Below are 66,142 nucleotides of genomic sequence, written 5' to 3'. Positions count from 1 at the left end.
ATTCTTTGAAAAAATAAAATACATAAAATACGATGTAAATTTGAAAATAAAAATGAAACAATCTATTGCTTAAAGAGAGATTTAACGAAATCTTTTCAAAATATAATGCAATATTGACAGTAAATATTTCAAACATACAATGTTATCACTATATTTTTTAAACAAAAAAAATTCCAAATAGAGTGCTAAGGCGGATTTAAATAGGTATTATCAAATTGTGTTTACAAGATATCAAAACTTTCATATAATATTACGAATTCCAATTCATCTTTTTTACCCATCTCTTGGGAATTGATAGAATTTGAATGTTCATTGTCACTTTTTTAATGCATTCCCTTTTTGTGAAGTAAAATATGTGCAACTTGTACTTTAAAGAATCGGTTTGCTGTTGTTGTCTAAAAGGGACATTCAAGTGCACTTCGATTAGGCTTTATAAAGTATTGATGACATGTTCTGATGATGAAATTAAAATTGTACATAAATCAAACATCACTAATTGAAAACTTAATGTAACAAGACAGGCGAGATAATCGATATATAGCCGCGTTAATAATTCATTTATGTTGTTTACTTGAATATTAGATGTCATGAAAGATAATTTTACTTTCAAATGAAATTTTCATTTAAAAACAAGATGTGTTTGTGAAACACTGATGCCCCCATATGGCAGCTTTTGTCAAAAAAGACGAGATTTAAAAAAAAAAACTTTAAAAACTTCAAGTTCAGGGTCAAATGGTCAAAATTGTTGGTATATAAAGAGAAAGTTTTTTTCCGACAAGAAATGCACATGTGAAATATGAAAGCCCTAATACTAACTGTTCAAAAGTTATGGCCAAGGTTAAAGGTTTTTTTTTTACAAAGTGGGTTTAACTCTAAGGTCAAGGTCAACAGGTCAAAAATATTTATACCAATGAAAAGGAATTTGTCATAATGAATTTAAATGTGAAGTATGAAAGCCCTAGTATTAACTGTTCAAAAGATTTGGCCAAGCTGAAAGGTATATATGGTGTATCGGAGCTAAAAAATAAAAAAAAAATACGAGTTTGAGTGTAGATGAACATAATATATATTTTTTATTTACTGTGTGCGGTCAAATTAAAATTTCACCAATTTTTAACTTGAATAACCCAACCTTTCTTAAGTTAAACTGACTTTAAACTGTGTCCGCCATTTAAATGCGGAGACGGAAATAAATCGGTTATTGTTTAAGATTTCTAATATCTATGAAATGCGATTGATTTTTGAATTGTGTAATTTACAGGAGAGTCATATCTTTATATAAAGAAATAAAATAAATAGAAAGATCTTTTTAATTTTAATTAGTCTGAACTTTTCAAGAATACGCCATATGTAATTTTAAAGTTTGGTAATTTTTTTTGTAAAAGTTGGTCAAACTCCAAGGTCATGATCAAGAGGTCAAAGGAGATGGGGACAAGACATGCAGAATGCCTATAGCTTCAGATATTAAAAAATCATATTCAGTTTGTGAATTGAGTATCTAAATTAAGTTCTCACTATTGAAATTTAAGAAATTTTGAAAAACAAACATTTTCTGAGAGAGAAAAAAATCTCGGGAAAAAATATTCTTTTGCAAAAATATAAGATAATATTCGTGGGATTCGAACTCTAGCAATAAAAATCCGGAGTATCATACTGCTTTCAGACTAATGCGCTAACCACTACGCTTCATGGTTCATGGTGAGATGGGGCCCCATCAGATCACAAACATGTTTGTGATATGACCCTTGATTTAATGGACTTGAAGTATATTTCTCGGAAAGATGCGAATTGTATGTAATAAAAGTGTACTTTTAAGGTATAGTGGGTCTTTGCTCCATATTTTTGAAAACCAAAAAAGTTATATTTTATTGCAAACTTTTAGGATTATCTTTCAAAAAAATGGAGCGAAGACCTACTAATATTGAAAAGTTTTGTTAAAGTATCAGAAATTGATCTTTTTCGTTCTTTTTAGTGTGTGTATGCTTTTTCATATGCAAATAATTTCAGTCTTTTTGAGATTTTTGTAAATGATGGAGATTTTTACGATGGCCGATAGCGGCCGTCGATTTACACTAATGTAATGTTGTAACGTGTACAACATTTTCAACGAAACCCAATGACAACTTACACTTGAAACAAAAAGTGTACAAAGTGTACAGCGTCATTGCAAAATTCCATGTACACTCTACACCAACTTTTGTGTACAGTGTACATTGAAAGTTTCATGTACACTCTACATCTAAAGGTGGTATCAAGTAACAAAATAAAGAAAAAAATTCTTGTTCTTTCCCTTTTTTCTTCCCCCACATTGGTACCTGCAAGTGCATGTATAGGCAATACCCATCAGCCACACATTTTTAAATTCATAGGACCCGCCACAGTTCTGTGATTTTTCTTATTTCAGACTCTTTGATTTTGACATCGTTTTGAATAAGATTTATATTTCTTATTGACAGTATTGTTTTTACAGCAATGTGTTTCGGCGGTTTTATATCGTACTGGTGTATTAAAAATCTAAATCACGGCCCTGCCTTCATCAGGTATCCCACCGTAATTTCTACTGTGGCAAAATAGCATTTGTAATTAAGCAAATCACCAATACTTAACTTTATATATATGTTTATTCACCAATCAAGGGCCCACAGGGGGCATGAACAATTATTACAAAATGATAACATTGATTACAATTCTATATTAAGGATAATGTAACATGACTTGTGATTAAGTTTGACATTGAGAAGTGCATCACCACACTGGATCAAAAGCATAGAAACCATATAATGATAAAAGAAAACACAATTAAATAAAAATGATAGATATAAGGTAAATTAAAAAAAAAAAAAAAAAAAAAATCTTGTAGTAATGGCAGTACTCTATTATAAAACTAGTGCATCTTGAATACAAAGGGCACCAGGGGATGATACCTCTACACAGCCAGTCTGGCAAACCTGTACCCTAAGTATTGAAGATGGTCATTCAAAAAAAAAATCATTTAAGTATTAACAGAAATAGTAATTTCATTTAATAAGTACTTAGCATATAATTAGAAACTTAATGCAAACTAATCTCTTGGAGTTAGTTCAATAGATATTTGACATATGCATACCCACATACACAAACACACACTTACTGTTACACAAATCCATGCATACAAAAATAATAATTTATATACAAATATATGTATGTATAGTATATATTATAAACATACACTTATTGTTACACATATCCATGCATACAAAAATAATAATTTACACACAAATATATGTATATATATAAACAAATGGTACTATCCTGTATAAATGTAAATCTGTGATCTTGAAGGTAGCATACAATTAATGTAAAGAAAAGGTAACTTGGATACAGAGGGTACCAGGGGACGATGCCTCTGCACAGCCGATTATACTGGCAAACCCGTACTCTAAGTATTCAAGACACCCATTCTGACTGATTCTGTACATTTAAGAAGGGAATGAGGGGACACATTAAATTTCAAAAAAAAAAAAAAAAAAAAAAAAACAAAAAAAAAAACAAAAACAAACAAACCAGGTTTACTAATACTTTTCATACTTCAGCTCTCATAATCATTTTACTGACTTGAATCAGTATTTGCACATCCTCATTAGTCATGAGCCAATTTAACTTATTTTCACTGTCCAAGTTGTGGAAATTCTTACAGGAATTGTTTATTAATTCATACAAGACTTTTCTTTCATCCTTAATGTGATTACATGAAAAGAGAAAATGTTTCTCATCATCAACTGTTTTGTTATTGCATCTATTGCAGTGTCTTTCTTCTCTAGGAATACCTATATATCGACCCCTTTCAATATTAAGTCTGTGAGCTGATATGCGAAAACGAGTAAAACTTCTCCTCTGCTCAAAATTCTTAATTAAATTAAGATACTTTTCTTGACCAAAATTTTTTTTAAAAGTGCTATAGCATCTCAGCTTTTTATCAGAGTGTGATTTAAGTTGAGAATTCCACTCTTGTATATAATATCTAAATAAACAATCTTTAAGTTCACGTTTGAATTTGTGCATTTTGACTGAAGTTAAATCACGAATACCCTCGATATTGGTAATAAGAAAATTAATGGAGCTGTACCAAGAAGGGATGTTTTTCTCAAACAATGATTTGGATTCACAATATGCATCTTTTAAAATTGGGAAAGAATGGCCTAGATTTTCAAGCCTATACCAGTACCTTATCATTGATCTTACAATGTCAAAGTGCAGGGGAAATCTACCTAAATCAGACAATACAGCAAAATTAGTTGCAGTTTTATGCACACCTAGTACTGATTTACAAAATTTCAAGTGGAGTTTTTCACAGAATAAGTTGGAGTATATTTTATCAATAGTACAATTGGGTATGCTATTTTTTTGTCCCCCGCTTGAAAAGTGGGGGATATTAATTTGGGTTTGTCCGTCCGTCCGTCCGTCTTTCTGTCTGTCTGTAACGCTTTCGTTTCCACACGATATCTCGAGAACCCTTTGAGCTTTTGCAATGAAATTTAGCATAGCAACTCCCTATGGACTAAAGAAGACCCCTATTGATTTTGAGGTAAAAAGGTCAAAGGTCAAGGTCATAAATAAGCAAATTCTGTCTGTTAAAACACTTTCGTTTCCACACGATATCTCTAGAACCATTTGAGCTATCGCAATGAAATTTTACATAACAACTCCCTGTGGCCTAAAGAAGACCCCTATTGATTTTGAGGTCAAAAGGTCAAAGTTCAAGGTCGTAAATTTATACATTCTGTCTGTGTGTAACACTATCATTTCCGGGCGATATTTCAAGAAGATTTTGAGCTTATGCAATGTAATTTTATACCAAAACTCCCTAGGACGTCTCTCGCCCCTCTCAAAGTGCCCCGCCCCGTTTGTTTTATTAGTATTTATAGTATTACATGTCGCTATTTTTAGCGCAGGGGCATGAGGAGAGTTATTACGTATAAAATAGGTTCTCGGCGGACTTTATGTTCTTATTACATCTATTAGAACTGTTTAATAAAGGCTAAATAAATCAAACACCATGGATTGTGTAAAATTTTGAGAATACCGAACATGAAAACATGAATATATACATATATGTGACTTCAGTTCTGCATATACTTCCCTCCATGTAAAGCGATTCCGTGGTCTAGTGGTTATGTCTCTCGCTTCAAATGTGAGAGGTCCTGGGATCGAATGTCGGTCGGACATTTCTTTTTTTTTTTTAAATACTTTTTTTTTTTATTAAATGATAGTATTCAGCATGTGAAATGAAAAATTTATGAGGTTATAAAATCATCATTACAGTGTGATAAATATTCCATATAAAAAAATCTTCTATACACATAATAAAGAATAAGCAATCAAATCTTTATATGCATATTGACATACATGTATTTTATTTCCTTCAGTATACATGTATACATTTAATAATTCTACAAATTCAGTCAGGGGGAGCCGACTTTTTCCCTAAGCGGGGGACACGAATTCTCTGAATTAGCTTGTTTTGTAAATGGATTAAAACTACGATGGCCGATAGCGGCCGTCAATTTACACTTATGTTATGTGTGTAACTTGTACAGTGTTTTCTATGAAACTTGATGACAAGTTACACTTAAAACTTAAAAGTGTACAAAGTGTACAGCTCATTGCAAATTTTCATGTACACTCTACACCAACTTTTGTGTAAAGTGTACATGAAAAGTTGCTTGTACACTCTACATGTAAAAGAGGTATCAAGTAACAAAATAAAGAGAAAAATTCTTTTTCTTTCTTTTCTTTTCTTTCACCACATTGGTACCCATCTCCTATTTTAATTAGAGATTAATTCACTCTGTTTTAAGACACACATGTTTCTTAGATTCGCATTAAGCTTTTGCTGCAATCTTGATGATTCTGGAGGAAACTCCGAAAGGGTAACATGTAAGTTATAATAAATGATAACATTTAATCAATATAATATCCAAATTTATTCAGAATTTAAAGGAGAGAAATAAATTGTCTTTTTGTTGTTTGTAGGTCTTTGTGCATTCCAATACGTAATTAGGATGATGCTGATGAAACAATTATTTTATTTCATTATAATGCTTTTTTGTCACATTAGAAATTACGGCGTGATCCCCGATGAAGGCAGGGCCGTGATTTAGATTTTTAATACATCAACACGATATAAAACTGCCGAAACACACTGCTGTAAAAACAATATACTTTCAATAAGAAATATTTAACCTATTCAAACATTTTTTGGGTTGTTGTTTTTGTTATAATGCGATGAGCATTCCCATTGATTGTCTCTTTGTAAACATGTAATACTATGACAATACTTATCATTACATTAGCAATTAACATTTGTATTTTATTTAAAAAATTAAGTGAACTGTAAAGTTTTTGTTTGATAATAGAGATTCTGTGATGAATAATAAAGCTAATAAAATGAAATGCAAATATTTTTACACCCCCAGCAGTACTTACGCAAGTCACTGATTGTTAAAGGATGGTCCTCCGGAAGAGGAAATAAAATACAATAAAATAAACTTACATGCTCCACGTTAAGAGTTTTTTTTAATAGAATTTTCAAGTCTGTCGCATAAACTATTGCTAATCCAATTAAGACTAGGCGATTTATGAACTAATTAAAATAAGAAAGGGTTACCGATGTGGGGGAAAGAGGGAAAAACAATAGAATATTTCTTTCCATATAGTTATTTGATACCACCTTTAGATGTAGAGTGTACATGAAACTTTTCCCGACACTTTACACACATAACGTTGGTGTAGAGTGTACATGGAATTTTACAATGACACTGTACACTTTGTACACTTTTTGTTTCAAGTGTAACTTGTCACTGAGTTCCGTTGAAAATGCTGTACACGCTACACACATAACATTAGTGTAAATCGACGGCCGTTATCGGCCATCGTATAAAACAACCCCAAACTTCAGATGCATACAATAAAATAGGTTTAATTGTATGGTCAAAAATATGAATAGTGGTTTTAACCTCAGGATTCAGGGAAATGAAATTTTTCCTGTTTTTATATGAAATAAAATAATTGTTTCATCATCATCCCCCGAATTACGTATTGGAATGCACAAAGACCTACAAACAACAAAAAGACAATTTATTTCTTTCCTTTCAATTCTGCATAAATTTGGATATTATATTGATTAAATTTTATCATTTATTATAACTTATATGCTGTCCTTTCTGAGTTTCCTCCAGAATCTTCAAGTCTGCCGCATATAAAGCTTAGTGCGAATCTAAGAAACACGTGCAAGTCTTGAAACAGAGAAATGTATACGAACAAATTAAAACAGGAGAGGGGTACCCATGTTGGGGAAGAAAAAAGGGAAAGAAAAAGAATTTTTCTCTTCATTTTGCTACTTGCTACCACCTTTAGATGTAAAGTGTACATAAAACTTTCCACGTACACTTTACACAAAAGTTGGTGTAGAGTGCACTGTGTACATGGAATTTTGCAATGACGCTGTACACTTTGTACACTTTTTGTTTCAAGTGTAACTTGTCATGAAGTTTTGTTGAAAATGCTGTACACGTTACACACATAACATTAGTGTAAATCGACGGCCGCCATCGTAGATTTTACATTAACTATACGTTAATGTTAGATGAAATATCAAAGTAAATATGGATATAATTGAGATTTAATTTTTCACTTCATGTCTTCATCACTTCACTATAGGCCCTTCGTCCGCCTTATCCCCCCCCCCCCATCTTCTTTCTTCTTTGGTGGTACCCAAAGAAAGGTACTGTCACAAGGAATACACTTTTGAAATATGAAAGCAATAGCCCCACCCAATCAAAAGTTATGGGCAAGGTTAAAGTTTTTGCGGACAAACACACTAATTAACAGACAGAAAGACAGCTAGACAGACGGACGGACAGGGCAAACACTATATATCCCCGAATCTTCTATTACGGGGGCATAAATTAAACCAATTGTCACATTAGATGCTTTATTAAAAATTTTCTCAGGTTGCAAACATTTTCTATTTCTTAATTAGTTGATACTTGAATTATCTTTAACTGTTAGAAGAAACAGGAACTTTTTAGTTACTATTATGTTTATTGAAGGCTGCCTCATCTCCATGTACTTTTTGTTTCTGTACACTTATATTCAAAAGTGGTAATGTTTTCAAGAATTAAATTTGGTCATGATAAAAAAAAAGACGAAATCTAGCCCCCCCCCCACCCCACCCCCGCGACGAAACTAATAGGGTTTGGAGAATTTATTTTTTTTTTCAGTTAAGTTAATTATTCATATAGCTGCCCCCCCCCCCTCCAACCTTTCAAGAACGATACTGCGTGAATGGGGCATTTAACATGTTTAATTTACCAACATTTTTATTTTATTTTATTTCAATTTTGAGTGTAGCACAATCAAAAGCAATTTTAGATTATAATTTTTTTTTCAGCACCCAGAAAAGAATTGGAAAAAAACTGATGCGCAATATACAAATCAATACGAATATTAAATATAATGGTGATTCTATTTAAAGCTACCATTCGTAATGTAAAGGTTGCATGCTGAGAGTTAATATAATTGAAGCTATTATTGTGTAGCATTACTGATAAAGAAAAAATAATAAGCTTTGTTATTATGTTAATATTTTATCTCACAATTTTGGTTTTAGTTATACATTTGTAGGTCAATGTTTGATAAACTTTTATGTTTTTTATTTTTAATCGAAAGCACATTTTCCCCCGCAAAATGATGAATAAATACCAGCACGTAATGATAAAGCGTAAAATCGCCGAACCCTAACTATGACAACCTCAGTTCATGGGAAATAAGGCTTAGAGAAGCTTCAGTTACGATTCATGTGGTTAAAATTGCTGATTCATAGACTTTCCTCTCTCTCTCTCTCTCCCTCGGAAGGGGGGATATATGTGTTATGGTGTTAAAAAATATTTAGAATTTGGTATTTGGATAGATAACTATATTTTCGATAATTATGTCTGAAGTTAGGATCTATTTAACAAATTACTCTTTATGAAAAGAAAGGTTAAAAATTCCCAGCGCCTATGTGGCGGGGGCTGAAAGAAGTAAAACCAAAATTGTCTCTGAGAGAAGTTGGAACACTCCCCACCACGAAATAGGATGTTTGAGTTCGTACAATTTTTCACGTAATCGAAGATTCGGGGGTATGTAGAGTTTTTGTCCTGTCCGTCACTATAGCTGTTATTGTGTTTGTCCGAAAAAAAAACTTTAACTTGACCATAACTTTTGATTGGTTGGAGCTATCATTCCTATGGCTGTCATACTTCCTTGTGATAAGGCCTTTCTTTGGGTATCAACATATTTGACTTCTTGACCTCGGAGTTTGAACTGATTTTGCAAAAAGTTATCTTACTTTAACCTTGGCCATGACTTTATAAAAGTTGGTGCTAGGGCTTTTATACTTCACTAGTGTATCCATTGTGATGAGAACCATGAGACCTTTCCATTGATATAATTTTTAAACCCTTTGACATTGACCTCTGAGTTTGACCTCTTTTTTAACCTTAATCCTGGAAATTACTTTTGAACAGTTAGTACTAGGGCTTTCATATCTTACAAGTGTATTCCATGTGACAAAACCTTTGACCCATGTGAAATATCAAACCCATTGCTCCAAGCAACCAAACATTATGGGTAAGATTAAAGATTTTCCGTACAAACAGCTAGACAGGACATAAACTATATACACCCGAATTTTCGATTTTTTTTTCGGCATAAAAAGGTGAAGACTATGAACAGAGATCGATCTAAAAAAAATCTACATTTACGATATGTCCAGAGCATAAAATACGTACCCTCTGAAATCCCAGAGGTGGGATCAGGTGCCAAGGAAATGAAAGCATACCCTGCCGACTGAGTTCTATGTGTTGATCAGGTAAATTGTATATTCTGTAAGTATAAAAAATGGTGTAATAATCATATTGTGGCAATGATAGTTCATATTTGCTAATATGGTCATGAAAACGATCATAGACTTTTCAAAATGAGGTTGTTGAAACCCTTGTTGTATCAACTTATCTATCAGTAGCCTCCCTTAGTTCAAATATTGATTATACTTAGAGAATGCTATTGAGTATCGAATAAGTGGGATACGTAAAGGTCGGAATGCAGGTGATAGCGGAATACTGCTACAAAAATAAGGAAAGCAGATCCGACGATGGAAAAGCTGAAGTCGTTGGTCACACAGTTTAGTTGTTTGTAATCAATAGTCTGTACTATAGTCAATAAAACATTCAAATATGAAACCGATGTGGCAGACTTTGTGGTGTCTTTTATTCGAGTTCAGTGAATGCTACGATATCGAGTCAATTTTGCAACATAAGAATGGCAACGTCCATTGTCCACATAGTCCCATATCATTCATATAGGCTTCGCGAGAAGGGCTTACTTTTATGATCATTTGAGTTTGTTTGTTTGTTTGTATCTTTAAAGTACCTCTCGAGCATTTTTACTCATATGGAGAGGTCAACACTTGCTGATGGAGAGCTGCAAATTTTGTCCTCGGCACTTACGATCATTGAGCAGTGAACAAAGGCGGATCCATGGCCTCCCGTTTGGATTTTTTAGGTCACCTGAGTAAACTCAGGGGTGCGTTCAACGGCGTATTAGCTAACTTAGCAGCTAAGTAGTAGATATCTATCTCTATTGAACAGACAGCTAACTTAGCTGCTAAGTGTTATATTTTGAATAAAGATTTATCAGTAAAAACTTATTACTGGAACAAATAAAGTTTATTTCAGGCGAAAATATATATTGAAATTTACATTTAATTCACTTAGATATAGGAAATAACCCTCCTTTTTGTAAAAATCTTGAATGCTGCAGATTTGTAACCAAGGAAACCATCTTGGATTTGGGACGTAGCATTAAATATTTATGCTAGCTCTCCATACGTAGCAGCTTGGTTAGCCGTCCGTTCAAGAGCGTACGTAGCTTTACATAGCGGCTACGTAGCAGCTACGCTGTTGAACGCACCCCAGGTGACCTATTGCTATCCGTTTTCGTCCGTTGTCGTGCATTGTGCGTCGTGCGTTAACATTTGAACATTTTCAGCTTCTTCTCTGCAACCACTGAACCAATTTCAACCAAATTTGGCATAAAGCATCTATGGGTGAAGGGGAACAAAAATTATGAATTTCATGATCCCTGCCCCCCCCCCCCCTGGGGCCTGAGGGGTGGGGCCAAAACCATTAAAATTAATCCAATCTTTAAAAATCTTCTTCTTTACTACTGGACATCAAGCAGTCAAACTGTTTGCATGATTGTAATCAGCATTGAGTCCTCTACCAAAATAATTGTGAAATTCATGGCCCTGGGGTCAGGGGTTCTAGTTTGTTGTTGAAATTTTGTTTGTAATATCCTAAAATCTAAGGAAAAAAACAACTATTATTTGTTAGAATTTCATTTTCCCCCAGAAACCATAGTTTACAAATCGTGAAACAGTATTTATCAGATAATCTATATGTTTTGCAATCGAAAATGATTGTTTTCAGTGTTAAGTATAGTTTTCGGTTCTGAAACATATGGCACGCCAAATTCACAAAAATGAGGTAAACATAGTTTCACAGTTGATAAACTAGGGTTATCGACTGTAAACTATAGTTTACAAACCGTAAACTATAGTTAAAAATTCGTTAACTATAGTTAACAATTCGTTAATCTAAGTTTATCTGTCTGTAATAAAGCGTTAATAATAGATTTTGTTGATAAACATAGATTCACGTTTGTAAACTATAATTTACAATCGTAAACTATAGTTCAGAGTTGTTAATCATAGTTTCACAAATCGAAACTATATTTATCAGTTAATTAACAGTTAACTATAGTGAAGAGTTGTAAACTATAGTTTACAAATCGTGAAACTGTATTTATCAGATAATCTATGTTTTACAATCGCAAATGATTGTTTTCGGTGTTAAATATAGTTTACGGTTTTGAAACAGAGATTATCGCGTTAACTATGGTTTACAGATGTATATGGCACGCCATATCCACAAAAATGAGCAAAACATAGTTTCACAGTTGTAAACTATAGTTTACGGACTGTAAACTATAGTTAACAACGTTAATCTATATTTTACATCTGTAAACCATAGTTAACGCGATAATCTATGTTTCACAACCGTAAACAATACTTAACATCGAAAACAATCATTTGCGATTGCAAAACATAGATTATCTGATAAATACAGTTTCACGATTTGTAAACTATAGTTTACAAACCGTTAACTATAGTTAACGATCTGATAAATATAGTTTCACGATTTGTGAAACTATGATTAACAACTCTTAACTATAGTTTACGATTGTAAACTATAGTTTACAAATGTGAATCTATGTTTATCAACAAAATCTATTGTTAACGCTTTATTCAGACAGATAAACTTACATTAGCATTCGTAAACTATAGTTAACGACCGTTAAATATAGTTTTACAGATGAAAACTATACTTAACGAATCGTTAACTATACTTAACGTTTACGTTTACGTTTGTAAACTATAGTTTACAGTCGATAAACCTAGTTTATCAATTGTGAAACTAGGTTTATCTCATTTTTGTGAATTTGGCGTGCCATAGATGTAAAATATAGATTAACTTTGTTAACTATAGTTTACAGTCCGTAAACTATAGTTTACAACCGATAAACCTAGTTTATCGATTGTGAAACTATGATTAGCTCATTTTTGTGAATTTGGCGTGCCATAGAAACATAAATTATCGCGTTAACTATCATGGTTTATCGATGTAAAATATAGATTAACATTGTTAACTATAGTTTACAGTCCGTTCAAAAGATGTAAGTGTTATCTATATACAATTATACAGCTGCTTTTCAATAACAAGAGGCCCATGGGCCACACCGCTCACCTAAGTAGCTTTGACCATGCTGTTCTTTACCAGATTTACCCCTAGTAATTTTATATTGTGACCCCACCCTACCCCACGGGTCATAATTTGGACAATTTAAAATCTACACTACCCCAGGATGCTTTCACAGAAGTTTCAGCTTTTCTGGCCCAGTGGTTCTTGAGAAGAAGATTTTTAAAGATTTTTCCTATTTATTTCTATGTAAAACTTTGATTCCCTATTGTGGGCTGCCCTACCCCGGGGGTCATGATTTGAACAATTTAGAATCTACACTACCCCAGCATGATTCCACATAAGTTTCAGCTTTTCTGGTCCAATTGTTCTTGAGAAGAAGATTTTTAAAGATTTTCCCTATATATTTCTATGTAAAACTTGAATTCCCTATTGTGGCCCTGCCCTACCCCCAGGGGTCATGATTTTTACAATTTAGAATCTACACTATCCAAGGATTCTTCCACATAAGTTTCAGCTTTTCTGGTCAAGTGGTTCTTGAGAAGAAGATTTTTAATGACCCAACCCTATATTTGTCTTTTTTTTTCATTATCTCCCCTTGTGAAGGGACTTGGCCCTTCATTTTAACTCCCCTTCACAGAAGGATGCTTTGTACCAAGTTTGGTGTTAAAATTGGTCCAGTGTTTCTTTAGAAGAAGTCGAAGATGTGAAAAGTTTACAGACGGACAGACAGACTGACGGACGACGGACAAAATGTGATCAGAAAAGCTCACTTGAGCTTTTGGCTCAGGTGAGATAAAAATGGAACTAGTATATTTACTTACCTTGTCATTGGTCATTTGCAAAATAATTTTGCTAAAAAAAACCTTCTGATTGTACACACAAGTATTCTGTAATTGATATTAAAAAGATGCTCGAGTTTCTGGGGCCCGCTTTACATAAGAACTTAGGACTAAGTCCAAAATTTATTCTGCTCATAACTTTCTTATTTGAATTAAATTGAAATGGTTTTAAACTTTTTAAAAAAAAATGTAGAAAAATATTTTCAGGTTAGCAATTTTTAACCCAATATTAATTTTTACAATCAAATTTTGTAAAACAGGTTCCTGATTGAAAATATCTATATGGCTATTGGAGACCAACAATTTATTGGAATTCCCATGGGTACCAATTGCGCCCTGTTATTTAGCAGACCTATTTTTGTATTAATGTGAAGCAGAATTTGTCCAAAATCTTATACATAAAAAGAAGAAAACACTTGCTGGGGCCTTCATCTCGACATTTGGATATAACGACAATGTATTGTTTATCACACAAGGGTTTCCATTCTTATGTCGATGGATATATCCGCTTCAGCTTGAAATTTAAGATACTATAGTGTGTGACACATCTGTTTCCTATTTGGATGTTTAACTTGAAAAAGACGTTAATGGTTATATCTAACAACCAAGCTTAATGATAAACGTAATGACTAACTTTTCAATTGTCAACTTATCTATGCATGAATATACCTTCATCACAGGGGGTTTATATCTGTCAGTTGATTCGATATGCAAGAGCATGTTCTAAGTATGAACTATGAACAATTTTTAAAACGAGGTAAGTTACTAACAAACAAGCTGATGAAGCCAAAATATTTACAGTCTCTTTAAAGTCATAATTTCAAAAGTTTTATGGTCCATACAAAGACCTTGCTGTCAGCAAATACATTTTATCATTAGGCCAAACGTTGACGTTTTCATACTTATTGCAAGAGTATTACATACAGACTTAATTGATGGATTTTTCCATTGTTTCCCAATCGTGACAAGGAGCACATGGTGGGTGTTACTAGTCTGCAGGGGATGCTCACTCTTCCATGGCACCTGATATTTTAAAGGTCCATGATTGCTCTGCACCAATTTTGTATTGTTTCAAGGACTTTTGAGCTTGAATAATGTTCATGATCTCAATTTATATCATCGGACACAGAAAATAATAGCAAACCTTTCATTTTCTGTGTCAAGTCCTTTATCACTTCACTTGCCAAAAAATCTACCCTGAAAGTCCATAATTGTATATACATGTAGCAGAGAACAATAACACTCGAGGCCCAAGGTATTGTCATTTTCATAAAATCATGAAAGCCAAAATTGTCAGCCTTTGTAAGACATAACATTCATTGATTGAAAACCTTACAAATGCAGTGTTTTCTTCATTTATTGATAACTGTGATACTGTGTGATTTTACAAGATAGACAGAAAGGAGAGACAGACAAAAAAGTATAACAAAGTTCCTAAGTATAAAAAAGTTTTCAGTTTGATCTTTAACTTAGTTGTGCCAGAATAGCATTCATCTCCTATAATGTTTCACAAAAGGATTGGTTTTTTCAGTGTCACCACAAATTAATCAATGGCGCTATGCAATCAACTGTTTTTAAATCTACTGAAACATAAAATGGCACATACAGTATATTCATATTCACATGATTTACAATATAAATTTTTGTTTTATTTAAAAACATGTTTTGTTTTAGCTTGTTGGCAAATTCACTAAAAATCAGTCACAAGAAAAGAAATGAAAAACACAAATTTTCAAATAATATAGACTCTCCTTTCCCACCATTTCCTGGATTGTATGTTTAGGGGCATCTGATTTCACGCCCCGACTTTAAGGATGCTTATTCCCAGCACTCTGTTAACATAAACATGTACTATATTTATCAAAATAAAACTAAAAACAAGAAAATAAATTACTTTGCTATTCAAGTGATTTTTATGTCTGGATAACAACCATTTAAATGTAGTTTCTAACCTTATATTATTAAACACTTGAGTATCCAGTATATAGCATACAATCAGTTAACATACATAACAGCTTATATTTACAATGTGAACACATTTCTCTTCTCATAATACCATACTCTCTTCTTTCTTTGAAAAAGAATTTTTCAAGTGCCTACATAATATATAAATAACTAGAGAAAATATTAAATTGAATTGTTATTTTCCCACTACTTCATTTTTCTTAATCAAAAAGAGGGGCAAAAAAATCCAACAATCTTCAAGCCATGAAAAACCAGTGTCAACAAAACAAAGCACTGAAAAACAGGTGTGACATACAATGAGGCTCTTGCGTACATGTAATTTATCACATTCAAAGAGAGTTAACCCAGCACTAACCTAATGACCACAGATTCATGATTCAATAAAAATTCATCTCTCCTTACATGATTAGTTTACTATGATATTCTGGCAATTTTTCCCCCTTAAAGAAAAACAATAATAATCTAATGACATTGCTTGTTGAACCAAAGACTGAATAAGACTATAACTAAGTCAATGAAATCTGACCAAAAAAAAAATTATGACATACAAAAATGTGATATCTTTCTTAGAGACAATGAAAGACATCTTTATCTGTAATCACATTCATAATTTTTCAATTGACATTTTTCAACATCCTCTACAAAAACATTCTCAATTTTATTTAGACCTACATGCACCTATGACATTCAAACCACTCCCTGAAAATGGACTTTCTTGGGGCAAGTAGACTTTTTGTCTTGATCTTGGCACGTAGGGGGCTCAACATGTTAGCAGAGTGCTTACTCCTTCCCAGCACTACAACGTCATGAATTTCACACCACAAAACTATGGACACACTAGGATGTGGAGGGATTGGCTGACTTGATACGACCCGACCCAGATTTAGAGGTCATGAGACGTTCCACCATTGTCCTGGCATATCGGAGTCTGCTGGCCAGTTCTCGGGTACATCCGTACTTTTCAATACCACTCAGTTTAAAGACATGAAAATCTCTCTTTTCGTCGATGTATGTGACTGCTTGCATAAGTGGACATAAAATGATCTTTGTGTGGTCTTGGAAGAAATTGATCTGAAAGAAATCAAGGTTTTCAATTAATTATTCCCCTAATTTTAATGAATTATGATTAAGGGTCCTCCACACCATGTGACTTGTGACGTATATAGAGAAAAAATACGTTTACTTCTGGTATTATCGAGGTTTTGCATGAACGATTTGGCCTAACACCGTTTGTAAACAATGAACATGTGGCATGATCACGGAATGACCGATGGAAATGAATGTGCGGGGTTTTTTTTATATAAAAGAACAACAGACGTCTAGGATTATGTTACATAATAATTCGTAAACAACAGGTATCGATGGGTATGACCAGGGACCTAGTTTGACGAGAAACGTTCAGGTTATTTATACTTTCAGGCTAATCAACCGAGTCTGTTTTGATATTTGAAATATCGGCACACTAATATTTGTGCGTTTCAATAATACATTAATATCTCATTGTGTGTTTATAAATATTGATAAAATAGTGTGCGTAGCCGTTTCTAGTTTTCCTCTGTTATATTTGTCCAGTTCAGTGGCCAGTAATTACTAAATATAGTATGGTGACGTATGCGGAGACTTGCCAAAGTTTTTGAGTCCCGGGCAACAGGAAAGATAACTCCAAAAAGGAACTTTGATACCAAAGATTTTGAAAATGTTTTTTCTACACCAGTGCATTTGATTTTAATTCAATATTTTGATGTAATCTTATTCCTTAATGTATCTTCTCCACAAAAGGAGTCCTTATTGATTTTTCTTGAGATGTATTTCAGAGAAAATGATATTTATGTAATTTTTATAAATAAAATAAATTTCTGTAAAAAATATGTTGATCGATAAAATTAAGTTTTTATGGTTATTCTATGAGCTTAAAAACATACGAAAGGGTGAGACAAACTTTGTTGTGCTAGGTATGAAAACGCCTTGGGAAAAAATTCTTGAAACTTGTGAAATAATTATTTTAAAAAATCAGTATAAATTACATTTTCATCCCTGGACAGATTTTAAAGATTGATATGCTTGTTAAAAGTAATGCTCAATAATATGAGAACATAAGCTGTTGGTGTGTGGAGGACCCTTAAAACCATTTTTTCTCCTAAAATTATTATGCAGTCTGAATGATAGTGATGAAATGATTGTCGCCGACGATCGATTGTCGATCGTTTTTGGGTGTTCGATTCCGATTATCGATTACGTTTTTCATAATCGATTGTCGCCCAAATAAACTCGCCAAATTTGAACAAATTGTACAATTTGAACAAAACAAATGCGTACGCACTAACAATATATGTAAAAACGAAAAGAGGTCAACAAAAATGGCATCCGAAGATGAAGTTAACAACAATTTGATAGAACGTTCTATCGTTAAAATGATATTGTCATATTTTAACGATAAATTTTATTCGTAATGTACATGTAGCAATAGAAACACGGTCGATAACTCGTACTCGGTGCATTTACTACGGACAATCTAGAGAGTTCAGAATGTAAATATGGCAGGTAAATTTGAAGCGAGAGAAAAACATTGAGAAATTAATTGGATTTTCATCTTTATATGGATTATTTTTTTGGGATAAAAGGCATAAGCTATCTCAAAAAAGGTTTGTTTTGATTAATTTGGTAGTTATTTCCAGTGCAAATCCTTTTATATTCTTCAAAATCGTTTGTGTATTGCTACATTACAAGTATATGGGACGTATTCTAACTGTAGTGAGGGCTTAGATTATTCTAATTAAACAACAATAAGGAGAAATTTACCCATATCCAGGAAATGCAAAATCTGATGTCATGTCACTAACAACAAACATTGTTAGTTTTTATGAGCAAATATGTAATTTTTTTCTGTTTCTTTGTTACTTATACAATAAAAAGTTGTCTTTAGAATAAACTTGATAAAATTTTATTTTCAGTTTGTTCCATAAATAATAAATGCTATAAAGAAATGGAATTTTGTATTTGAAAATTGAATTACCAATTAAGTCGATGATTGATCGATTAAGCTTCTCCAGTTTTGACCGATTATCGATTATGAAATTTTCCCGATTATTCAACACTACTGAATGATCAGAATGAGAACAAATTCAATTTTTCTCAATAAGAGATACCTATTACTCAGTTTACTTACTTGTAACGTTCCATTACTGAGGTGTAAAACAATGGCACTCCTCGTCCTAAACCAGTGTCTGAGGAAAGGCAATCTGGTCATGTCATCCCCCTCCCTGGGTGTCATGTTGGCTCCAGCCTGTACAGGAAACAAATAATAATATAATGTATGAACAAAGAGAAATCAAAGAGATGTCATAAGAAAATAGAAATTATAATGAAATACATACAAATTTTTAATTCATTCTCTTTTTGATTACTGTAAACCAACTTTTATTGCGACGACTTTATTTTGCAATTTACCGGGGGTAAAGTTATTCGCAATGATTCATTTTCATGCAGTGTTTTCCCCAGAAAATTTTTGATGCATGGGGGGGATTTTGCTGAATTGACGGCGCGGCATGTGTCGGTTAAGTTAATTGTACATATAACTAAATGTATATTTAAATGAAAAAATACAAATTCATTGATTTAATTAAATGATAAATACATTTTGAACATATTGTAAATTTTACTTTAAAAATATTCAACAATTGAGTTTTTTTTAAAAATGAAAATAGAACTAATAAAAAAAAATATTTACTATATTAAAATTTTCTATAAAGCCACTGCCTTTTTACTGTTTTGTGTATTGTGTTATTTTTGCTTTCTACAAATAGACCCCTAGAGACCTCCACCTTTATATTATTCTTTTTCATGTCCCTTAACTTTTGCAGTTGTCTTGAAACAAAAAGGGTACTCATTAATATGCAGCACTAATGCTCCAATGTAAATATTGTGACAGCTTATTTACATTCATTTGGTGTATGATTTTTCCCGCTTTTGAATATAGGTGGTCACTGTGTATTAAAAGCACATATTTGAACTAAGTACCTCCCCATAGTTCATAAAGTAAATCAACATTGATAATGTTAATAACATATGTTTATTTTCACGACTTGGACATTATAAATGTTCATAGACATTAAAGATGATCATAATAAACATTGTTGTGAAAGGTAGTCTTGGAATGTTACTATGAAGGCTTGTTTATTTTCAATATACAAGAACACCACGTTTTTATTTATTCATTTTTTGGACTTAAATGAAATGTCATATCAAATATAATTTCTCTTTTAAACGATGGTAAGAACATTTGATTTTGACTAATTTATCAAAATATTACATAAGATCATCATTTTTTTATCGGCGCTTTTGTCTTGTAAAATAATTCTAAATGCATATAAATTTTATACCATCTAAAAGAAAAATGTCTTACCTTTCTAATGATGTGTCTTTTATTAAAATATTTTAATTAATAAAGAAGTTATTGTATTTTTTCTGATAGTAGATGAATTTTCTAATGATGGCTTAAGTTACTCAGTGTACTGGGGGTTGCTTGATAAAAGTTACTCAGTGTTGAAAGAGTTAACTAATGAATCATTTTTTTATGTCGGAGCATCAATGCTATTTATAGAGAGACTTGTGAATGTTGGAAAAACCCACATGTGCATTAACAAGTGTATTGCTTTTACTGTGTATACCCTCTGATAGCAATTAATTATTTTTTTATGGTTATCAGTTTAATATTTAACCAATTAAAAGCCTGATACTTAGTAACATACCAGTAAATTGCAATAAACAAAAAGTGACAGCTAGGCCTATTGCATCATACCCGTGCCGTGATTCGCATCGAGTTCACAACAGGTGCACAGAATGCGTACAGTTCACACTAGGATTCTGGTGATTTGATTTGTTTTATTGAAAGATTTGTAAGTGATAACAATCAAATGGTACCCAATTAAAAATTCATGCATAGCGGGAAGCATGGGGCCAACATGTGATGCATGGCGGGAGATCATGAATGCATGGCGGTAGCGCCATGCAAAAACGGCCTGGGGAAAACACTGTCATGATCAAGCCTTTCTGTGATCTGTTATTAATAAACAAAAAGACTTTAAGGACAGGTTCACGGCAAAAAAATATTTGTGATGACAGGGCTCTCACGAAAATTTCTTGCACGTGAATAAATGTAGGTTTACAGTATTTTTTCCCCAATATTTTGGAATGAAAGGTTACCTTGAGTAGGTGCTCATTCATGTAGTTCCTAAAGTACTTCAGTAAAGTAACTTTTTTGGTCAGGGTTTCTGGGAACACTTTAAGAGTGTGGTAATGTTCAGTACCATCTCTCTCTATATACTGCACATTCCTAAAACAAAAAACAAAAAAACACCATTATCATTATCACAAATATTATTTCTGTTCACAAAATCACTATTCAGAAGCAGGAATGTCATGAAGAAAAAAAATCCAATCCATATCTTTTTAAATTCTGTTAAAAAAATCTTGTTTTTCTTAAAATTTGATTTTAAAAGCCAGCCCTGACAGTTTTTCTTTAATAATGATTTTTTTCAGAACCACTTACTCTCCGTTGGCTAGCAGGATGAGGCGTGTTGAGTCATTGAACAGTACCCCCACACTGTTGTCACACAGCTGATAGCCTAAGCCATACTTGTCAGAGTAGTCCACCCACTTACTGACCCAGTAAATAGGAATAGATGCAGGGTCCTCCGCCTCTTCTGTAAAAATAAAACAATTCTGATTTATTCCATGAAAACATATTCACCACTCTTTGGTTATTCCAGTTGGATAACTGACTTTTACAGAAAAGCCATTAAATGCTATTAATAAATTGCAAATTAGACTTACCCTCTTGTATTTGGATTTTTTCCGATGGTTTAGATGCTATCACAGTTGAAAGGACGGCAAATAGGTCTGATAAATAATAGTCTGCTGGTTCATCACCTACAACAGACAGAACAAGTTAAGAAAAAAGTTATTTCAAATTTGAATCTTTGTCATTATATTTGTACTTGTTGAAATATTTACTCTCCAAAATCATTTACAATAAATTTATCTTCTACTTACTTCCTTTCCTTCGTCCTTCATCAGCGTCTTGTTCAGATTCCTGCGGATACTTGTCGTCTTTTTTCATGTCTGTTGGAGCAGTCTGTGGTCGTGAATTTCCATCTGAGTGAAGAGTCAAAATATGCATAAAAATTGGAACTCTGCTTATTTCTGTCTTATTTTCTTCCTCTCAATTTTTGAAACTCATGACAGAAAAAAATTTGAAATGTTTTGTTTACCAGCTCTGTTGATTTCTAGTAGAGGTCGTCTTGATAATGCTTCTGAGCGGGCTAGTGTATCAAATCTAGGAGCCATGCTCAGGCAACTGGTAGGGAGTCTAGGGGGAAGGTAACCTGTAATGAAAAGCTTCCTCATTAACTATGAAAAAAAAAATATAATCTTCTTTTTCTACATATACTTTCTTTTGACCTAAGATTTTTTTGGAACCTGTTTATTTCCAGGTAACCAAAGTGAATGAATTTGTCTTCTAACGATCTTTAATTTAAAATGCTTTTATGTCATCTCAAACAGAAATTTTATTTGGAATCTGCTTATTACCTGTGTGAAAGAATTCGTCCTCCAACAGGGCCTCCATGCCTGGTCTGTCTGTGGGATCACCTTTGAGTAGTTTAGCGATTAAGTTTTTGGCAGGTTGACTGACACGGGAGGGAATGTGATATTCATTTTTCTTGATTTTCAAGTAGGTATCCTTTAAACAGGATGTTTCAAATGGAGGCTTCCCCACCAGTAATGTGTACCTGCCATAACACAAAGCATCATAATAAAATTAACATTCCTCAATTTCGGTAAAAGCTTCATTTGTGATACTTAATCAGGGATTGACATTAACGGTTGTCCGATTGCCCGGGACAAGTAAATCTTCAGTTCGGGCAAGTGAAACCATCGATGTACTTGTCCGATCGGGCAAGTGGATATTTTTGAAAGAAACATTTTTTTTTTTATCTTACATTGGTTTATAAACAAACCAATAAATTGAACAGTTGATTTCTGCCAAAAACGTGACATTGTTTTGCATTCGGAATCCCTCGATAGCGTTTCTGGATCATAACTGTACCTTTATTTAGAAATCGGGTTTGTTATTCAGTTTTCTTTCGTAGTTTACAAACAATTAGACTGGCTTGCCTGACAAATTCTTACACGAAATATAATAATAGAATAGTTTATTTAATCACTTACAGAATATAAAGACCACCAGTTGTTCTCGATGTTTGATGTATCTTTATTCAAAACATGGTAACTGTTTTCCTTTTTGTGTGACCTCAATAGCGTGAGGGGTGAGGATTAAATTTTCAAAAAACCAGAAGTCTCTGTCGAGACTGAAGCTCTACTGGTTTGAACTTATAGCAAAGGAAGAGAAAGTACTTAAGCAGCTGGGATTTGAAACTTTATAAACAGCATTAAATAGAATAATGATCGTTGATAAAGTCTCTTTATGTTCTTAGTGTAGTCTACTTGTGTGCCAAGTTATACTGAAATCAGACCAAAACTGTAGGAGGAGTAGCATTTTGAAAGAATTTCACAGAAATTTCTATTTTTAGTAACCATGGCAACACCATTCATCAAAATTAAAATTCGATAAACAGAATTATGTATCTTAGTGTATTCTACTTGTGTGCCAAGTTATATTGAAATCAGACCAAAACTGTAGGAGGAGTAAAAAAATTTTACAGATATTTCTATTTTTAGTAACCACGACAACACCATTCATCGAAATCAAAAACCGATTTAATTAATATCAATATGACAGGGTTCGACATTCGCGCTCGATACAGAATTATGTATCTTAGTGTATTCTACTTGTTTGCCAAGTTATACTGAAATCAGACCAAAACTGTAGGAGGAGTAGCATTTTGAAAGAATTTCACAGAAATTTCTATTTTTAGTAACCACTGCAACACCGTTCATCGAAATCAAAAACCGATGCATAAAATTATGTATCTTAGTGTAGTCTACTTGTGTGCCAAGTTATATTGAAATCAGACCAAAACTGTAGGAGGAGTAGCATTTTGAAACAATTTTACAGAAATTTCTATTTTTAGTAACCACGGCAACATCGTTCATCGAAATCAAAAACCGATACACAGAATTATGTATCTTAGTGTATTCTACTTGTGTGCCAAGTTATACTGAAATCAGACCAAAACTGTAGGAGGAGTAACATTTTGAAAGAATTTCACAGAAATTTCTATTTTTAGTAACCACGGCAACACCGTTCATCGAAATCAAAAACCGATTTACAGAATTATGTATCTTAGTGTATTCTACTTGTGTGCCAAGTTATACTGAAATCAGACCAAAACTGTAGGAGGAGTAGCATTTTGAAAGAATTTCACAGAAATTTCTATTTTTAGTAACCACGGCAACACCGTTCATCGAAATCAAAAACCGATATACAGAATTATGCATCTTAGTGTAGTCTACTTGTGTGCTAAGTTATATTGAAATTAGACCAAAACTGTAGGAGGAGTAGCATTTTGAAAAATTGTTTACAGACAGACGGACGGCGGACGCATTACTATCACATAAGCTCTTCTGGTCTCTGACCAGTAGAGCTAAAAAAATTGTAAGGAAATATTATTAGTGCTTTGCTGTGTGTGTTTACAAGATAGTAGACGACAGGAAAGTTGGTTACATATATTTACAAAATGTTGCATCATCGTCATATCAAAAAATGATTTTTTCCCCAGGCAGTTAAGTTTAAAACAGAAATTAATTCGTAACTCTTAAATATTTACAGTAACAAATTAAGATACTGTAACTGGTATTTTCTTCTTTAAAATTTTTGGGCAACCAAATTTTGAGTTCGGACAAGTCAAATTTGTAGTTTACTTGCCCGGAGGACAAGTGAATATAAAAGTTAATGTCTATCCCTGTTAATACACACAAAATATGAAAGTTAAATCCTTAGAATGGATGCAACAATTTATTCTTTGCTTCTGATTTATTAACCCTGGCACTTCACTTACAGTATACAACCAAGAGACCATACATCAACTTCGTAACTGTGGCCCTTCTTTCCAAGGACTTCAGGGGCAATGTAATTAGGGGTGCCACATAATGTTCTGTTAAAAAATAAATGTATACATATTAACAAATGCTTTTCATTGGATTTATTGAAACTTCCAAAAGTTCTTGGGAATATACACTATTCTTAACTTGAGATTTCTTCAGAATAACACAATGAAACAAAAGGCAATAAAATTAGTATCATAAAACCATTAGAAGAGAAGACAGGCCCAGAACTAGATATTCAAATTGTTTATGGCCTAATTTATAACTTATAACTATCCCGCTAACCTTTTCCTTTCCCCATCGTAATCCACTCTTGTAGCCAATCCAAAGTCTCCAATTTTGACCTCCATTTCATCGTTGATAAATAAATTTCCTAGCTTCAGATCTCTATGGATGACTTTGAAGTTGTGTAGATACTGACAAGCGAGAATGACTTGTCGCACAAAGTAACGGGCCTCTGGTTCTGTGACTGCTTTCCTTCTCTTGTGCAGTTCCATCAAAGACTAAATAAAACACCAAAAAATGCTATTAACAAAAATTGTAGTCGAGGATTTCTTAAATGAAAATATTGAAAGACTCTAAATGTGGACTTAAATATCACCGCAGACGTTCATGCTTTGTAAAATATGCTTTTACCGGTAATTAAACTTAGAAATATATAAGGAAATTTATCTCAATTTAAAGAAAATCATTTTTGTGACTTCATCATGTTCATTCTTCAAGAATACTTTATATAAATATATAAAAACAAATACACAAAAAAAAATTCTGACATATCAATAATCCTACATTTAATTAATATCAATATGACATGATTGCTTTGACAATGTCACAAAAACACTTTCATAAGATAACAGAAGATAAATGATAAATGCAGCCTCAGGTCATACTTCATTACTGTCACATTAGCACCTGCTTCTTACAGACACTATTGGGTGTCAGGGTGCTAATGGCACCCATTAAGACTTACCCGTCTACGACACAGTTCCAGCAGTATGTAAACATTGTCCATGTCCTCAAAGAAACTGTGAAATTTAACGATATGTTTGTGGGAAACACTGCGATGAATACTGATCTCTTGGGTCATCTGAAAAATTGAATATTCAGTGAGATAATGATTTTAAATGATCTAGGAAGTATCAATTCAAGTGTGGTGATTCTTCAACATTTCTGATAATAAAAAAAAATATTGGTATCACCATAAGCACACATCTTGTACAAGAAATTCTGATTTCTTGACAATAAGACATTACTAATCAATCATTTACCTTGTCTTTCTGGTGCTGTTTCACCAGGAGGGACTTGGGAACAATCTTTCCAGCAAAAATCTCCTTTGTATCTGTGTCTGTCAACTCGTAACATTTTGCAAAACCTCCCTAAAATATTTGATATCCAATTATATTATCATTTAACAGTCAGGGGCAGAGTTTTTGAAATCCACCGGTCCCACCGGCAAAACCGGTAAATATTTCAAATGTCCGGTAATTTTCTTCATGTAATCGGTCCAAAGGACCGGTAAAAAAAAAAATTGGACAATTCCGGAGTTTTAACCTCTTAACCTGTGAATTTTAAGTTTATTTGTGAGAAAGTCTAAAGGATTGGATCTGTGTGTATGATAGAATAAACTCAAGGGCTTTTACGACAGATAGTCGTGTCCTGTCGTATCTGTATTTGTTCAATCAGTTAATTCAATTTGTACAAAAATGTTAATTGTAGCTTTATTTGGGATACAACATATGTCAACCTAATCATTATTTACCTTTAATATAAAGAGTTCATAATCATTATTGTTAAATTAAACATTATCCCCACAACATTTAGAACTTGCTTTGCAATGGTAGGCAGCCATGTTGGGTATCCACTAAAAATATCACACCTGGTTAATTCAGTATATTTGATAATTTTTAAGGCCTATACTGGAATTAAAACATTTTTTTTTTGTTTTTGAATATGTGTATGCTGCTTCCAGTGAATATTTGTGTGGACCGGTAAATTTCACTAAATCACTGGTCCACTTGACCAGTGAATATTTTTTTATTTCAAAAACTCTGCAGGGGTGGTACTGAAATCAGTCATTTTTGAAAATGATGGATAATGGTCATTTCTTCTAAGTATATAATGTACATAATTTTCTGATTTTTGTAAAAATGAAACACTCATATTTCCATTCTCAAGTCAATTTTCCCATCCCATTTACTACAGTAATTAGATATAGTACACTATCCTGCCATAGGCCCTTGTGTAGAGAAACATCTTGACAAGTAATTGAAACCAAAATAATTTAGTGCGCCCCGTAAAACTAATGAGATAATTACAGTGCGCCCAATCAATTTGATAAAAAATGATAAAAACAGTCATTTTTAATATCAGAGATAACTCTATTTCTAAAATAAATTTCAAAATAGAAATGACTGTTTTTCATCATTTTACTATAAAAAGATGAATTTCCATCATTATTCAAAATCAATTTAATGACTGAAAATCATCATTTTCAAAAATGACTGATTTCAGTACCACCCCTGACTGTTTAAATAGAATATAAGCTAAAGCTTCCCACCTTAAAATGGTTACCTCTCTCATGTTTTCCCTGAATTTTATATAAAATTTTGAGTACAATGGTTGAAACTGAACTCTTTATGAAAGCTTAAGCACCTCCATTTAACCTTCCAACCCCCCAACCCCTAGGCTTTTTCAAAGGAAAATGGAAACTTGTTAACTCAAGTCATGATTACAAAACTTTTGTAAAAATCTTTTCAAACTCTATGCTAAATCAAAATTGACATGATTGAGGTTTTTTTTTTTTAATTAAAAGAACCATGATAAAAGGAATTTTCAACAAATACACCCCCCCCTTCCAATTAATATTTACCATGGAATCCATACAAAGAACTTTAAAAACTTGAAAGTGAGAATATAAATCAAATTATTTGACAATGGAATGTATGTTTGAAAATGCTTTCTGTCAGCATACTCAATAATTTTCATGAAAAATTGTTATTTTATTATATGCATCATCATCATTTATTGTAAAGTGCATATTGTATGAAAAAAAATATAAATGAAAGATAACATTAGGGCAAATATAATTTCATGATAAGTTAGTGTTGAAGTTTTAATTACTGTAATCATAAGTGACCAATTTACAAATATTCTATTTGTTTATAAAAATGATCCTCCATTTTTCAATTTAAAATCTCTGACATGCCTGTACACGCTCTGAAAAAGAAGTTGCTTCCAATAGTTCCACAATAAGAATGCAATAAACATTTTGAATTAAGTTTAAGCATTAACTGCTGTAATGTCTATTTGATATATGCATTGTATCAAAACCAAATTGTACCTTGCCCAGAAATCTGCCTTTTAGGTATCTTTTTCCACTCCCAGGATCAATGACAATGTCTGGCACTTCCTTGCGTATTTCCTCTCGTCTTAGCGCACTTGACATTTTCTTCTACGTTTTGAATGTTGTCATAAATAAATAGAAATTAAAAGTCAATACAAACTTAACAAGAGGATTCGTTCCTTTTTCTCAAACGTCCCTTCCCTTTCAACCTGCCTTGGTTTAAATTTAGCAGTTTGAAGATTGTGTACAGCAACAACCAACTGATTGGCTATAACATTTAAGTTTAATTTCATTGGTTAAAAAGATTTTCACGCTAGAGGGCAGATTGTACAAGCTTTTCGTTACTTTTCTAGACTTTTTCATTTCTCTTAATCTAAATGACCGAGGAGGGTGCGTCGATTTACCCAAAAGGACCCAAAAGGACCCAAAAGGAAAAAAGGACCCAAAAGGAACCCAAAAGGACCCATTTGGAACCCAAAAGGACCCAAAAGGAAATCATGAAGGACTCGAATTAATATAGTATAATACATTGAAAATTAATAATTTGAATTAAATTATGAATATTATATTATAAATTTACCTAAAAATTGGCAAAAACATACATTTTATATTGTTGCAACTTTTCTTAAAGAAATAACATACGACTTTTATAACACATCAATCATTAAATCTGGTCAAATATGCTTTGATTTCTTTTAGCTGAATTTAACAAAGTGCACTGTATTATTCTATTTCTCCTTCTGTTTTATTATATCTTATTATATGATATTTGATAAATAAAGAAATAAGTTTATTTAACATGTTTAATGACATGTTCTAGGCATATGGTATCGGGGATGGGTGGGGGTGGGGGATGGGGGGGGGGGGGGCTCCCACCTCAACCCAAACACGCACTTTACCCTCAAAAAACTAGTTTTAGTTTTAATAAAATATGAAAGTATTCATTATATATCCATTTAATCTCTTTATTTCAAGTCCTTTTGGGTCCTTTTGGGTTCCTTTTGGGTTCCTTTTGGGTCCTTTTGGGTTCTTTTGGGTCCTTTTGGGTAAATCGACGCACCGTTACATCATATAATTTGTGTGCATTATTTTGATTGGACAATTATATCAAATGAACAAACGCGTTTCATTCACAAATGGAAAAGGATCCACATGGCTATGCTGGCAGAACCCCGATTTAAACGAAAAATTTCAATAAATCCTAATGGAAATGCATGGAGTAATGGTAAAGTTGTATTTTATTGAAACTATTATGCAATTTCAAGTGACTTTATCATTGATTATTAAAAAAATTAAATTACACTAGGATATATTGTGTGATTTTGTTAAGAGGAAATTCGGGTTTTATTCTAATCATGGCCCTAAAAGATTATTTCCTCTCTGTTTCATGAATGTCCATCTCCACACTTTCTTTAAACCTACGTCTGCGAATGCACTTTTGGTATAGTTCAAGGAATACACAACATAATCAGATAATGTATTATCAATAATAAATAATTTAAAGCATGAAATATTTAGATATTTTCACAAATGCAAACAATATTTCAATACAATTTGTGAAAAAAAAATGTCATCTAATGTTTTATAGGAAAATTTGTCTGCATATTCATGTATTTTATTTACAGGGCTTGTCTTCTGGATTGTTAAATGTAAAATAAATTCACAGAATTTTAATTATTTTTTGAATACTCATAAAAAATTGTTAGAATAAAGATTTTCACACTTTCAGTCAAGAAATACCAAGTTTAATTTTAAAACAGACATACACCGCACCTATGTACATAAACTCTACAAAGGACTAAAGCTGTCATTTTGGGAATTAAAATACCCCTACCCTTTCAGTGACTGTGTGTATATCTGGACTCTAAAGCATTAATTTATTTAGTTATCATGGTTATGTACAGTGATGATTTTACTAAATATTTATGTGTTTGTCAGCCGTCAACACATGTTGTATCAACAGTAAACAGATACAATATCTTCAGGCCAAAGTTCATCGTTTTAAATTGACCTTGAAAGTATGGAAAGAACTTGAAAGCCCCTTATTTTTTTAATGTCTCTCTTGACACTTTCTTTAAAGTTATGTCTGTGGATGTACATTGGGTATAGTTCAAGAAATACACACCATAATTCATTATCAATTCTTTATGTACATCACCATAACCAGGGATTTATCAAGGCTGTTTTTACTACCGGTAAACGGTACCTTTCCCCTCTTGAAAAAGGTGCAAAAATTCCCCTTTTTCAGATAGAAAATTCTCTGATTAAATGGAATATTTAAAACATCGTTCTTAAATTTTCCGTTTTTGTCCAATTGAAGTTTTACAGCTAATTTACCATCCTAGTCATTCAAACGCTTTTAAAAGAAAGAATATATTATTCAAGCTTTTATTTGACATTGATCGGTAAACATGTGCCAAGTCCATGGAGATGATGTCAAAGATACGCGTGGGATTGCAGAGTTAAGAAAAGTGTAGATGAGTAAGATGGAGCTTATATCACTATGAATCTATTTTAAGAATGGAGTAACAACAAAAACAATGTTAGTAGTGAAACATGAAAAACAGAATTGTTTTGTGATAGATATTGAGAGAAAAAATTAAATAAAGTCCTGACCTGGTTTAATTTTTTTTGTGTGTGTGTTGTTTAGTATTTTGCCTAAAAAGTGAAGTTTTTGTGGCCTTTGTAAAGGTCTACAAATGACCCTCAGAAGCTCTAAGAAATTGCAGGATTTTGCTCCATTTATTTAAAAATTTTCCTTTAACATTATGGCATGCCCCTGACAGACCCTTATTCCTTTAATATTTGGGAATACTCGCGCCTCTGGCACTCAGATCGAGTCTGTGGCTCTCATTTTTCCCCTTTACATATAAAACGGTAGTAAAACAAAATAGCTAGATAAATCCCTGATAACAAGCATTTTCATATTGATAAAACAAAAACTTAAAATCTGTCCAATTGTAGATGAAACTAAATTTGGCCAGAAGTTAATGAAGAAATATGGATGGAGTGAAGGAAAAGGACTAGGCGTAAAGGAGGATGGCAATCCAGACCATGTCAAAGTAGAGTTTAAGTTTGGAAATAAGGGTAAGCACAAAGATAGACTTACCAGTATTTGTTAAAATGTTGACAGTGCAACCGTTGAGGCAAGTGCAATTGTGTAATTAATGAATATATACAGGTAATGAAATAACACTTAATTTTGATTTATCTCATAATTTATATTTAAGAATTTCAATAAACTCATGTACAATTAGTTTTTTCCAGTTAACCCACCCCTGGTTAATTTATGATTTCACTTATTACATTAGTCTTCAAATGTACTTTATTTATATTTAAAAAACTTAAGTTGCATGCAGTCATATTTAATTAATTTGGTAATAATGAAAAAACTTTAGTTAATATTCTTTTGTGAAACACATTATCTGAATTTGTTTATAAGCTTTTATTTTGTGGTGTTCATAAAAAAATGCCCATATTCATTCAGAACATCATAAAGATTAATAACTATAAGAGATATTTCAATGTTTTAAAACTTTGTATTGATTCCCACTCATAGTAATACAAAATGGTGTTTATTTTGCTGCAAAATATTTTAGAAATGGAAATAACATATATGTTACAGTATATGAACATGCTTTTTTCAGCTATATCTATTGTCTCACCTGTTGTGTTGATTAACAGGTGTAGGATACAAACATAATCACAGTGATATCTGACCTGTTTACCTGTATAGTTAATGTCTCACCTGTTGTGTTGAATAACAGGTGTAGGATACAAACATAATCACAGTGATATCTGACCTGTTTACCTGTATAGTTAATGTTTCACCTGTTGTGTTGATTAACAGGTGTAGGATACAAACATAATCACAGTGATATCTGACCTGTTTACCTGTATAGTTAATGTCTCACCTGTTGTATTGATTAACAGGTGTAGGATACAAACATAATCACAGTGATATCTGACCTGTTTACCTGTATAGTTAGTGTCTCACCTGTTGTGTTGATTAACAGGTGTAGGATACAAACATAATCACAGTGATATCTGACCTGTTTACCTGTATAGTTAGTGTCTCACCTGTTGTGTTGATTAACAGGTGTAGGATACAAACATAATCACAGTGATATCTGACCTGTTTACCTGTATAGTTAGTGTCTCATCCGTTGTGTTGATTAACAGGTGTAGGATACAAACATAATCACAGTGATATCTGACCTGTTTACCTGTATAGTTAATGTTTCACCTGTTGTGTTGATTAACAGGTGTAGGATACAAACATAATCACAGTGATATCTGACCTGTTTACCTGTATAGTTAGTGTCTCACATGTTGTGTTGATTAACAGGTGTAGGATACAAACATAATCACAGTGATAACTGGATAGCTCATCAGGATGACTTCAATGCCATCCTGGCCAACTTAAATGAAGGGAGCACAGAGGAAGCAGCCACTGTTTCCAGCATAGAGTCAACATCCAAAAAGTCCAGGAGTCGTGTACAGTCAGTATAAAATATTCACCCTCGTAGAAATGAAAATGTTAAATTTAATCTTTTACAGAAACACTTGTGACAATATCCTGTGCAAAATTCATTGTGATAGGTAAATCTTTGATTTAGTTTTTACCCAGCTCTCTGTTCTATTCAACTGATTTTCATTTCAGTGTTATGTGATATATTACTTTAATAGTCACAAATTTGACTTGAATGGATTTGTCCAAAACACAATGTTATTTTCGTATAGCTACATGTACCAGTATTTGAAAAAGTAATTAATGAAATGTAAATTTTTTTTAACAGCTACCAGAAGTTTGTTCAGGGGAAGGACCTGTCAAGAAGATCAGCCTCGGATTTAGACTCCATTTTTGGTGTCCGTAGCAAGAAGAAAACCCAGGAGGCAGGGGAAGAGGATGATATTACAACTGAGGATAAACCCAAGGTCAGTGAACAGGTGAAATAAACCTAGCACGAAGAAAGTTTATTGTATGGTTTGTTACTGCTTCTGAATATGTGTAAATACAAATATTGAGAAGAAATTTTTGGGACATCAATTTTTAGAGGATATCAACTGTTATTTTAAACTGTCATCTTTCCCTTTTAAAAGAATCAGGGAATGAATTATTGTCTTTGAATTTGCAAATCGATTGCAATCAAACACAATGAAAGGGAAGAAACTCCATCCACCACTGAATAAGAAAAAAAGACACCCCCATTAAAAAATTCAAATATAGTTCAAAATTTTCAAAAAGTGGGGCTTCTCAAAAATTATTTTGAGTAATTTGAATGATTTCTTTTTAAGTTATTGTATGAAATCTGAAATATATAGTTCTTTATTTTGTCTTTCACAGGAGGACCATGGTTCTATAGTCACCTTCAACAGCACTGATAGTCTACAGGAATACTTCGCCAAGAAAATGGCTGCAAGAAAGGGAGGTAATCAGCAGTCCCAGAAGGTATTAGAGACCGTGACTGAGCAAGACTTTGAGGAAAATGAATCAACTACTGAAAAGAGGAAGAAGAAAAAGAAAAGGAAAGCTGACTCTGAAAATTGTGAAGAGAAGACATGTGAGAGAAAAGAAGACAAGCATGTCAGATTCTCACTGGGAGAGGAGGTCAATGAATTGGGTTCAAAGGTCAAGAAAGCCAAGAAAAGGAAGAGTGTGGAGGCAGTTGAGGCTAGCGTGGTGTGTGATGACAGTAATGTTGAGGACTGTAAAGAATTAGTGAAAAAATCAAAGAAGTCGAAAAGGAAAGGAAGGAAGGAATCTTGTGAAAATGTTGAATCCATGGAGATTCAAGATGACATTAGCGAGTGTGTGAAAAAATCGAAAAAGTCCAAAAAGAAAGAAAAGGAGACAAAAGTTCCTTTAGAAGAGAATGTAATATCTGGGGACAATGAATGTGCAAAGGAGAGCAAAAGGGAAAAGAAGGAAAAAGGGAAAAAGAAAGGAAAGGGAAAATCTACAGAAGAGAGTGTTGAGACAGTAGAAAAAGTGCCAGTTAAAAGACAGCTAGAAAATGCTGATGATGAAGAGGTGACCAGATCAAAGAAAAAGAAGTCAAAACAAGGTGAGTTGGGTAAAAGTGGGACAACTGATGGTCGGGCAAAGCGAGTGGTGTTTGATTCTGAGGGAAACTTTGAGGGAGTTCATGAGGTGGAGGAAAGTTCTGTGCAGATACTGAAAGAGAGCTACATGAAAACTTTCATGCCTAACTATACTGAAAAGTTGAAGGCAGGCAGTAAGGTGAAAAGGACTTCAGAAAAGAAACTTAAAAAGAAGACGGTAAAATCTTCAGCCAAAAAAACTACCTCAAAACCCACAGTGGAAAAACCTCAGGAACACAAGTCACTTACAAAAAACCCCAAACAGAATAGGGTACCTGCTCGAAATGCAAGGAAAAATTTGCCAGGTAGACAACTTGGTTTGCGAAAAACTGTTGGAGGAAACAAAAGGATTGTAAACAATTCTAGCAGAAAACAAGTTCCACTTGACAAGAAAGCATCTCAGTCAACTTGGACTTTAAAAAGATCCAATGAGAAAAGGACAGTTCAAGATACTTGGAAAAAAGGTAAACCTCTCCTTACTCCACAGGAGAAGAGGAAGATGTTGGAACAAGCTATCAAAACTAAGCTGCCTTCCATTGTAGATGTGTTTAAATCAAAAGGTGCTAGTGTGCACACTGTTGGTGGGCTTTATGAAAAACCTGTAGAAAGTGAAAAACAAGCGAAAACCGTGAAAAGCGACAAGGTAGAAAATTGTGGAAAGAAGGGAGGTAAAAGTGTGACAAAAAGAAACTTTGCAAAGAAAGGGAAACAAACTGTGCCAAAAGGAAATTCTGAAAAACTATTAACTAAGAAAAAAGGCCAAACAAAAACTGTGAAAAAGACTAGTAACAAACCGAAAGCATTTTCTGACGTTGAAAAGGAAAAAATTGAACAAATTCACAAACGTACAGGAAAAACGCTCACTCGCCATCAGTTGAAAAAATCCCTGTGGTATGCAAAACAAAAGCTCAAAACATAACAACATGCCACTTGGTAAATTGTTTTAAATTTTTATTTAGTTTATTTAATTATGCCAGTTTACCTAACAAATACTTTTTATGTCAAGATAGTATATTGTAAAGTTAAATTTTTGAATTTTTCTGTTAAGAAACAAGCTTTTCTAATTAGAGTACTTGTATTAGGACTAAAGTAACATTTATGGACAATGTAACATACAAGAAAATCGATCAGTTCCCACAGATCTGTAATATTTAGACAATGCAAAAGGATAAGGGTCACTCTTTGGGCACATACACCTGATCCTTCTATTCCTCCTTTCTTCTGGATTCCAATTATCCCCTCTGATGTTAATGAAATCCAGAGTAAAATTTCCCCTTGGTCCACCCAAGCTGAGAATTGTATAAAATACCAGTTATTCAAAAATTTGAATTAATAATTTATTATTTATGTTGAATTATTTTAAAGAAAGAGAGGGCTAAATTTTGACATTACCGGTAATATGAGATTAAGTAAAAATACCATTGTTCTGTGTCAGCTATATTTGCTATCACAAGTTCTTTATTGGACATTTTATATTTTCATAGGTAAAAAACACTAGTATCCATAGACTACAACTGGAGATCAAATGGAAAGGGCTGGGTAACCTGTATATTGTTAAAGGGAGACTGTTTGTTGATATAATTAAAATGACTTTCATGTATTGTGATATGAATTGATATATTATTGAAATGTTATGTAAAGTGAATGTCATAAAGAATGAAAAGAAGATTTGGGTTGTTTTACATGTATTTTGATAGAGGTGAAAAGTCTATATGACTGTATTTAATTCAATTAAAATTTATTGTATTAATTGTACACAGCAATGGATATAAATTGTAAGGGATACATGTATAACTCGGGCATCATTCAATCATTCTACTTCAGTGGGTTTCGTCAGAAAGTGAATAAGACACTCCCAGTAAATAATGCATGAAAATTTTATTAAAAATATGTTAACTTGCATATGAAAAGTACAGGCATAGCCATAGAAACCTGTTGATTAGTGTGGATCTCTCACATTTTTCTTTTCATATATAGCTTAATTAAAACTTGATGGTGTAGGAATAAACACTAATGATGTTCAGTAAATCACTTTATACTCTGGCCATTTTCAAGCAAAATTGTTACAGAATGCGCTTGACAAAAGCTGAATATGATTCATAAAAGGAATTTATATTCCATTCTGTTTTATATTCACTTGTTATATTGGAGCACCTTTATATAAAGCTGATCACTAAGTTACTCTTCAGTGTATTAAGTTTTTACCTGTGTACTGGTACATACACAGCACTTGGTAGCAACAAAAAATAACAATTCTTCTTCCATATTGCAGGAGTGAAAGATGCCAAAGAAACATACAATAGTTACATTGGTCAACGCATTATTCAGACAAACACAAATACTTGTAACTACAATACATGTAATATGTAGAGATATCCAGCACAAACATGTATAGGCATTCAATGCAGATACCAATGACAATAAAGCAGTCAGTTGTAACAAATGTGAAGGTGCAGATATTGTAGGTAGCATAATGTAATACATCATGTATTGTGTATGTCTATTTACTAACTGTGTTCAGCTTTAAAGAAAAGTCAGATGAATCATTAGGCCCAGAACAACAAGCATGAATAAAATTTTCTTAAGGAGTGTAGATTCAAGGTTAAAATCGTTTGCCTTTAGACTAGGGTTAGGTCACGGTAGAGAAACGTTTTTGCGTAATAAAGTATGAAGTTTACATGATTAAAAAAAAGCAGAAGAACAGTAAGGGCAGGATTAGGTATATATTCATAGTGTGATTTGTTTAACCACAGAAGGGATAGGTGAATAATGTAATTACTATGGTCCATGGCATGGACTCCATGCACTTGCTAATTATGAAACAGCTTTGATTAAAATGGCCAAGTAGAACTTGGAATGGAATGAGGAGAGAAATGAGATTACTATTACAGTGTATCTATTTCAACAAAGATGCAGGTGATATGAGAACATAATTACCCCGGTCACTCATTCAGTACTGTTTGTGGAGGTTATAGACAGTTTTGAACTATCAGAGCTATACATGCCAATTGAAATGGAACATATGGGGGACCAACTTTGACTCTTGGCCTATAGCCCCAGAATCAATACTATATACAGGGTTATATTTGCCCCATGTTATTTTCGCCCTTTTTTATTTGGAAACAAGTTTGCCACATTTTAATTTTGCCCAAAAAGATTTTTGTTTAAAAGATATTGTACTGTTTACTTTGAATTCGCCCGGTTTTAAATTCACCCACTTTCGATGAGGGTGAAAATTAAATGGGGACTAAAATTTCCTTGTTTACAGTAATCAGTTTTACATGCTAGTCAAATGTAAATTGTTTTAAAAACAATTCTCAGCATTATATGTAAAAGCATATTTATAAGCTAAAGGATAAAAATTAATATCTTGTTTTTAGCTAAGACATTTATGCGATAACGCTCGTTTCCGTCCGTCGAAAGGTCAAGGTCAAAGTCCGTCTGTCTGTAAACAATTTTTCAAAATGCTACTCCTCCTACAGTTTTGGTCCAATTTCAATATAACTTGGCACACAAGTAGACTACACTATGATCATAATTCTGTGTATCGGTTTTTGATTTCGATGAAAGGTGTTGCCGATGGTTACTAAAAATACTTTCTGTGAAATTCTTGAAAATGCTACTCCTCTATTTTACTTATAAAAATAACTTACACACAAAATATAAGATACACAATTTTGTGTATGTTTTTTAATGAGCCGTGGTTAAAAAATAAAATTTCTGTGAAATTCAAAATGCTAAACATCAATATAACTTGGCACACAAGTGTACACTAAGATACATAATTCTGTGTATCATTTTTTTTGATTTCTGGTTATTAAAAATAGAAATATATTGAAATTCTGTGTCAAAATGCTACACTCTGCAAACTTATTGATTTCAATATAAACACAATCATTATACAAAGATACACAATTCTGTGTATCGGTTTTTGATATATCAAACGGTGTTGCCGTGGTTTGAAAATAAAAATTTCTGTGAAATTCTTTCAGCTAATGACAGTTTTAGTCTGATTTCAATATAACTTGGCACACAAGTAGACTACAGAAGAAGAGAGATTCTGTGTATTGGTTTTTGATTACGATGAACGGTGTTGCCGTGGTTACCTAGAGATTTCTGTGAAACACACACACTCTTGATAAGTTTTAGATATGATTTCAATATAACTTGGCACACAAGTAGACCAAAGATCATTAATTCTGTGTATCTTTTTGACTGGATGAAAGGTGTTGCCGTGGTTACTAAAAATAGAAATTTCTGTGAAATTCTTTCAAAATGCTACTTTACATTTTATCTTTACAATATAACTTAGCACACAAGTAGACTTAAATACACAATTTTGTGTATGATTTTGTTTCGATGAACGGTGTTGCCGTGGTTTAAAAATAGAAATTTTGTGAAATTCTTTTAAAATGCTACTCCTTCTACAGTTTTAGTCTGATTTCAATATAACTTGGCACACAAGTATTAAGATACATAATTCTATCTCTCAAACGGTGTTGTCGTTATAAATAAGCCTTTCAAAATGCTACTCCTCCTACAGTTTTAGTCAATTTCAATATAACTTGGCACACAAGTAAAACACTAAGATACACAATTCTGTGTAGAAAATAAACAAAAATAAAATTTCTGTGAAATTCTTTCAAAATGCACACCTTCTACAGTTTTAGTCTGATTTCAATATAACTTGGCACACAAGTTTTCACCAAGATACATAATTCTGTGTATTGGTTTTTGATCGACGATGAACGGTGTTGCCGTGACCAAAAATAAAAATTTCTGTGAAATTCTTTCAAAATGCTACTCTTCTAAAATTTCAATATAACTCACACAATCAAGATGTAAAATAATTCTGTGTTGCACACCTTGATTTCGTGAATAATGTTGCCGTGGTTACTAAATTTTCTGTGAAATTCTTTTAAAATGCTACTTACAATTTAAGTCTGATTATAATATAAATGTTGCATGCAAGTAGACTGCACTAAGAACATAAAGAGACTTAATCAAGGATAATTATTCTATTTATCTGTTGAAAAGTTTCAATTTCCAACTGCTTAAGTACTTTTCTCTTCCTTTGCTATAAGTACAAACCAGTAGAGCTTCAGTAAAAAGACTTTGAACTGTTCAAAAGGGATCTCTTTAAGAAAGAAAGGTCAAGGTCAAAGGGATCAAATTAAAAAAATGTTCGATGATTATCTTAGAATTATTTCCTTGAATTGGGTTAAAATCAAATTTGAGAAGAGGGTAGTCAAGGTCACAAAGGTCAAGATTATAATCATGATTCAATTAAAGACCTTTGCAAATTATTCTAGAATTTAAAGAAAAGAAAAAAAATTTCAATTTAAATAGCATTTTATTAGTGTTACACATATGACTATGTTACTGTAGGTAACTAGCACTTCACCATAACACAATCACAGAGAGTTCTATTGTTGATTTCGTACAAGCAGAGTAGTATCAGTTATAGCAAACAATATATCATATACTAGACAAACAATCGACAATCTTCACTAAACATTCAGCAAATCTTCACTAAACATTCAGCAAATCTTCATTAGATAATTGGTAAATCTTCATGAGTACACATGTACTCTGAATGCTTTTTGACAAGAACATGTAAAACACAAGTGATATGTACTAATATCTTACGATAATAGGTACAGCACAAAGAAACCAACTTTTTGTATCAAGTAAGGACAATACACTTCTCTAATATAATGTAAGTTCAAAGCTTTTCTAATATTGCACACATACATATTATGTCGAATTAAATTCTTAGCCCGCAACATAATGAAATAAAAAATATTTGGTCTTTCATTGAACATATATTATAAAATATATTATCATTGTCAGTAAAACATGCAGAACTATTAATATGCAAGCCAGTTTTTTGATACAAACACAGAATTCCTATTTTAACAAATCTTTTGGAATGAAAAAGAAAAAAGAAAAAAATGAAAACTGGAAATAAAATTTGATATGGGACATGTTTCATTGTTTTTAAAAATTGTCAAAATTCATTTGCTTGTGACAAAACCAATGTAAATAATAAAAACAGGAGGAATGTAGGATTTGGAATGACATTTATAAATAGAATGGATGATTTCATGATTACTAGAATTTCATCTCAGCAAAAACTCAGAGCATGTTAATAATAAATGCATGAAAAAATGTAGTGGTGTCATGACTGAGCTAATACAGCTACTCCTTGATACCTGTATAAAGTTAATAGAGTTTTCTGAGATCCTGAAAATTTATTTCATAAATATGACTAGTCTATAGATTCAGACTTTATGTATATGGAAGCATTGCGCATTAAAAACATTAACATGGTATCAAATAACTTGAGTTCTTCCAAACAAAAAGAGGTATCAATCTCATAAAGACGTAAACCATGCCCAAGTCCAGTATTATCACAGTCTATGTGTGGTTCTACCACAATAAAAATGTAATTTTACAAACATAACAAGAAACACACCATTAACAATGTCTATAATTACATTACTAACATGCCTACACACTTAAAACAAGAAACTGATTTCTCTCAACTGCTGATATTAATCAGAGCTAGGTTATTTAGAGGCAGAATTATTACATGATTATTGCTTAATCTAAGACCTTGGTGGCACTGGGGGTAAATTCATTGGTCTTTTTGGAACAGGCGGATGCCCTGCGGCAGGCCCCCTTGTAGGAACAGGGGGAAGAACTCTTGTAGGAGCTTGTCCATTGGAAGGGGGTCCCTTGGGAATAGGGGGAGGGGCAGTGAGAGGGGGACCTGAAGGTAAGTTTTCAGGGGGTGGTGTTGAATTTTGAAAATGATTAAAATTGGCTCTGAATTCTGCAAACTGGTCATCTTCATCTGTTGGTGGAGGGGGTGGGGGCTCAGATGGGGGACCATTAGATGGTAGAGATGGTGGGGGCCCTGAGGGGGGACCTTTTGTAGGAAGAGGGGGTGGGGGTTCTGAGGGGGGTTCATCAGATGGTAAACGAGGTGGGGACTCAGAAGGGGGTCCACCTATAAATGAGTCAGAAGGGGGGTCCATGGAAGATGTAAATTGTTCATGAGTGTTCTCAGGTGGTAGCTCTGGAGGGCTAAAAGAAGGAATTTGTGGAGAATCTGCCCGATTTTCAGAATTATTGTGCAATTGTGTTGGGTCGCTTTGTAGGTCTGTGGAAGCACTAGGTGTGTCGTCTTCATCATTGAACACTTGTCGGATAGGTACTGGGGGTGGGGGTCTACTAACTCTGGGTGGAGGTTTACCAGCAGTTTGTGGTGCCTGATTTAGAAACTGACTAGGAACACTTGATGTGTCAAATGGATCTTTTTGTGCTATGTCACTGCTACCAGGTGACAAAGGGACATCAAGTATGTTCTGACTAGAGCTATCAGGATTAGATTTTGGAGCTTTATTTACGACTGCATACATCTGATCCTCTGGCACAGTCCCTGGCGAGGGCATACAGCTCTGAGGTCGAGTTGGTGGAACGGGGGGAGGTCCCCTGGCGGGTTTAGGTTGATCCCCCGGATTGATGGCCATACTCTGCACCTCCCTCCTCGGAGCAGGAACAGGGTGGGGCTGTACACCAGGGGGGCTGTCTCTCGGTCGCTGGGGCCGCTGTGGGGGCTCTGACAGGGATGAAATGTTCTCTGTACTTTTGTGTCTAGGTACTGGTCTTGGTGCCTCTAGTAAAGGATTGTTAGCTGTGACAGACTCACTTGTCTGGCTTCTGACCATTTTATTATCTGAAAATAGGCAAAATCTTACAGTTAAACTTTATTATAAAGAACTCTTATACGGAAATTAAAATGTAAGGAATCTTTCATTTTCACCATATTCTTTATCTTAATACAGATAATGCAATCTCAGGTAAGAGATGCCTCACCTGTTTGTGGCAGCAGGGCTGGGGGTAAGGAGTTACTTCCCCCTTCCATCAGTTTCTCGATCAGAGACTGGGCGTCTTCTATAGAGGTAGCATGTCCGTGGTGAGTCACGTTCGTAGGTAGTCCAATATTCATTGGCTGCATTGGTGTGGTCTGTACATGGAAATACAGAGAAATTTATCAATTTCAAAAATAAAGAATGCAGCAAGTCATCAACTTACATGTAAGAGGTTGTATTTCAGTAGTAAATACATGTTCTTTACACAAAACTACTGACATTTTCAGAATTATATGAATAATTTTATATGCTTTTACAAACATGTAGGAGCCCGTGTGGCTCTACCATTGGTATTATGATTTTCTTGACCAACTCGATTCCATCTGGGATTGGAACCTTGTGAAATGATAATAAATCATGCAAATGTTCAATTCACATTGCATTATGAATATTATTTTCTAGTTGCTCAGGAGCGAACAAAATTTTGAAAGGTATAATACTTTTTAATATTGATACAAGAAGAAGGTACAGTTTGGGCTTTGTTGTGCCCTACAAATTTAATGTTCTTAAAAAGTTATGAAATTGGCTTTTACAAGAGTTGAGTAGATGAATATGATAAATCATTAAAGAATATATGGCATGAAGGAGGACCTTTTTGGAAATATGACGTCATTAATTTGGTACTTTCCAAGTTTAATGCAGAAAAGCCTCACAATGACTCATTTCTGTGTTTATTTTCCTTTAGAAAAAAGTGTCTGCCACTGTCGCCCACTTCAAGTTTTGGATACATTCTGTAAACTGCTTTGAAAATTCACATATCTCAAAATCTTTGTGGGCGACAGTGGCAGAGTATGTTTCCTGAAATTCTGTTTTCTCTTTCTGTAAATTCCACTTAAAATTGATATCTTCTGCAACTTTTTAAGAAAATACGAGAAAATGCACAAGTTAATCACGTCACAACTTATAGCATTAAGGAGTACATGTGAGAAAAACAATTTGTGTATTCTTACTTCATGGAATTCCTATGAATCAGAAAGAACGAATTTTAATTTCTTACATCACTTTCATATTTAAAAAAAATACAGGGCTTAATTTGAACTGAAACCATACCTTGTTCATGGGGACATATTTTGGAGAGAACTACATGTAACTGCTATTATAAATCATGAAATAAAATTGCCTATTCAATGTAGTTGTCCAGGACCCAAACTCAAGCAGACATGAATTTCACAATTTTGTTGGAAGGTTGTTCATTATAATTATGCTAACAATTTTGTGTATAGAACATTTTTGACAATGCATGTGGAAGAACATATTCAAAAGATTTTACTGAATTAATTTTATTAATATATGACTTATATTAAACCCTGCTATTTGGCTTTAACCCTCCACTCATTGGCTATGAATTTTACAATTTCGGTCAAAGATCACCTCAGTAACTCAAGCGACCTGTTAAAATTCAATCAACACCTCTTACCATTGTTGGTTGTTGTTTTGTCTTGATTTTCTTTATACTGTGTGAGCTGATAGGCTTTCTAACAACTGGAGGTGGCTTTTTGACATCTACATGGAACATATAAATACATGTAAATATGTGCAAGATAAATTTAATATTATCTTATCCTAATTTCTTATCAGTTATGGGGGAAAATATGCATGTAATTAAATTAAATATATGTGCACTATCACGCACATGTACATGCATACATGCCAACTTTCCCGATTTAGGCGGGATTCTCCCGATTTTATCCTTTCATCCCGCCTTCCCGATCGGGAGAGAAAAATTGCCCCAATTTCCCGATTTGAAAAAATTCCACATTTTCAGTTTCCCTACCGCCGAAATTTGTCAATCGGGATAAGAATATCAGAGTTGTTTATTCAATGCACACAAATAAGTCTCATTGTTTATTTAGCATGCAGAGTTAATTAGCCACAGGAAATCACTTCTCGCTTCAACGCACACGCTGCTGTCCAGGCACAGGTAGCTTATAGCCTGGAGCAGTTAGGGGGTTAATCTTTTCAGTTTGAAGGGGTATGCGAAGTGAACATAAAGATTAAGGGCTTAATTATTCGTCGTTGTATTAAAAAAAAAAATTAAAGTCAAAAAAATGATAATCAAACAATAAAATTGGAATCCAAGAAGATCGTTTTTTTGAAAACGAAAGTAGAAAATTTCAAAGCATATATAGCTGCTGATTTTAACTGCTAATAATAAAAATATTGTATAGTTTGTCAATTTAAAAAAATATTGAAAATAATTTAGATTAAATAATACTCTCATGTTAAGTACACTAAATCTTCCCCCCCCCCCCCCCCCCATTCTCCCATAGATCATACATATATTGTACATTGTATTTCTTTGTTACATATATGTCAAGGAAATACCAGAGACCCATATGGCATTGCTAAGACTGCAAAAGTTCATAATGTTCATGATGTAGTCTTTTACAATTTTAATTTTTCTTTGGGATGGGTGGGGGTGGGGCTTGTGTTAAAAAATTCATGATTTAATTAGGCCTATTTCTACAAATTGTTTTGTGTGTGCGATAAAAATAATCATGCACTGTCTATATACTTACTTATAGGAAATAAAGTGACACTTGATTTTAAGGGTACATACCAGAAACAAAATGTAAATTGATAGAACAGAGTGACAACTATTAAGCAAAGATATTTAAATTTGGAAAAATAAAACTTTAATTTTTATTGTTTTATTTGTGCTCTATTTATAAATGCTATCAATATTATAATTTAAAAAAAGTATTTCATAATCATTTATTTTCATGACAAAATGTCGCGAATTTAAAGCGTTGAAAATTGTCGTCACGTGCAAAATCCCCCATGGGAATTTTCAAAAGTTGGCATGTATGTACATGTATATTACAAATAACCAATTCCATATCATCATTACTTATTTTTAATAACCTCTAATACCAAGAATATGCACAAAAAGGTAAATGTTGGAATAACTTATCATGTATAATTGTTCTTAACAGTTAAGTAGCACTGTACCTGGTTCTGAGGATTTGGCAGCAGTTAGTGACTGTTTGACGGGTGGAGCTTTTGGTCTCTGTGGAGGCGGGGGTTTGGCGGGCGGTCCTGAGGGACGTTGTGGTGGCCCTGGTCTAGACCCAGGCTGTAACAGTATAAGTGCTGAATTATTCATTGCTACATTATATATTATAATACTTCTGTTAAAATGTTTCCTATATAAAGTTCAGAGGGTAAAATAACTATCCTGTACAGTCCATGCATAGCAAAGCTATACCCCGGGGTATAGTTTTTGCTATCCACCCTCGGAAAATTTTCATGCAATTGTTGCCGCCAACTTTGATTTCCAGCAATAAATCTTTAAACTGATGATGTCATAATGACTTCAGTTGCATTGTGACGTCATCAGGATTTCAGATTATTCTTGCAGAATTATCTTACTCCAAAAAATTCAAACCTCAGAAATTATATTATACATCAGTATAATAAAACGCTTATCCACTGGTTGTGAGTGGGATAGCTCTTTTATCAAACCCTTGACAGGAACTATTCCCCTCGGGAAATAGTTCTCTGTCGCGGGTTTGATAAAAGAGCTATCCCACTCACACCCAGTGGGTAAGTGTATATTATGCATCAAGAATTAGGAGCAACTGACAGGAAATCTGCTCCTTGCTACAGTGAATCTAGTAGGAAGTTAAATTGCCATTTCATGCTTTACAATCTGGAAATTTAGAAATCTCATTCCAATTAAAAAAAAAAATAAAGGTAATATTTGTTTCATGGTATCTTAAACAAATGATAATAGGTAGGATAATGAACTTTCTAATAAATGAAATAATTTGTCAACGATCTGTTTCTTTACTACCCTCATACCTCTGGTCCTGATTGTTTGGGTTGACCTGTATATGGTTCTGGTGACTCTCTGTTGGGTCCTGTGGCAGGGATTGGGGGTCTGTTTGCTTGTTGGGGCCTTGGAGGGGGGCCAGAGGGAGGATCTAAAAATCCATCATCAGAATATGGACTGTATCTACCTAAAATATTACAAGAATCTTTATAGAAATATCATGTGTCTGCAAAATTTAATTCAGAGATAACAATGTCCAATTTCCTTGTTATGTGTAACTATACGTTATAAATCTATGGCGATCTGACCTACCTGATCCTGTAGGAGAACTTGACCTCAGTTGTTCAAAAGGAGTGTCTAGTAAAGAATCCTGTATTTCTGCATCATCCTCTTCTTCTACAATAGAAAAACACTAACATTTATATAACCAACTGCTACATACAAATTAATACCCCGGTACACTTTATTCATAGTCGCATACTTATAACAAACCAAAAACCAGTGCCAAGTTGAAAATTAGTATTCAAAGAATTTAAATAATTCCATGTTGAAAATGAGAACTCACAAAATTGAAATAAATGTCATGTTGAAAATGAGGATTTCACAAAAGTGAAACTAAAGCCATGATTGAAATGACTTTCAACCTATCTTTGTCTATTTCTTTACAAAAAATTTAATTTTAATTTGTATAAGATTTTGTATAAAGGATCAACAATGCCACTGACCTGACTCAAACTCGAGGGCTGGTGTACTAAAGTCCTCTCCCAGCAGGCTGTTAGAGAACTGGTTGTAGAGTGGGGTGGTGTTTACTATACAGATCTTCAGCTCCTCTTGTATCTGCGACTGCCAGTTCTGTGTCTTTAAGCGAGTTCTTACTGTAGTTCCATTTATCTGTTAAATATAGGATTGTTTTTCATGTCTATGTAGTTTTTTAAAATGTCTTTGTCTAAGGCTTTCACACAAGTAAAATCTAAGTACAGTAAAACTCGTTTAGAACAAACATGGATATTGTGAACTCCTGAACATAGCCAAGTTATCTTGGATTCCCAGCTATATAAATTCAATGAATTCCTGATCCAAGTGACTTCATTTTAACTGAGTTTTACTGTATTTTTTCCTTACAAAACTTATATGATTTAAATTATTAAAAAAAATTCCAACAATAAATAATTCAAAATCCAGCTGCCAGAGAAGTACACTGAAAATGACCATTCTCTTCAATTCTTTTACCTAAATCTTGACTAGAATTCTCATTACCTCTGTGCCATCATAGTCCAATGCCTTCAATGCAAACTGCCCTGTCTTGAAGATTAACCACAAATCAGCCTCCACAAATCTGTAAATCAACAATTACCTCGGTATAAAAAATCCACAATATGTGTACATGGAGAGGTACTTAATTGGTTTATTTCCCTATACCTTAAAATAAACAGCTACAAAATGTATTTAGTAATCATGTATATTAAACCCTATGTAAGCAATGCATCTACCTGACAAGGACTATTTCTCCTACATCAGAGAAGAAGTGAACGATGGCCTCCACTAAGTCTTGTTCCATTTCCTCCGTTTCCACAGAAACAATGACAGTGCCATCTGGTGGACCCTGCTGACTGACTATTTCCTGTAACTTCTGCTCCTTTTTGTTTTCCACCACTTTCAACGTGTCAATATCATACAGTGCCAGCACTGGTCTACAGTAACACATAATGTCATTTGTAATTTGAAACACTCTTTTGTGAATCAATTTATAACACTCCCTGCAGATACACTCAGAATCCCTTCTACAGAAAATTTGGATTTTTGGGGGTAAAATCCGTGTTCATGAGATATTTACACTTACCTGCCTCCTTAACTATTTGCAATTTCCCTCTAGTTCCCCATACAATGCGTCGATATATTTTTTTAGAGTAACTACGGTATCACCTCCAGTTATCCCCCTTAACTATAACTCTTCAGTTTCTCTCGACGAACTTAAAAGGTTCTGACCTTTCAACTTCCTCGAGAGGGGAGGAGGGCCGGGTGAGGCAGGTAAGTGTAAATATCTCATGAACACGGATTTTACCCCCAAAAATCCAAGTTCATTTCAATATTTCCACTTACCTGCCTCCTTAACTATTTGCAAAAGAATTTGCAGCCCAGTTTGGAGGTGGGAGAGGAAAAGTAAGTGACAAAAGTACATAAAAGGTACATAATTACCTATTTTTGCTTCCCTCTCCTTGATGAATCCAAAATTGCTGCCTTGGCAAAAATGGACTGATGATCTGGAACATCTTTCAGATAAAATGATGTAAAGGTAGATTCAGATGCCCAGTGTGCTGCCCGTAAAATCTCTTCTGCAGATACACCACAGAACAAAGCCCAGGAAGTTGACAAACGTCTAGTGTCATGTGCTCTAACTAGATTCAATGTTGCTGCTTCTGCATTATCATAAGCAAAACGAACCATGCTAACTATCCATCTTGCAATAGTGTCTTTTGATGCTTCCTTGTGGTTATTCTGTTGATATGTCACCAATAACCTATTCGACTTCCGAATAGTTTTCGTTCTATTGATATAAATCTTCAATGCACGACAAGGACACAATTTTAAATCCTCTGAATCTGTGGCGAATGAATCAAATGCAGGAATATAAATAGGGTCCCATGGTCTATTTATGGTTTGAGTCTTTGCCAGGAATTCCATATTTGGTAACATTTTTATTCCTTTCCTCTCTATTCTAAAGTGACCATCATCTAAAGTGAGGCTATGAATCTCACTCACTCTTGAAGCTGAAGCTATGGCTACCAGAAAAACAGTTTTAAGAGTCAAAAACTTTAGATCTGCTGACTCTAGTGGTTCAAATGGATGTTTTGTCAGAGTTAACAAAACCAGTGGTAAATTCCAGTTCGGTGTCAACTGACGTACAGATGGGTGTTTATTAAATAAACCTTTCAACAATGAAGAAAGTTCTGTACTTGTACCAATACTGCTCCCATTCTGATGAACTATTGCTATTGCTGACTTGTATCCAGCTATAGTCTGTGGTTTACACTTTCTCACATTGAAGAGATACATAAAAAAGTGTGCTAACTCTGGTATAGATGATGTAATGGGATTAACACCCTGTTCTTTACACCAACTGTTATATATTCTGAGTCTTGCATCATAAACTGTTTGTGTAGATGTCTTTCTGGCATTTGCCATAATTTCTGCAATTTCTTCAGAAAATCCTCTTGACTTGTGTTGCAATTTGACAGTTTCCATGCTACAAGATTGAGAGTTTCTAGATTTTGATGGAAAATCTGATTGCGATTTTGAGAGAGAAGATCTGGCCACAGTGGTAATTTGACTGGCACATCGATCAGAAGATCTATTATCTGAGGATACCACGACTGTCTGGGCCACATTGGAGCAATGAGAAGTACAACACTTTGCTCTTCCCGTATCTTCTGTAAAACTTTGGGCACAAGAATAGGTGGTGGGAATGCATAAGCATAAATCCCTTCCCAGTTCATTGCTAAGGCATCTACTTGAAAAGCATTGATGTCCGGAAACGGGGAGCAATAGACTGGCAACTTCTTGTTTTGTGCAGTTGCAAACAAATCTATACATGGAGTTCCTAATTGTTGGAACAATAAATTTACAACAGTTTTGTTGAGTGACCATTCTGTCATTCGAACTTTTTTCCCCCGGGAAAGTGCATCTGCAAGAAAATTCTTCTTTCCTGGAATGTGAACAGCTCGTATTGTAATTTTGTTCTCCATGCACCACTGGAACAACTCCCAAGTTAGATAACACAGTTCTGGTGAGTGTGTCCCCCCTTGTTTGTTGATATAGCTTATCACTGTTGTGTTGTCTGACCGTATAAGGATCACTTTTCCCTTTATCAAAAACAGAGCTTCTTGAAGAGCCAACTGTACTGCCTTTAGCTCCAGCCAATTTATATGCTTCTGTTGATATTGCTGCGGCCAGACCCCTGACGTCTCCCAGTTCTCCAGGTGTGCTCCCCAACCCTGTTCTGAGGCATCTGTAATCAATGTCAGTTGAATTGGCGGATCCTGTAAAGGCATTCCTTTGAAAAAGTTTTCCCGATTCATCCACCACTGAAGGTGCTGAATTAGGATTGGCCGGATCACTATCACATGAGTAAGAGGGTGAATCTTTGGTCTCCACATTGCCAACAGGTATAACTGTATGGGACGCATGTGTAACCTTCCCATCGGAACCAGATAAATGCATGAAGCCATCAGTCCTAACAATTTGAGTATAACTACTGCTTGAGTGTGTTGACTTATTGATAAAGTCTGCACTATGTCTGAAATACTCTGAAATCTGGCCTCTGTTGGTAACGCAATGCCCTCTACCAGATTGAAATGTGCTCCCAGGTACTCTATATGTTGGGATGGCACTAGGGACGACTTCTCCCAATTCACTAATAATCCCAGCTCCTGAACTAGATGTAATACATAGTCTCTCTGTTGAAGAAGAGTTCTCTTGTCTGGATTGATCATCAACCAATCGTCTAGATACATGAATATTTGGATTACCATTTTTCTTAAGTGTGCCGCTAGAACTGCCATTATCTTTGTGAAGACCCTTGGAGCAGAACGAAGTCCAAATGGCATTGCTCGAAACTGGTAACTCTGGCCTAGAAATCTGAATCTTAGAAATTTCTGGAAATCTGTGTGAATTGGAATGTGGAAATAGGCATCGGTCAGATCCAGTGAGATTGCAAAGTCCCCTTTTTTTATTGCTTTCATTATAGGACACAATGTTTCCATTTTGAAATGTCGAGGCACTATTAACTGATTTAGAGGTTTTAGATTTAGAATTGTCCGAAGCCCTCCTTGTTTCTTTGGCACCACAAAAATGGTGCTGTAAAACCCTTCGATTTCTTGTCCTGCAGGCACAGGTTCTATAACATTTTTTCCTGACAACGTTTATTTCTGCTAAAATAACTGATTCGTGAATACCATATCTTGGTACACATGTTTCCTTGATATTTACATCGGGTTGAATCATTAATTCCAATTTTAACCCTTCCCTTAGGGTTTCTATTACCCACTGATCCTGCGTGATTACTGTCCACTTCCTGTGGAATTCTAGCAAACGTGCCCCTACCTGGGGAAACATATTTACAGACTGGCTGTTTACGAGATTTACTTCCTTGGAGTTGGAAACCCTTTCTGGTTCCCAAAGGTTCTCCTGGAAAAAGAGTTTTTCCTGTTTCCTTGTCCTGAACGAAAACTGTCCTTGCTGTGATCAGAACTTAAGGCATTAGTCTCACTAGCTTTAGTGACTTTTGCAGAATGAGCAGAGGTCTCATTTACATCTGCTTTTCTCTTCCTGCTCAACTCGGTAGAGTTCCTATTTTCTCTACTCTTGTAGTTCTTATTATAACCCTTTGATGTATTGTAAACATTTTGGGTTTCTCTAGCATCTCGTAAATTCTCTGCAGATGTATGGAGAGAATCAAAGTACTGTCCATTAAACAACTGGTTGCCAAAAATAGGTAGTTTTAGCAATTTCTTCTCCGTTGCCTTGCTTATAAAATCTACATTTTTAAGAAAAACTTTTCTTCTACTCAAGACTGAATTTGCCATCACTCTTGCTGTCAAATCAGCCATGCTTCTGAAGCAGTTGATGAGGGCTTTACGTCCTTCCACTCGATCATCCTCACATTCAGCCTCATCTAAGAAAGCTGCTATCATAGTGCCATATGAAATGGCTCTGAATAAGGCTCTTGCTGAATTGTCAATTCGCCGAAAGTCATTATCTAACTCCTTATGAAAAGGCGAAAGATTCACTTTAGATTTTCCAAAACTACCCTTCTGGCCTACCACTAATCCCTCCTCAATGTTGTCATCCAACTTTGGAGGATTACAAAAGGCGTCAAAGTCATCCTTTTTAACCATAAATGCTTTATCATCTCTGCCACGTACTGACCTATTTTTCAAATGCCCCGACGTAGCTTCTTTCTCAACCGTCTTAATCATATCAATGAGTGTTCCTTCAATAGGCATTTTAAGGAGAGACTTTTTCTTGTCACTCTTGTCTCCCTTCAATCGCGAAGAAATAAATGATTTTCTTTCATTTTCTAATGGATCCTCAGCTTCAAGATCAATATTGAGTACTTTTGCCATCTTTGAAACAAAACCGTTCCACTGTAGCGGATCAGAAGAATCTGGTGCACCAAAAGGCACCTCTACGGCCGCATCTGAATTGGTACACAAACCACCAAATGATGCATTAGAATCTATATCCTCAAAATCATTATCTCGTGCATTAACAGACAACACATCTGCAACACTGGACTCAAAGGCTGACATTTGTTCATCATAAGCCTTAAACTTGTCAAAATGAGGTCTGCTTATGGTTGCCGTTTTGGAATTTGTGGTCTCATTTCCTCTGGTCAACCTTGCCTCGTTTGTTGCAAATGCCGGTATGTTATGTTGATCATTAAAATTTTCATCAACATTCTTTTGTTTAAGTAACAATTCGACCTGCTGTCTTACTTGTTCTTGAATAATTGCGGATAAATCCACGACATCGGGTCTGTTACGTTCGGCATTCAGTAAGGCATTGTCGTTTGACTCCTGGACTGCCGCCTCCACAGACGGACTTACGTCCTGCACTGCCATGCCGTCTCCACAGACGGACTGAGGCACCTTACTGTTCATTTTAATTGTTTTCTGTACACTTTTCTCGATCATCTTCGTTATTTTATCCCGCCGTTCCTTTGACCAGGTTATACAAGTGTCACATGGAAAGGCCTCGTTACAGAGACGATGTTTGTAACAAAAAACGTGATCATCTAGAATGTTCATCTTACCCGAACATTTAGAACAGTCTTTAAACTCTTTCTCCATAATTACAACGGGATAAACGCTTCCAAAAACGCCAACATAAACTTTATTTTGCACTGTATGAGGAAAACCGCATGTCCAATATGGCGTCGAGAGAAAACTGAAGAGTTATAGTTAAGGGGGATAACTGGAGGTGATACCGTAGTTACTCTAAAAAAATATATCGACGCATTGTATGGGGAACTAGAGGGAAATTGCAAATAGTTAAGGAGGCAGGTAAGTGGAAATATTGAAATGAACTACATGTACACCCCATTAAATAATTATCTATATGTACATTTTCAGGAAAAAGTTCTTTAAAATAAGGATCTATTGAAAGTTAGTACATGTATTGAAAGTTAGTACATCAGAAAGGTCTATGGGTATTCATGTAATAATCCTATTTTAACTTTTTTTATTGATCCATTTAAAATTTTTATGAAATGTCAAACTTTTATTTTCTACTTCTATCTTATGAACTTTTTTCTGATTACTGAGTCATAAGATTGATCAATCATAATGACCTTCGATCTACACAATGCAAATAAATACTTTAAGTTGTAACCCTCCATTGCTGACTATCAAACTATACTTGCCTGTGATCTGATGTCTTTAGTTCCACTCTGTTGTATAAAATCATTTTCCCAGGATTCCAAGCTGGTCCATCCTGTAACACTGAAAACACAAATCACCCATTATGCAGTTTTTCTCACATTTCCAACTATTATTGATGCCCTGACATACCCAACAAACTAGATGGTGATTCCTTAATAATAGTTACTTACACTTTGGCTGATGGTGAATGAGGGGCCTCCTCCTCATCAGGACTCGATCCGTCCAGGCCGGACAGCGACATTTCTCACTTGAGTCGTAGTCATTACAGAACAGGTCATACTTGTAGGTCGGGGCAAAGTCTGTAGGGCCCTCACTAAAGCCCTTGAAAACCTGGTTAAAAATCAAGAGAGAAAATAACATTCATGCAGTGAATAATATCTAAACTGACACCTTGACAATCCCTTTTACTTTAACTTCAGACCTTCAATTTCATTTCCATTTTACTATTTTTCAGGTTTTAACACAATGTGTAATCTGATACCTTGTCTATTCTAATACAAAATTTGTCCCCCAATACATGTCAGATGAGACAGGTTTTACTGTATATTGATAATTGTCAAAAGACTGACTGATATATAGCTGCAGATCTGTAGCGTTATGGTTTTATATATATTTGTCTTTCACCATAACGCTACAGATCCCGTAGTGCAAAAAAGGTGCAATTTACGGCGCAATATTTTTTGCACTCTTTAGGAGAGAATTTCTCCACTTTCTAGCATTGGTCAATCAACTACCTTTCACTCCTTAATTCTAGACACACTCTGTATCCAAAATGTATAGTTTATCCACCTCCCAACCATTTATAGTTGTCTCTACAGGCAATAAACTCGCTTGAAGTGAATTTTCAGTAATCTAACAAATAATTTTAATCAAGCGAGTTTATCACTTGTAGAGACGACTATAAAGGGTTGGGAGATGGATAAAATATACAGATTAGTTCAATAATGTGTCTAGAATTAGGGAGTGAAAGGTAGTTGATTGACCAATGCTAGAAAGTGGAGAAATTCTTCCCAAAAGAGCGCAAAAAATATTGCGACGTAAATTGCACCTTTTTTGCACTACGGGATCTGTTGCGTTATGGTCAAAGACAAAAATATAAAACCATAACGCTACAGATCTGCAGCTAACTGATATAGAACTACAATTTAGATACTTTTATTTTTCCTGCAGCTTTACTTCAGAATCTGCTTTCCATGTATAAAGAAAACACAGAAAATTTACTTCTAAATGAAAATGCTAAAACAAATAAGGACAAAAATTCTAAAGCCAAAGAGAAACCAAACTAACCAATCCTTAAGCTTAAAACTTTACACAGAACAAAAATGGCATCAAAGTACTTGAATGTATGTTCAAGTAACACCTTAGAATAACTTTAAATGCAGCAGAACCCCAGATATACATAATAACTTCCCAGACTCACATTGCCAGCCTCTTTCTGGACTTTGAGTTGGTCACATGCCTTGAGAGCGCCCCAGTTCTTGTCCTCGATCAGACTCAAGATCTCCTCACGGGGGAGGTCGATACGGTAATTAAAGTCCCCACACCAGAAGACATAGTCATGGGATCCTATAGTCCTCCCCTACAGAAATCAACACAGAGGATTCATTAAGAATCTGGAATAAAGGAATAAATTGGTGAAAATATTGATTACAGATGAAAATAAATTGTATTACTCTGTGATGAAACATTGTTATTTTCCTTTCTTTATTGTTCTTACTATATGTTTTCAAAATCTAAATATGGTATATTGTACATTTTATGTATATTAAATATTTAGTACACAAGAAAAAAATAATTACAAGTGCTGTATAAAATTTATTGTTGTTATAAAAATACATGCTCTTTGCATTGGATGGCAGGTTTCGCCAAAATTACAAGTTTTTTTTATAGTAATTCTACCTCCAAGGAAAAAAAAAATTTTTAGTATACATGTATTTCTGTGTTTTACATTCCATCTAGTAAAACAATATACATGTACCAAACATCACAGAAGAAATAAATTAATTTTTGAAGATTTTTTCATGCTTTTTTTTTGTTCACAAAGAAAAAAAAACATAAGAATGTATAGATAAATTAATGAAGACTTCATGCTGACTACCAATTTCAAATTTAGATTTCATTGAAATGTAAAAACATCATGGACATGTATGCTCTTCAAAGCACTTGCAGTAAAATAAATTTCAGTGTAAAACCCTATCCTGAAAATAAATTAACTTTATTTTTGGCTTACTAGTAGGTTTCATTTTGTCACTTCTTTATCAGAAATATTACAGCGTATTAATAAATCTTTAACATGTTTAAAGACTTCTCTTTGCATAGAGTATAGATATTTTATTATATGTATATATCTTGAAATTTAGAGTGTGCTCTTAACTGTATATTTGAAGTTGTAGCTCTGAAAAGCTCATATAGAAGTCAGCAATTTATAAATTATCAACTAAAGAATAAAAGAAAGTTCTAGTTATTTCTGATAAACAGGAAAGTATTTACATGTAAATCGTTTCACTTTCAACATTTAAAATTTTTAAGAAAAAAAAAACTATAAAAATTCTTTTGTTATAATTTTTTGTAATATGACAATAGCAGTACTTATAAGTAAAATATCCTTAAAATCAGCATAATCAACTTTAAAAGCAAAGATTTTGATGAAAGTGAAATGACTTGTAGTTACAGGATTTTAAATGAATACATGTTTGCAATATTTCAGCAACCTTCCTAAGGGTTGGTGTAATCTAAAAAAAGCAAAAATTCTGCATTATTTTTTTTTTTACACATTAAACAAATACCTTCTTTCTTTCTTTCTTTTTCTTTTTTTTTTAACATATAAGCAGTGTATTTCTTTTCATTTAGATTGACATATACAGTGTTTCCAAAAATGTGACAGCACACTGCATGCATTGAAGAAATTAAAAGGAAAGAATTCATGAGTACCTAAAAAGGAGAAATCTCTCACAACATGCTTCCTTTCAAAGATCATCGCTTTGCACATATCTGTATTAAATTAATATGGTATGTGCTCACAAGAAACAAATAATTGTCTTTGACCTTTTGACCCTGGAATAAATATGTATCTATAGGCTTCTTTCCATGTCAACCTTGCAGCTTCATACCCAAATAGATTAAAAGTTACAAAATGACCTTTGTTCCAAATACTTTATACATGTACCTTAACCTGTTTTACAAAAAGGTTAAACATTGACCATTGTTACCAACTGAAACAAATTATACTTTGACCCTTGTCACCAAATAGGTGAAACATATTATATTAGTATTATCTACTACATGGTATACCTTTGAAACACTAAATTACAAGAATCTTCAATTGGACAAGAAATAGTCCCAGATATGTAACACCCTGATAACATTTAACAATAAATTCATGTAATACAAATAAGAATGAAAAAAAAAAATTACAGTTCTAATACACTATAACATAATGTTGAACATAAAAACAAACACATTGTAATTCAGTCCTTGAAAACAACCCTTTCAAACAGTCCTCAATTTTTTTTTTTGTAGATACAATATGTTGTAACCATTTTTAACACAATAAGACTTTTTGAAATTTTCTCATTATACTTCTATGCAATATGTACATACATTTGTATTTTCAACATGAAAACAAAATTAGAGAAAAACTTTTTGGGGGCTTCCCTTCACTAAAATATACTGTGTTTTGCACCTGAATTTTTATCCCTTGGCATTTGATGCACCCATTCACATAATATAAATGCAAAATAATTGGAAAAATGTTAGTAATTTCCTATCTAAAATTATTATTCTGATTACAAGCATGCATACTGAGAATAATATAATAGGAACATCCAGGTTTTCTTTATAAGTCTGAATGAAGGCCTTTCACAAAAACAACCAATGGATAATATTCAACTAAACCCATACACTCATCTCAATGACAAACAACATTGAAACGTACAACATACGATATAAATATACATGCTGAATATGTAAACAGCCTACCATACACTGTTCCTGTGTATCAACAGAATTTTTGTTTAACATGTATATTTCAATTGAAATGTTTAAAAATATTAGAGTAATGGCAATGATAAAAGAGACAGATTTTTTCTTTTTTTATATCATCTGTCTTGTATGAAAGATAAAGCAATAAATATGCAGTCAAGCCTGGTCATCTCGAACTCAATGGGAGCTGGAAAAACTGCAAGATATTAGATGATTACAGATATCCAGGGTAAAATACTAAAAGATAAAGTGGTTGGGACTTTCAAAACACTTCGACATATCCATGGTAAAAGATATCAGTGTTCGAGATACCAAAGTTCAACTGTACCTATATTTTGCTTTGATGATAATTAAGAATTAATATAAATTGATAAACGAAAGTGCATAAAGATGATAAGAATTAACATATATACCCATCTACATTAAAAAAAAGCTCTCACCATTGGGAAGCAGATTTTGCGTGAAATGTCGTGGTAGTCGCTGTTGCGATCGTTGACCTGTGACTGTCCTGCCGACAGATGAGCACAAACAAAACACATTGACGTGCTCTGATACAGAAATCGTATAGCCACGCCCCCTTTGTTACCAGCCGCACCCCCTAGTCCCGTCTTGGCAGAGTCTGTCGCAACATCCCTGTATTCAAGAAAGTATAGAATTCATTTATCTCAGGTAGTGCACATTCATGATTTATCACACTCAACAGCAAGTTGAAGCAGACAGGCACACGTAAATCACTTCTATTCGCAAGAACTTACGGTATTTTCCTGTGATTATGGGAGAAAGTCTGCTAAGAAAACATTTTTCTCCCATATACATGTATTTTCAGTTTTAAATATACATGTTACATACAACAGTAACCAGAACTTTCTCTTTTGCTTAAAAATACCAAATAACTCCAGGGGAAATAAGGTGTCGTGAAAATTTAGTGATCTACAGTATATGTCACTTAAGTTACATACTGATGTAGCTGTATTAAGAGTACCCTACCTAATGAATGGTGCCAGATGAGGCCGTATAAACACATACAGAATGACCCCCACTAACTGGACGCTGGTCAGTATCACATACTTGTGGTCACGGGAGAGAATCTTCAATAACTCCTTCTGCCATTCCCTGGCATTCGTTGTACTGTTTAGAAAGGTGATAATGGAAAAGTATTACTATTTCTGACATCATACATAACATATAGGTACTCAAACATACAGATACCATATTTTCCTGTTACTCATAATAACCAATTGTGACAACTTATGAAGGAAGAAAGCTTACCTGGCTTTCATGATGTTACTGGCATTAAGATCAACAATCTCTTCAAAACCAATGGCAAAAATATCCATAGGTCTATCCAAATCTGCTGATTTGTCAACCATTTCTGCAAATCAACAAAACAAATAATAACAGTGTGTAAAAACATTTTCAGGACACCATCAATTCAGAATATAAGATATGTTAACTTGATTTCCCTTGAAATATTCCATTCATATAGAGTCAAACATCATATCAAACTCTATGAGACAGAGGAAAAAAAAAACTTCTAGATTGCTCATGATTCGAATTATCAAAGGAAAACCACTTTAAGAGGTTGGGACTTTCAAATTACCAGTACTTTTTCCTACCCTTGGTACTCAAGATATTGGTGTTACAACTCAAAAAAAAACAAAAAGCAACTGTACTTCTTATACAAACCCTATGTATTTTCCCTTTTTACACTGTACCTGGATTCTTTTCTTTAGTAATGGAGGCAGCATCTAACAGCCAGTCTGATATAGATTCATGTTTGTGTGCGATACTCCGGAAGTGTTTCCCTCCGTTTACGTTCCAGGTCCCAATAAAGATCCTCAGATTCTCTACCTCTGTGTACTCAGAATGATTCTGGACCATTGCCTCAAGAATAGCTGGTGGGGCTGAAAGATTTTAAAAAAAGTTTTAAAAATTAACTATTGTAAAATGGAAATGTGAGCATAAGGAATATTGTATTATTTAGGGACATAGTACTAAACAACAAAGCAACAGATTTTGTAAATTCTTTAACTTGAACAAACATAACCCTACCACAAAGATTTTTTTTAAAAAACATGGAAATCCTAAAATTTTATCCCTCAAAAATATGCATGCTTAGAGTATTCAGTATTCAACCTTTGTACTCAGATTAACAAATTCTTTCTAATTTGTAATAATAGTAAATTAAATGTATATTTTAGTAATACCAATACATGAAAAAAAATCCAGATTATAAAACATTTCCGCTTTCAAAAACCTGTGGCAGATTACTACAATAACCATCTAAAAAGTTACAAACCATGTAAAATTCTTGTAGTCAGCAGTGCACGAGCCTTGTCTGCTAACTCCCCTCTTAAGGTATTGCCTAGCAACAGGATATCTATAGCTTCCTGTTTACTGTTGTCAAGGAAGTTGTTCTGAATGGTACGTGAGGCTGAGCGAGTAGCATCAGAATACTGAAAGAGTTGAAAGTTTTTTTCATATATTTTTCTGTGACTAGTGCTGGCAGTTACAAGCACAGTGTACAAATACCTCAAATAATTGTCAAAATTAGCTGATATATTAGCACAAGTATCAATAAAGGTTTTTTTTTTTCTGCTTACATGCAAAATCGTATGATACAAATTTACAGAAGAAATTCAAGCATTTTCTGTGTTTTAACCTTTGATCTGCCCCCTCCTAGAGCTCCAGTTCCAGCATATATTCTGCTGACATGGTCCCCATTAGCCCTCCATATCTGACGGTAGATGTCTACAAATCTGGAAACCATTTGTTGTTTCTCGGCCAGTCCTAAGCTCTCTAGCTGACGAGGTAACATCTGGGAAAGCAAGTATATTGTACATATGATTATTGATATACATGTATATTTGGAAAATATATATGAATCATGATGTATAAGCATGAAGATTTAAGGCCATACCAATTTCTAATATAGTTCGTCGGATTCGCCGCTTCTATTTATTACAAATGCAAATTATAATATAAAAAAAAAAATGTCCTCGCGCGCTTCCAAAAAAATCCGACTGCAATTTTTTTCTCGACTTTTTGCAACAAACACACATGTATGACAGATGCGCGGGATTTATAGTGAGATTGAAGCAGTTTGTGAAGTTTTGCACCATGTCTGTAACTGTTCATAGGTACCAGGGGTGTGCAATTAGCATCCCCTGACGCCTGGGGCTAACATTTTTAGGGGTCGGGATAGTGGTTTTCTACAAGGAGGTAGCCCGTCGGGCTAGTAAAAAATATAACTATACACACGCAATACATGAAAAGCACAACCAGTATTTTAACTCGTTTTTGGCTATAAAATTCCCAACCAGTTTATATTTTCCAGACAACATACTCCTACTGTCAATAAATCTCCATAATCTTATCCGTTTGCAGAACTACCTGACTTATTTACTTCCAAAAGCGATCGTTTTTTCCTAATCCGAATTTCCTCTATTCCTCCGTTTATGGTAAATACATGCAGCTATATCTTTAAATTATTTACGATCACTCAATCAACTGAAAGATAAGTGTTTTGTGACTCACATAAAATATATTTCTTTTTTGAATGATTTAAGATGAAAACAAAATGAATTTAATTTCATTCTAAATGAGTTAGTGCAATGATCAGAGAAAAGGAAGATAATTTATCGAAGTTCCTTTTAATTTTATTTCATAAAAATTTAAACATGACTGAATTTGATATTGAGAATTTAAACTTTGACTTTAAAAAGAATGACCTCAGTACCCTGACTTTTATCAGCAATTAATTTCTTTCTAGTACTTGATTTTTTTAATTGCACAGCACTGTGTACTATAGTTAAAAACAATGGGTACAAAGTTGTTTCATACACAGCAATAGAAATGGAAGCAGAGGAGATGTTTGAAAACATTACATTTATGAAAGTAAAGTCTTTGAAATTTGACACATTTTTACTTATTAAAAAAAATCTCCAAAAAGTTAAGAATGATAAGTTCATGTGGTATGCAAATGATATCTATCTTAATTTTTTAGGTTCAAGCTCTTTGAAATCACACTTAATTAAAATATATAAAATATTAATTATATTCGCTCGCCTCATAATTTTGAAACCCAAAATAAAAAATAATATTTATAAAAAAATTTCGCTCGCTCGCCTCACTTTTTATTTTTGAAAATCCGAAGAACTATTTTACAAATTGGTATGGCCTAATAATGATTTTAAAAGATATAGTTGCATACTGGAAGGTACCAGCTGTCAAAGATACAGTGTAGCTCAGAATTTTGATTTATGAATTTATGAATTTGATTTATGAGTATTTTCGATTTACCTCCATCCCCAGCATGGACTGTACAGCATTAGTTCTGTCCAAACAGTCTAAACAATTACTTCTCATGGTACCAGACTGAAATCTAAAACAAAACAAAAATTGAGGTTCATTCTACTCTCATATTTTTTTTTACTGCAAGGTATTCTTTGCATCTAAATTACCTGGTACAAATATATTTAGATACATAATACGGAAAATCACTTTTATTGAAGCAAAACTTTATATATGAGTGAACATGGAATTGAGAAAAAGACTATGGAAATCCAGATCTTTTACAACTCTGATGCTAAACAGTTCAAAGTAAAGGAAAGTGTGTGTTATTTTTACCTAATAAATCTAACATTTTAAACTATGGGTTTGACATGCTCTTACCTATCCCCTTGATTATCTACACTGTAGAAGTAACCAAAGTCCACCAGTTGTTTAAGAACTTTGTGTTTTAGCTTATCCAGGTTCTTTGTGCTGCCTCGACATTCCGAGTGGTAGTCAAAGTTAATCAGTGGTATTCTCTGATGAAACGTGGAAGCTTTATGGTGTTTCTGAGAAATATAAGTCATACAATTATTATCAGTGGGAAAAAAACCCACCTACATGCATGTAACTATCAACTGATAAGGATTGTCCCCCCTCCTATTACGTTTGCTCTATCACACTTGCATATGATTTCCTTCCATTTTTCAAACTTTACCCAAACACAGCTGTATTAAAAGAGAGTTAAAACTTTCTCTGTTGAACTTTTCCCATTCCAAATTTGCCAGCTGACAATATAAGGCCAACAGGGCCAAATGTTAAATGGGGCAATCTTGTTTACAATATCAATAATCCTCTTGGGACAATGTACGGATTATAAAACATACATGCACACACACAAATTTCCTTAGAAAATCTCTCCAAAACCACAGTATTTGTTATAATGACTGCACTACACAACACACTTGGTCAAACATTTGACATCTAACATTTATTTTTACAACTGTACTATTTTTAATGGATTTTGTTTACCTGGTATGCCTGACTAAGCATGTGTTCTCCCTCCTTCTGCCCAAGTAGATTGATCAGTACTTGATCGCCGTACAAGTCCTTTATCATGTTAAGATGTCGGTCAAAGGCAGGGGCTGAAGCTTCATGTCCTCGGGACATACGCACTCGATGAGACCCAACCTGTCAAAATCAAACCAATTTTTAAGAAATTTATTGTTCAGTTCAGATTCATTTTAATACAGTCATGTTATAATTCTTCCAAATTCCAACAATAAATTAGAATAAATGAACAAAAAGCTAATATTCTACTTAAATTTCTCCTTATAGTAAAACATCATAATCTCAAACTTGAAAAAGAAGGTCATTCAAGATTTCAAGGGTATAATGATTAAGAATAAGTAGATGACACATCCAAATCACTTTGAAATATTCATGGTATTTGAGATCAGAAGTTAAGGTACATTTATTTTATTTGAAGCATAATAGTATTAAGTAAGAATAAAAAACAATCCATTGTTATTACTTGGATTCCTGGCTGTTCCCAAAACAGTGGAACCGAGCCTCTGGTCTGAATAAATGAGGATATTTTCTCATCAAGGAAAATCACCTAAAACACACAAAACGAAATGTCTCTAAGAAGTAAGAAATAAAATTACAGAATATAAATTTTCAACACTTTTTTTTACTTTACAAATTAAAACCTGTTCTGTCTCCACAAAGTTGGCCACATGACCATCGTCGTTTGTCCCTCGGACATTAAATCTGGTGCCAGCTCTCTCACAGCTTAGCCGCGATATCAGGCAGGCCTTCGCTTGTCGGTGAGCGGCGTATATCGTCCTGATCTCCACACCTCCGCAAATCATCTTAAACAACCATCTGTCACAGTCAATAGCAAACCTCTGGAAATGAACATGCAGCATTCTATTCCTGAAAATAAAAATAGAATTGCTGAGTTATCATGGTGACTGTTAAGTGATTATAAATCAAAAAATATTCCTACAATACCTCAGGCACATGTTTTTCTAAAAAAATATTACAAAATTAAATTTTTGGGGAAAAAAAAATCAATTGTTTAGGTTAATTCTCAAGAACATTTTTCATTACAAACCATTCTTATACCAAGATGCATTTTCAAAACAGAGTGGCAAATAAACATGTACTTAATTAGTAGAAGATCCACTGTCAATTTAAGAAAACTGAATATAAGAATTGTAGATGTCATAAACATTCCTTCATTTTCTGTAACAATAAATTATATAATAGGCATTAATACATAATAAAAACACATTCATATCTTTGTATTACAATTTCTAACCAGAAGAATCTATTATCTGTGTCATGTTCCTGAATTTTCCTCTGTGCACACAGAGTCAGGTCCCAGGTAGTCCCTCCTGCAGACCAAGCAAAGTAGAAAGTCCCCGAATTCAGGAGTTTCTTAACCTCGGAGATCCGCTCTTCATCACCTTGGCCATTCCTCAGAGACAGGAAGTGGGTCGACGTGATCCGAAATATTTCAGAATCGCATATTTTACCCACAGACAAACAACCAGTGACGAGTACTAGGAACAGTACATTATCTTCTCCTAAAAAATATAATAACAAATCATAATCATGGTAATGTTGAAAGAAATTGTAAAGAAATTGTTTGCAATTTACACCCTTTTTAAAATGAGGTTGGTCTATTCCCAGTAAACTGAAAATATAGTTTTTTAAAATTGTTTTGATTTTGTTTTGTTTAACATTTTTTATCAGAAATATGACGGAAGGTACATGTACTTGGCCTGCTTGAATTGGTCAATATTCAATGTTAGGATGAACAAAAATAATATCTAGGTATCTTACCAATTGCAAAATTCAGGACCCCAAGACATCCATAGGCATCAAGTATTTTTGTGTACTGCTTCTTAACCAGCTCAGCCTCACTTGAATCTAAAGTGCATAAAATTAATATACATGTATACATGTGAAATGTTTATTAAACAATGTTAAACCAGAAGTAAAAGTTTTTGTCTTAGATTAAACTTTTAATTTAATAAGGTGTGTTTCATGTAAAGTAATTGCTTTCCGGGTAAAAATTAATTCAATAATACGTGCAGCACAGGTATTTTTTATCTAGCAATCAGGAAGATACTATGTCATTATCATTTCACAGAGGTACACATCGATTCAGTTTATGCACCGACTGTAAATGATTTTTCAAATAAAAATGTAACACAATTCACGCTCTTCAAACGATGAAAGTAACATATTTTTAAGTTAAAATACCTTTAAAGTTTTAGTTATGACCATCAAAATTAATAATCAACATGACTTTGTCTCATCCTTTTGCTTATTTTCATAAATCGATTACTCCTGGACGAAGTCTTTTTGAATATAAAGGTCTAATGATAAAAATAACAAGATTTTATCTTACGCAAAACTGCTAAAGCATTGGACTCCAGAAGTAATGATTCTTCGTAATTTTTGTTCTCAATAATAACACTATACGGCGGTTCTAGTTTGTGAAATATCCGGAAATTTTTAATCATCGCCATTTTCAACTTTCAAGTTTCCTCCCCTATCCCGAATCTCGAGCCCGATTTTATTTCTCAAAGTTTTTAGCTCACCTGAGCCGAAGGGTAGGGTTGAACCACAGTGGACGATCAAAGTTTTACATTATAAGAAAAATCTTTGAAAATCTCCTTCCCAAGAACAGCAAAGCTATGATTGATTAGATCTTTATGGAAGCATCCTCATGTGGTGAAGATTCTGGTGAAGATTCAAGTTTATTCAAATAAAGACCCCCCCCCCCCCCCCGGGGGGGGGGGGGTAGAGTAGGGCCAAAATAAAAGTTCAAACTCGTAGGAAAAATTCAATTCGTCAAAAATACGTAAGCATGTCTAGTTAGTGTAAATTCAATTTTTTTCAATTTATACCCCCTTTCCCTTTTAAGGCTAGGTCAGGACCAATTAAAAACTATAATTTCCTAGTCAGTGCTCAAGTGAGCGATATGGCACCTGAACTTCTTGTTAAGTAAATATTCAATGCGCATTTGCGTGAGCAGATCATTAGACCTAGTAAATTGATTGCATTGTATATACACGTGGAAACATTTAAAAATCAATACCAAAAAAACTGAGTAAAAAACCCAAGTGTAAACCCCTGTTATAAAAAAATGAAGAAAGAAAAAAGAACTAAATAAATGACCAGATGGAAAAACAGGTATGGATCGAATGAGATCCAGTACTAATATAAAAAGTCGAGTCAGGTGGAATTGGTGGTGGCTTGACTTCTACAACGGTGATTTCAACTGAGCTAACAGAAAGATTTTAAGCCGTGAAAATGTATCATGACTCCCGAGCCTGATCACATACATCTAAGACCTTTAAAGAAAAAAAATGTCTATGAGATTTCCTTAATCCCCTTCTCTTTCAAAAAAAAAAAAAAAAATGCAGGAAAGTTTTACGGATTTGGTCGTGATCGTTTGGGCGTTATTTTGTTCACCCACCCCACCCCCTCGAACAATGATTTAAAGTATAAAGTTAATTAATGTTACTGTGGTATTTCTAATAACTTCAAGATGAATTT

The 66,142-nt window shown here is 33.7% G+C and overlaps 3 protein-coding genes and 1 long non-coding RNA gene across 5 annotated transcripts; 1 reads left to right on the top strand and 3 right to left on the bottom strand.

The window, feature by feature from the left end:
* Positions 1-15,024: 15,024 nt before the first annotated feature.
* Positions 15,025-28,321, bottom strand: LOC134274359 (serine/threonine-protein kinase PLK1-like). The gene is made up of 13 exons (XM_062756642.1): positions 28,050-28,321; positions 25,978-26,085; positions 25,680-25,796; positions 24,995-25,212; positions 24,664-24,759; positions 22,235-22,434; positions 21,916-22,029; positions 21,698-21,799; positions 21,479-21,574; positions 21,195-21,348; positions 20,849-20,978; positions 18,813-18,929; positions 15,025-16,717 (listed from the first exon to the last, which is right to left on the bottom strand). Exons 1-13 carry the CDS (start codon positions 28,152-28,154, stop codon positions 16,484-16,486), a joined length of 1,791 nt encoding a protein of 596 aa, XP_062612626.1. The 5' UTR covers positions 28,155-28,321; the 3' UTR covers positions 15,025-16,483.
* An 838-nt stretch (positions 28,322-29,159) lies between these two features.
* LOC134274355 (micronuclear linker histone polyprotein-like) lies at positions 29,160-35,829 on the top strand. The gene is made up of 6 exons (XM_062756638.1): positions 29,160-29,277; positions 31,017-31,139; positions 32,401-32,554; positions 32,852-32,990; positions 33,400-35,090; positions 35,642-35,829. Exons 1-5 carry the CDS (start codon positions 29,205-29,207, stop codon positions 35,074-35,076), a joined length of 2,166 nt encoding a protein of 721 aa, XP_062612622.1. The 5' UTR covers positions 29,160-29,204; the 3' UTR covers positions 35,077-35,090; positions 35,642-35,829.
* Positions 35,830-40,099: 4,270 nt separating this feature from the next.
* LOC134274353 (synaptojanin-1-like) lies at positions 40,100-65,125 on the bottom strand. Of its 2 annotated transcripts, XM_062756636.1 has the most exons (27): positions 64,989-65,125; positions 64,418-64,504; positions 63,891-64,158; positions 63,277-63,502; positions 63,099-63,182; positions 62,597-62,755; positions 61,967-62,133; positions 61,595-61,676; positions 59,955-60,110; positions 59,592-59,748; positions 59,008-59,196; positions 58,562-58,664; positions 58,280-58,420; positions 57,733-57,925; positions 56,023-56,043; positions 54,732-54,890; positions 53,482-53,641; positions 53,293-53,371; positions 47,363-47,563; positions 47,130-47,208; positions 46,598-46,763; positions 46,185-46,268; positions 45,902-46,059; positions 45,050-45,173; positions 43,515-43,600; positions 42,042-42,192; positions 40,100-41,901 (listed from the first exon to the last, which is right to left on the bottom strand). In XM_062756636.1, exons 1-27 carry the CDS (start codon positions 65,107-65,109, stop codon positions 40,769-40,771), a joined length of 4,734 nt encoding a protein of 1,577 aa, XP_062612620.1. In that variant the 5' UTR covers positions 65,110-65,125; the 3' UTR covers positions 40,100-40,768. The 2 variants fall into 2 exon arrangements, with proteins under 2 accessions (XP_062612620.1, XP_062612621.1); XM_062756637.1 differs by lacking the exon at positions 56,023-56,043.
* LOC134274354 (uncharacterized) lies at positions 56,114-57,137 on the bottom strand. Its single transcript, XR_009993594.1, has 2 exons — positions 56,340-57,137; positions 56,114-56,302 (listed from the first exon to the last, which is right to left on the bottom strand). It is a non-coding gene; the product is annotated as an uncharacterized LOC134274354 (long non-coding RNA).
* Positions 65,126-66,142: the final 1,017 nt, after the last annotated feature.

Source organism: Saccostrea cucullata, unplaced genomic scaffold (assembly GCF_032062105.1).
Source record: "Saccostrea cucullata isolate Sc308-1 unplaced genomic scaffold, CSIRO_AGI_Scuc_v1 ctg791, whole genome shotgun sequence".
Classification (NCBI taxonomy): domain Eukaryota; kingdom Metazoa; phylum Mollusca; class Bivalvia; order Ostreida; family Ostreidae; genus Saccostrea; species Saccostrea cuccullata.
The sequence above is the reverse complement of the archived record's forward strand: the minus strand, read 5'-3'. Positions and strand labels throughout refer to the sequence as shown.

What these genes read in the sequence shown, in the direction of transcription:
- LOC134274353 (XM_062756636.1), bottom strand. Translation starts at nt 65,109, where the DNA reads ATGGCGATGATTAAAAATTTCCGGATATTTCACAAACTAGAACCGCCG. An exon ending in TACTAAAGAAAAGAATCCAG is followed by an intron (nt 58,665 to 59,007) that starts GTACAGTGTAAA and finishes GTTGATTTGCAG; the next exon opens with AAATGGTTGACAAATCAGCA. An exon ending in GCAAAATCTGCTTCCCAATG is followed by an intron (nt 56,044 to 57,732) that starts GTGAGAGCTTTT and finishes TGCTTTTTTTAG; the next exon opens with ATTACACCAACCCTTAGGAA.
- LOC134274359 (XM_062756642.1), bottom strand. Translation starts at nt 28,154, where the DNA reads ATGTCAAGTGCGCTAAGACGAGAGGAAATACGCAAGGAAGTGCCAGAC. An exon ending in TGGTCTCTTGGTTGTATACT is followed by an intron (nt 22,435 to 24,663) that starts GTAAGTGAAGTG and finishes GTGTTATGGCAG; the next exon opens with GTACACATTACTGGTGGGGA. An exon ending in TGAAGGACGAAGGAAAGGAA is followed by an intron (nt 21,575 to 21,697) that starts GTAAGTAGAAGA and finishes TGTCTGTTGTAG; the next exon opens with GTGATGAACCAGCAGACTAT.
- LOC134274355 (XM_062756638.1), top strand. Translation starts at nt 29,205, where the DNA reads ATGGCTATGCTGGCAGAACCCCGATTTAAACGAAAAATTTCAATAAAT. An exon ending in GTTTAAGTTTGGAAATAAGG is followed by an intron (nt 31,140 to 32,400) that starts GTAAGCACAAAG and finishes GTTGATTAACAG; the next exon opens with GTGTAGGATACAAACATAAT. An exon ending in AAGTCCAGGAGTCGTGTACA is followed by an intron (nt 32,555 to 32,851) that starts GTCAGTATAAAA and finishes TTTTTTTAACAG; the next exon opens with CTACCAGAAGTTTGTTCAGG.